At 46.6% G+C, this 63,556-nt stretch overlaps 1 protein-coding gene across 2 annotated transcripts; it reads right to left on the bottom strand.

Moving 5' to 3' along the window:
- Positions 1 to 23,894: 23,894 nt before the first annotated feature.
- On the bottom strand, positions 23,895 to 59,185 carry TTC39C (tetratricopeptide repeat domain 39C). 2 transcript variants are annotated; one of them, XM_084507409.1, is made up of 15 exons: positions 52,633 to 58,874; positions 52,451 to 52,556; positions 48,476 to 48,524; positions 46,819 to 46,947; positions 46,487 to 46,601; positions 42,925 to 43,279; positions 41,439 to 41,607; positions 36,156 to 36,249; positions 35,088 to 35,195; positions 34,493 to 34,602; positions 33,664 to 33,787; positions 31,132 to 31,229; positions 30,111 to 30,215; positions 27,577 to 27,615; positions 23,895 to 26,945 (listed from the first exon to the last, which is right to left on the bottom strand). In XM_084507409.1, the coding sequence occupies exons 3-15, from the start codon at positions 48,506 to 48,508 to the stop codon at positions 26,856 to 26,858; spliced, it is 1,569 nt and encodes a 522-aa protein (XP_084363535.1). In that variant the 5' UTR covers positions 48,509 to 48,524; positions 52,451 to 52,556; positions 52,633 to 58,874; the 3' UTR covers positions 23,895 to 26,855. The 2 variants fall into 2 exon arrangements, with proteins under 2 accessions (XP_084363535.1, XP_084363534.1); XM_084507408.1 differs by lacking the exons at positions 52,451 to 52,556; positions 52,633 to 58,874 and adding an exon at positions 58,899 to 59,185.
- Between the last annotated feature and the right edge of the window lie 4,371 nt (positions 59,186 to 63,556).

The following is a 63,556-nucleotide window of genomic DNA, read 5'->3' as shown; positions in this document are numbered from 1 at the left end:
CTGCGCCCCAGCGACTCTGCGCCCCAGCGACTCTGCGCCCCAGCGACTCTGCGCCCCAGCGACTCTGCGCCCCAGCGACTCTGCGCCCCAGCGACTCTGCGCCCCAGCGACTCTGCGCCCCAGCGACTCTGCGCCCCAGCGACTCTGCGCCCCAGCGACTCTGCGCCCCAGCGACTCTGCGCCCCAGCGACTCTGCGCCCCAGCGACTCTGCGCCCCAGCGACTCTGCGCCCCAGCGACTCTGCGCCCCAGCGACTCTGCGCCCCAGCGACTCTGCGCCCCAGCGACTCTGCGCCCCAGCGACTCTGCGCCCCAGCGACTCTGCGCCCCAGCGACTCTGCGCCCCAGCGACTCTGCGCCCCAGCGACTCTGCGCCCCAGCGACTCTGCGCCCCAGCGACTCTGCGCCCCAGCGACTCTGCGCCCCAGCGACTCTGCGCCCCAGCGACTCTGCGCCCCAGCGACTCTGCGCCCCAGCGACTCTGCGCCCCAGCGACTCTGCGCCCCAGCGACTCTGCGCCCCAGCGACTCTGCGCCCCAGCGACTCTGCGCCCCAGCGACTCTGCGCCCCAGCGACTCTGCGCCCCAGCGACTCTGCGCCCCAGCGACTCTGCGCCCCAGCGACTCTGCGCCCCAGCGACTCTGCGCCCCAGCGACTCTGCGCCCCAGCGACTCTGCGCCCCAGCGACTCTGCGCCCCAGCGACTCTGCGCCCCAGCGACTCTGCGCCCCAGCGACTCTGCGCCCCAGCGACTCTGCGCCCCAGCGACTCTGCGCCCCAGCGACTCTGCGCCCCAGCGACTCTGCGCCCCAGCGACTCTGCGCCCCAGCGACTCTGCGCCCCAGCGACTCTGCGCCCCAGCGACTCTGCGCCCCAGCGACTCTGCGCCCCAGCGACTCTGCGCCCCAGCGACTCTGCGCCCCAGCGACTCTGCGCCCCAGCGACTCTGCGCCCCAGCGACTCTGCGCCCCAGCGACTCTGCGCCCCAGCGACTCTGCGCCCCAGCGACTCTGCGCCCCAGCGACTCTGCGCCCCAGCGACTCTGCGCCCCAGCGACTCTGCGCCCCAGCGACTCTGCGCCCCAGCGACTCTGCGCCCCAGCGACTCTGCGCCCCAGCGACTCTGCGCCCCAGCGACTCTGCGCCCCAGCGACTCTGCGCCCCAGCGACTCTGCGCCCCAGCGACTCTGCGCCCCAGCGACTCTGCGCCCCAGCGACTCTGCGCCCCAGCGACTCTGCGCCCCAGCGACTCTGCGCCCCAGCGACTCTGCGCCCCAGCGACTCTGCGCCCCAGCGACTCTGCGCCCCAGCGACTCTGCGCCCCAGCGACTCTGCGCCCCAGCGACTCTGCGCCCCAGCGACTCTGCGCCCCAGCGACTCTGCGCCCCAGCGACTCTGCGCCCCAGCGACTCTGCGCCCCAGCGACTCTGCGCCCCAGCGACTCTGCGCCCCAGCGACTCTGCGCCCCAGCGACTCTGCGCCCCAGCGACTCTGCGCCCCAGCGACTCTGCGCCCCAGCGACTCTGCGCCCCAGCGACTCTGCGCCCCAGCGACTCTGCGCCCCAGCGACTCTGCGCCCCAGCGACTCTGCGCCCCAGCGACTCTGCGCCCCAGCGACTCTGCGCCCCAGCGACTCTGCGCCCCAGCGACTCTGCGCCCCAGCGACTCTGCGCCCCAGCGACTCTGCGCCCCAGCGACTCTGCGCCCCAGCGACTCTGCGCCCCAGCGACTCTGCGCCCCAGCGACTCTGCGCCCCAGCGACTCTGCGCCCCAGCGACTCTGCGCCCCAGCGACTCTGCGCCCCAGCGACTCTGCGCCCCAGCGACTCTGCGCCCCAGCGACTCTGCGCCCCAGCGACTCTGCGCCCCAGCGACTCTGCGCCCCAGCGACTCTGCGCCCCAGCGACTCTGCGCCCCAGCGACTCTGCGCCCCAGCGACTCTGCGCCCCAGCGACTCTGCGCCCCAGCGACTCTGCGCCCCAGCGACTCTGCGCCCCAGCGACTCTGCGCCCCAGCGACTCTGCGCCCCAGCGACTCTGCGCCCCAGCGACTCTGCGCCCCAGCGACTCTGCGCCCCAGCGACTCTGCGCCCCAGCGACTCTGCGCCCCAGCGACTCTGCGCCCCAGCGACTCTGCGCCCCAGCGACTCTGCGCCCCAGCGACTCTGCGCCCCAGCGACTCTGCGCCCCAGCGACTCTGCGCCCCAGCGACTCTGCGCCCCAGCGACTCTGCGCCCCAGCGACTCTGCGCCCCAGCGACTCTGCGCCCCAGCGACTCTGCGCCCCAGCGACTCTGCGCCCCAGCGACTCTGCGCCCCAGCGACTCTGCGCCCCAGCGACTCTGCGCCCCAGCGACTCTGCGCCCCAGCGACTCTGCGCCCCAGCGACTCTGCGCCCCAGCGACTCTGCGCCCCAGCGACTCTGCGCCCCAGCGACTCTGCGCCCCAGCGACTCTGCGCCCCAGCGACTCTGCGCCCCAGCGACTCTGCGCCCCAGCGACTCTGCGCCCCAGCGACTCTGCGCCCCAGCGACTCTGCGCCCCAGCGACTCTGCGCCCCAGCGACTCTGCGCCCCAGCGACTCTGCGCCCCAGCGACTCTGCGCCCCAGCGACTCTGCGCCCCAGCGACTCTGCGCCCCAGCGACTCTGCGCCCCAGCGACTCTGCGCCCCAGCGACTCTGCGCCCCAGCGACTCTGCGCCCCAGCGACTCTGCGCCCCAGCGACTCTGCGCCCCAGCGACTCTGCGCCCCAGCGACTCTGCGCCCCAGCGACTCTGCGCCCCAGCGACTCTGCGCCCCAGCGACTCTGCGCCCCAGCGACTCTGCGCCCCAGCGACTCTGCGCCCCAGCGACTCTGCGCCCCAGCGACTCTGCGCCCCAGCGACTCTGCGCCCCAGCGACTCTGCGCCCCAGCGACTCTGCGCCCCAGCGACTCTGCGCCCCAGCGACTCTGCGCCCCAGCGACTCTGCGCCCCAGCGACTCTGCGCCCCAGCGACTCTGCGCCCCAGCGACTCTGCGCCCCAGCGACTCTGCGCCCCAGCGACTCTGCGCCCCAGCGACTCTGCGCCCCAGCGACTCTGCGCCCCAGCGACTCTGCGCCCCAGCGACTCTGCGCCCCAGCGACTCTGCGCCCCAGCGACTCTGCGCCCCAGCGACTCTGCGCCCCAGCGACTCTGCGCCCCAGCGACTCTGCGCCCCAGCGACTCTGCGCCCCAGCGACTCTGCGCCCCAGCGACTCTGCGCCCCAGCGACTCTGCGCCCCAGCGACTCTGCGCCCCAGCGACTCTGCGCCCCAGCGACTCTGCGCCCCAGCGACTCTGCGCCCCAGCGACTCTGCGCCCCAGCGACTCTGCGCCCCAGCGACTCTGCGCCCCAGCGACTCTGCGCCCCAGCGACTCTGCGCCCCAGCGACTCTGCGCCCCAGCGACTCTGCGCCCCAGCGACTCTGCGCCCCAGCGACTCTGCGCCCCAGCGACTCTGCGCCCCAGCGACTCTGCGCCCCAGCGACTCTGCGCCCCAGCGACTCTGCGCCCCAGCGACTCTGCGCCCCAGCGACTCTGCGCCCCAGCGACTCTGCGCCCCAGCGACTCTGCGCCCCAGCGACTCTGCGCCCCAGCGACTCTGCGCCCCAGCGACTCTGCGCCCCAGCGACTCTGCGCCCCAGCGACTCTGCGCCCCAGCGACTCTGCGCCCCAGCGACTCTGCGCCCCAGCGACTCTGCGCCCCAGCGACTCTGCGCCCCAGCGACTCTGCGCCCCAGCGACTCTGCGCCCCAGCGACTCTGCGCCCCAGCGACTCTGCGCCCCAGCGACTCTGCGCCCCAGCGACTCTGCGCCCCAGCGACTCTGCGCCCCAGCGACTCTGCGCCCCAGCGACTCTGCGCCCCAGCGACTCTGCGCCCCAGCGACTCTGCGCCCCAGCGACTCTGCGCCCCAGCGACTCTGCGCCCCAGCGACTCTGCGCCCCAGCGACTCTGCGCCCCAGCGACTCTGCGCCCCAGCGACTCTGCGCCCCAGCGACTCTGCGCCCCAGCGACTCTGCGCCCCAGCGACTCTGCGCCCCAGCGACTCTGCGCCCCAGCGACTCTGCGCCCCAGCGACTCTGCGCCCCAGCGACTCTGCGCCCCAGCGACTCTGCGCCCCAGCGACTCTGCGCCCCAGCGACTCTGCGCCCCAGCGACTCTGCGCCCCAGCGACTCTGCGCCCCAGCGACTCTGCGCCCCAGCGACTCTGCGCCCCAGCGACTCTGCGCCCCAGCGACTCTGCGCCCCAGCGACTCTGCGCCCCAGCGACTCTGCGCCCCAGCGACTCTGCGCCCCAGCGACTCTGCGCCCCAGCGACTCTGCGCCCCAGCGACTCTGCGCCCCAGCGACTCTGCGCCCCAGCGACTCTGCGCCCCAGCGACTCTGCGCCCCAGCGACTCTGCGCCCCAGCGACTCTGCGCCCCAGCGACTCTGCGCCCCAGCGACTCTGCGCCCCAGCGACTCTGCGCCCCAGCGACTCTGCGCCCCAGCGACTCTGCGCCCCAGCGACTCTGCGCCCCAGCGACTCTGCGCCCCAGCGACTCTGCGCCCCAGCGACTCTGCGCCCCAGCGACTCTGCGCCCCAGCGACTCTGCGCCCCAGCGACTCTGCGCCCCAGCGACTCTGCGCCCCAGCGACTCTGCGCCCCAGCGACTCTGCGCCCCAGCGACTCTGCGCCCCAGCGACTCTGCGCCCCAGCGACTCTGCGCCCCAGCGACTCTGCGCCCCAGCGACTCTGCGCCCCAGCGACTCTGCGCCCCAGCGACTCTGCGCCCCAGCGACTCTGCGCCCCAGCGACTCTGCGCCCCAGCGACTCTGCGCCCCAGCGACTCTGCGCCCCAGCGACTCTGCGCCCCAGCGACTCTGCGCCCCAGCGACTCTGCGCCCCAGCGACTCTGCGCCCCAGCGACTCTGCGCCCCAGCGACTCTGCGCCCCAGCGACTCTGCGCCCCAGCGACTCTGCGCCCCAGCGACTCTGCGCCCCAGCGACTCTGCGCCCCAGCGACTCTGCGCCCCAGCGACTCTGCGCCCCAGCGACTCTGCGCCCCAGCGACTCTGCGCCCCAGCGACTCTGCGCCCCAGCGACTCTGCGCCCCAGCGACTCTGCGCCCCAGCGACTCTGCGCCCCAGCGACTCTGCGCCCCAGCGACTCTGCGCCCCAGCGACTCTGCGCCCCAGCGACTCTGCGCCCCAGCGACTCTGCGCCCCAGCGACTCTGCGCCCCAGCGACTCTGCGCCCCAGCGACTCTGCGCCCCAGCGACTCTGCGCCCCAGCGACTCTGCGCCCCAGCGACTCTGCGCCCCAGCGACTCTGCGCCCCAGCGACTCTGCGCCCCAGCGACTCTGCGCCCCAGCGACTCTGCGCCCCAGCGACTCTGCGCCCCAGCGACTCTGCGCCCCAGCGACTCTGCGCCCCAGCGACTCTGCGCCCCAGCGACTCTGCGCCCCAGCGACTCTGCGCCCCAGCGACTCTGCGCCCCAGCGACTCTGCGCCCCAGCGACTCTGCGCCCCAGCGACTCTGCGCCCCAGCGACTCTGCGCCCCAGCGACTCTGCGCCCCAGCGACTCTGCGCCCCAGCGACTCTGCGCCCCAGCGACTCTGCGCCCCAGCGACTCTGCGCCCCAGCGACTCTGCGCCCCAGCGACTCTGCGCCCCAGCGACTCTGCGCCCCAGCGACTCTGCGCCCCAGCGACTCTGCGCCCCAGCGACTCTGCGCCCCAGCGACTCTGCGCCCCAGCGACTCTGCGCCCCAGCGACTCTGCGCCCCAGCGACTCTGCGCCCCAGCGACTCTGCGCCCCAGCGACTCTGCGCCCCAGCGACTCTGCGCCCCAGCGACTCTGCGCCCCAGCGACTCTGCGCCCCAGCGACTCTGCGCCCCAGCGACTCTGCGCCCCAGCGACTCTGCGCCCCAGCGACTCTGCGCCCCAGCGACTCTGCGCCCCAGCGACTCTGCGCCCCAGCGACTCTGCGCCCCAGCGACTCTGCGCCCCAGCGACTCTGCGCCCCAGCGACTCTGCGCCCCAGCGACTCTGCGCCCCAGCGACTCTGCGCCCCAGCGACTCTGCGCCCCAGCGACTCTGCGCCCCAGCGACTCTGCGCCCCAGCGACTCTGCGCCCCAGCGACTCTGCGCCCCAGCGACTCTGCGCCCCAGCGACTCTGCGCCCCAGCGACTCTGCGCCCCAGCGACTCTGCGCCCCAGCGACTCTGCGCCCCAGCGACTCTGCGCCCCAGCGACTCTGCGCCCCAGCGACTCTGCGCCCCAGCGACTCTGCGCCCCAGCGACTCTGCGCCCCAGCGACTCTGCGCCCCAGCGACTCTGCGCCCCAGCGACTCTGCGCCCCAGCGACTCTGCGCCCCAGCGACTCTGCGCCCCAGCGACTCTGCGCCCCAGCGACTCTGCGCCCCAGCGACTCTGCGCCCCAGCGACTCTGCGCCCCAGCGACTCTGCGCCCCAGCGACTCTGCGCCCCAGCGACTCTGCGCCCCAGCGACTCTGCGCCCCAGCGACTCTGCGCCCCAGCGACTCTGCGCCCCAGCGACTCTGCGCCCCAGCGACTCTGCGCCCCAGCGACTCTGCGCCCCAGCGACTCTGCGCCCCAGCGACTCTGCGCCCCAGCGACTCTGCGCCCCAGCGACTCTGCGCCCCAGCGACTCTGCGCCCCAGCGACTCTGCGCCCCAGCGACTCTGCGCCCCAGCGACTCTGCGCCCCAGCGACTCTGCGCCCCAGCGACTCTGCGCCCCAGCGACTCTGCGCCCCAGCGACTCTGCGCCCCAGCGACTCTGCGCCCCAGCGACTCTGCGCCCCAGCGACTCTGCGCCCCAGCGACTCTGCGCCCCAGCGACTCTGCGCCCCAGCGACTCTGCGCCCCAGCGACTCTGCGCCCCAGCGACTCTGCGCCCCAGCGACTCTGCGCCCCAGCGACTCTGCGCCCCAGCGACTCTGCGCCCCAGCGACTCTGCGCCCCAGCGACTCTGCGCCCCAGCGACTCTGCGCCCCAGCGACTCTGCGCCCCAGCGACTCTGCGCCCCAGCGACTCTGCGCCCCAGCGACTCTGCGCCCCAGCGACTCTGCGCCCCAGCGACTCTGCGCCCCAGCGACTCTGCGCCCCAGCGACTCTGCGCCCCAGCGACTCTGCGCCCCAGCGACTCTGCGCCCCAGCGACTCTGCGCCCCAGCGACTCTGCGCCCCAGCGACTCTGCGCCCCAGCGACTCTGCGCCCCAGCGACTCTGCGCCCCAGCGACTCTGCGCCCCAGCGACTCTGCGCCCCAGCGACTCTGCGCCCCAGCGACTCTGCGCCCCAGCGACTCTGCGCCCCAGCGACTCTGCGCCCCAGCGACTCTGCGCCCCAGCGACTCTGCGCCCCAGCGACTCTGCGCCCCAGCGACTCTGCGCCCCAGCGACTCTGCGCCCCAGCGACTCTGCGCCCCAGCGACTCTGCGCCCCAGCGACTCTGCGCCCCAGCGACTCTGCGCCCCAGCGACTCTGCGCCCCAGCGACTCTGCGCCCCAGCGACTCTGCGCCCCAGCGACTCTGCGCCCCAGCGACTCTGCGCCCCAGCGACTCTGCGCCCCAGCGACTCTGCGCCCCAGCGACTCTGCGCCCCAGCGACTCTGCGCCCCAGCGACTCTGCGCCCCAGCGACTCTGCGCCCCAGCGACTCTGCGCCCCAGCGACTCTGCGCCCCAGCGACTCTGCGCCCCAGCGACTCTGCGCCCCAGCGACTCTGCGCCCCAGCGACTCTGCGCCCCAGCGACTCTGCGCCCCAGCGACTCTGCGCCCCAGCGACTCTGCGCCCCAGCGACTCTGCGCCCCAGCGACTCTGCGCCCCAGCGACTCTGCGCCCCAGCGACTCTGCGCCCCAGCGACTCTGCGCCCCAGCGACTCTGCGCCCCAGCGACTCTGCGCCCCAGCGACTCTGCGCCCCAGCGACTCTGCGCCCCAGCGACTCTGCGCCCCAGCGACTCTGCGCCCCAGCGACTCTGCGCCCCAGCGACTCTGCGCCCCAGCGACTCTGCGCCCCAGCGACTCTGCGCCCCAGCGACTCTGCGCCCCAGCGACTCTGCGCCCCAGCGACTCTGCGCCCCAGCGACTCTGCGCCCCAGCGACTCTGCGCCCCAGCGACTCTGCGCCCCAGCGACTCTGCGCCCCAGCGACTCTGCGCCCCAGCGACTCTGCGCCCCAGCGACTCTGCGCCCCAGCGACTCTGCGCCCCAGCGACTCTGCGCCCCAGCGACTCTGCGCCCCAGCGACTCTGCGCCCCAGCGACTCTGCGCCCCAGCGACTCTGCGCCCCAGCGACTCTGCGCCCCAGCGACTCTGCGCCCCAGCGACTCTGCGCCCCAGCGACTCTGCGCCCCAGCGACTCTGCGCCCCAGCGACTCTGCGCCCCAGCGACTCTGCGCCCCAGCGACTCTGCGCCCCAGCGACTCTGCGCCCCAGCGACTCTGCGCCCCAGCGACTCTGCGCCCCAGCGACTCTGCGCCCCAGCGACTCTGCGCCCCAGCGACTCTGCGCCCCAGCGACTCTGCGCCCCAGCGACTCTGCGCCCCAGCGACTCTGCGCCCCAGCGACTCTGCGCCCCAGCGACTCTGCGCCCCAGCGACTCTGCGCCCCAGCGACTCTGCGCCCCAGCGACTCTGCGCCCCAGCGACTCTGCGCCCCAGCGACTCTGCGCCCCAGCGACTCTGCGCCCCAGCGACTCTGCGCCCCAGCGACTCTGCGCCCCAGCGACTCTGCGCCCCAGCGACTCTGCGCCCCAGCGACTCTGCGCCCCAGCGACTCTGCGCCCCAGCGACTCTGCGCCCCAGCGACTCTGCGCCCCAGCGACTCTGCGCCCCAGCGACTCTGCGCCCCAGCGACTCTGCGCCCCAGCGACTCTGCGCCCCAGCGACTCTGCGCCCCAGCGACTCTGCGCCCCAGCGACTCTGCGCCCCAGCGACTCTGCGCCCCAGCGACTCTGCGCCCCAGCGACTCTGCGCCCCAGCGACTCTGCGCCCCAGCGACTCTGCGCCCCAGCGACTCTGCGCCCCAGCGACTCTGCGCCCCAGCGACTCTGCGCCCCAGCGACTCTGCGCCCCAGCGACTCTGCGCCCCAGCGACTCTGCGCCCCAGCGACTCTGCGCCCCAGCGACTCTGCGCCCCAGCGACTCTGCGCCCCAGCGACTCTGCGCCCCAGCGACTCTGCGCCCCAGCGACTCTGCGCCCCAGCGACTCTGCGCCCCAGCGACTCTGCGCCCCAGCGACTCTGCGCCCCAGCGACTCTGCGCCCCAGCGACTCTGCGCCCCAGCGACTCTGCGCCCCAGCGACTCTGCGCCCCAGCGACTCTGCGCCCCAGCGACTCTGCGCCCCAGCGACTCTGCGCCCCAGCGACTCTGCGCCCCAGCGACTCTGCGCCCCAGCGACTCTGCGCCCCAGCGACTCTGCGCCCCAGCGACTCTGCGCCCCAGCGACTCTGCGCCCCAGCGACTCTGCGCCCCAGCGACTCTGCGCCCCAGCGACTCTGCGCCCCAGCGACTCTGCGCCCCAGCGACTCTGCGCCCCAGCGACTCTGCGCCCCAGCGACTCTGCGCCCCAGCGACTCTGCGCCCCAGCGACTCTGCGCCCCAGCGACTCTGCGCCCCAGCGACTCTGCGCCCCAGCGACTCTGCGCCCCAGCGACTCTGCGCCCCAGCGACTCTGCGCCCCAGCGACTCTGCGCCCCAGCGACTCTGCGCCCCAGCGACTCTGCGCCCCAGCGACTCTGCGCCCCAGCGACTCTGCGCCCCAGCGACTCTGCGCCCCAGCGACTCTGCGCCCCAGCGACTCTGCGCCCCAGCGACTCTGCGCCCCAGCGACTCTGCGCCCCAGCGACTCTGCGCCCCAGCGACTCTGCGCCCCAGCGACTCTGCGCCCCAGCGACTCTGCGCCCCAGCGACTCTGCGCCCCAGCGACTCTGCGCCCCAGCGACTCTGCGCCCCAGCGACTCTGCGCCCCAGCGACTCTGCGCCCCAGCGACTCTGCGCCCCAGCGACTCTGCGCCCCAGCGACTCTGCGCCCCAGCGACTCTGCGCCCCAGCGACTCTGCGCCCCAGCGACTCTGCGCCCCAGCGACTCTGCGCCCCAGCGACTCTGCGCCCCAGCGACTCTGCGCCCCAGCGACTCTGCGCCCCAGCGACTCTGCGCCCCAGCGACTCTGCGCCCCAGCGACTCTGCGCCCCAGCGACTCTGCGCCCCAGCGACTCTGCGCCCCAGCGACTCTGCGCCCCAGCGACTCTGCGCCCCAGCGACTCTGCGCCCCAGCGACTCTGCGCCCCAGCGACTCTGCGCCCCAGCGACTCTGCGCCCCAGCGACATCTTCCAATTTTTTAAGAACCTACTTCAACATCAGTCTGACCTGTTTGCACTTGGGCTTCTGAGGCCTTTTTTTTCCTCCAGTGCTTGGAAGGGAGCTTAGAATCCACCTTAATATTTTCACAGGAAACAAACAAGGTGAAGGAAGTACTCAAACTCCTCAACAGTAACAACCACAGAATCCAGGAACACTTACCTTTTGTCTTCTGAACTCGAGTCACTTCCAAAGTCCTTCGCAGTGAAATAGCGCCTCCAGGATTTTTCTGAAGAAGGCACCACCGATGTAACTAGCTCATAGAGTCTCTAAAACTATTTCACAGAGAGGGCAGAAAACACGAAGGAAAAGCAGCCTAGTAGGGAACACAGAGCTCGATTCCCCATGAGAGAAAAACACCCTAGGCTACCCAAGCCTCAGTCTCTCCTCGGGAGGCAATTCCCCCCCCCCCCCCTCAGGCTTCCTATATAACAAAGGTCAAATGACCCACACCTGGCAGGTTTCACTTAACAAGGGTCGAGCCAAGAGACCTTTTGGAATAAGCTTGTCTACCTTGCTTCAAAGTTTTAAGGGCTATTGCTCCTTATCATTTGTAGAAATAACCTGACAAGGGGCTTAGTGGTTACAGTTGACCTAATGAATTAACTAAAAAAGGTGCACAAGGGTCATATTTCTGTTAGTCATTCTGTGAGCAAAATTAGTACAGAGCCTGTTAAAAAAAATAAATACAAATAAATAAAAGAAATGAATAAAAAAGAAAATGACCTTAAAGGCAAACTTGCCATCATAGATTTTCATCTGTCTAGTCATGACAGATAAAGAATTTAGCAATCATTATTCCTTTTCTTGATATTAATGTTATTTACATTTTCTTCTCTGAGATCCCTTCTTTATGCAGGACTTTTCTAAATCTAGCCCCATGACGTCTGACTACACTATTTGTAGAATCATAGAATATCCTGAGCTGGAAGGGCCCCATAAGGATCATCAAGTCCAACTCCTGGCACCGCACAGGTCTACCCAAAAGCTTAGACCACGTGACTAAGTGCACAGTCCAATCGCTTCTTAAATTCAGACAGGCTTGGGGCAGTGACTAGTTCCCTGGGGAGCCTGTTCCAGTGTGCGACCACCCTCCTCTCGGTGAAGAACCTCTTGCTGACGTCCAGCCTAAACCTTCCCTGCCTCAGCTTAACACCATTCCCGTGGGTCCTATCACTGGTGATTACGGAGAATAGGTCAGCACCTTCCTCTGCACTCCCCCATGTGAGGAAGTTGTACGCTGCAATGAGGTCCCCCCTCAGCCTCCCCTTCCCCAGGCTGAAGAGGCCCAGTGCCCTCAGCCGCTCCTCATACGGCTTCCCCTCTAGGCTCTTCACCATCTTCATCGCCCTCCTCTCGACACTCTCCAGCAGTTTAATGTCCTTCTTGTACTGTGGTGCCCAGAACTGCACGCAGTACTCGAGGTGAGGCCGCACCAGCGCAGAGTAGAGCGGGACAATCACTTCCCTTGATTGACCAGCAATGCTGTGCTTGATGCACCCCAGGATATGGTTGGCCCTCCTGGCTGCCAGGGCACACTGCTGGCTCATGTTCAACTTGCTGTCAGCCACCGCCCCCGGATCCCTCTCTGCGGGGCTGCTCTCCAGCGTCTCATCGCCCAGTCTGTACATGCAGCCAGGGTTTCCCCGTCCCAGGTGCAGGACCCGGCACTTGCTCTTGATAATCTTCATGCGGTTGGTGATCGCCCAGCTCTCCAATCTGCCCAGATCTCTCTGCAAGGCCTTTACACCCTCATCTGAGTCTAGAACTCCTCCAAGTTTGGTGCCATCAGCAAATTTGCTCAAAACACCTTCTAGTTCTACATCTAAATCGTTTATAAAAACATTGAAGAGGACCGGCCCTAAAATGGAGCCTTGAGGGACCCCACTAGTGACCATGCGCCAGCCTGATGTGGCCCCGTTTACCACAAGCCCTTGAGCCCTGCCTGTCAGCCAATTGCTCACCCACCGTATGATGTGTTTGTTAAGTTGTATGCTGGACATTTTGTCCAGTAGGATCCCACGGGAAACCGTGTCAAAAGCTTTGCTCAAGTCCAAAAAGATCACGTCAGCTGGTTTCCCTTGATCAACTAGATGGGTGATCTTATCATAAAAGGAATTCAGATTTGTTAGGCAGGACCTACCCCTCATGAACCCATGTTGGCTGGGACCAATGACTGCATTGTCCCCCAGGTGCGCTTCAGTACCTTCAAGGATCATCTTCTCCATAATTTTACCAGGCACTGATGTGAGACTGACAGGCCTGTAGTTGCCATGGTCTATTTTCTTGCCCTTCTTGAAAATTGGTACGACATTTGCCAGCTTCCAGTCTACTGGGACCTCTCCAGATTCACAAGATCATTGAAAAATAATTGAGAGAGGTCCCGCGATGGCATCAGCCAGCTCTTTAAGCACCCTGGGATGAATCCCACCCGGTCCCACAGACTTGTATAGATCCAGGTGGAGCAGCAAATCCCGCACACGGTCAGGGTCGGTTGGGAGTTGATCATTCCCACAATCGTGGTCCTCCAGCTCAGGGCACGCGGGGTGTATTTACTTCGGCTGCATAGAAGCTATCATGCATAAATGCCAGGCTCCAGATCCTCACTCACTATTCAGGTCAAGGACTGGGCTGCAAGTTTTGGCTTTAATTTGGTTACGTGCCTACATTGCTGTTTCCTGGCAGGTCATGGGAAGGAGGTTGGCTGGCTTGCGGCAGCTTACGTGCACGTGGCTTTTAGGCTGCAGCCAAAGAGTTCCTCTAGATCTGGAAGTTTGAAGATGGTTGGAAAAGCCATCTGAGTGCTTAGAAAGCTGCCTGGCAGAGAAGGACCTGGGAGTACTGGTGGCTAGTCGACTGAATATGAGCCAGCAGTGTGCTCAGGCGGCCAAGAAGGCCAACAGCATCCTGGCTCATACAAGAAACAGCGTGGCCAGCAGGACTAAGGAAGCCATTGTGCCCCTGTACTTGGCTCTGGTGAGGCCGCACCCCAAGTACTATGTTCAGTTCTGGGCCCCTCGCTACAGGAAGGATATTGAGGTGCTCCAGTGAGTCCAGGGAAGGGCGACAAAGCTGGTGAGGGATCTGGAGAACACGTCTTATGAGGAGTGGCTGAGGGAGCTGGGATTGTGTGGTCTGGAGAAGAGAAGGCTCAGGGGCGACCTTATCACACTCTACAGATACCTCAAAGGAGGCTGTAGTGAGGTGGGGGTTGGTCTGTTCTCACATGTGCCTGGTGATAGGACGAGGGGGAATGGGCTAAAGTTGCACGAGGGGAGGTGTAGGCTGGATGTTAGGAAGGACTTCTTCACCAAAAGGGTTGTTAGGCATTGGAACAGGCTGCCCAGGGGAGTGGTCAAGTCACCATCCCTGGAGGTCTTTAAAAGATGTTTAGGTGTGGAGCTTAGGGATACGTCTTAGTGGAGGACTTGTTAGTGTTACATCAGAGGTTGGACTATGTGATCTTGGAGGTCTCTTCCAACCTAGGTGGTTCTGTGTTGCGGTCTCCAAGCTGGGATACAACCACCTGTTAGCTCGGCAGAACTGAATTTTGTGTTCCTCGCACTAGCTGTTCCTTCACCTCCTCTTCAGAGACAAGGACATGCATCTCTTTCACGCTCCTTCATTAGTAAACAAACCAGGATAGATTAAAGCCCCTTTCTTCACGTCAGTAAGATACCTGCCTTTGGTTTCAGTGAAAATTCAGGCCCTAGCGCCTGAAGTTTCTTCTGGATGGTGTTTCTTCTGTATAGGGTAATTTCATTTCCCTGTTGAAGACTTACAAGGACGTAGTAACAAAAGCAAAGGCATAAAACTAGGTAGGAAGGGGGATGGGGCTGAGGCTAGGATTGTTGGGGCTGTGCCAGGGGGAACAATGGCAAGGCCGGAGGATAAGGCAATGGCCCAGCTGAAGTGCATCTACACCAATGCACGCAGCATGGGTAACAAACAGGAGGAGCTGGAAGCCATCGTGCGGCAGGCAGGCTACGACTTGGTTGCCATCACGGAGACATGGTGGGACCAGTCTCATGACTGGAGTGCTGCAATGCCTGGCTATAAGCTCTATAGAAGGGACAGGCAGCATAGAAGGGGTGGTGGTGTGGCTCTCTATATTAGAGAGTCTTTCGAGGTTGTAGAACTCAAGGTTGGGAATGACAAGGTCGAGTCCCTTTGGGTTAGGATCGGCAGGGACAACAAGGCTAGTGTCCTGGTCGGGGTCTGCTATAGACCGCCGAACCAGGATGAGGAGACGGATGAGGAATTCTACAGGCAGCTGACAGAGGTTGCAAAATCATCAGCTCTTGTACTCATGGGGGACTTCAACTTCCCTGACATATCCTGGAAGCACAACACAGCCCTGAGAAAGCAGTCTAGGAGGTTTCTGGAGAGCGTGGAAGATAGCTTCCTGACGCAGCTGGTTAGTGAACCTACCAGGGGTGGTGCCCCGCTAGACCTTCTCTTCACAAACAGAGAAGGACTGGTGGAGGACGTGATCGTCGGGAGCTGTCTTGGGCAGAGTGACCACGCAATGGTGGAGTTCACTATTCTTGGCGAGGCCAGGAAGGGGACCAGTAAAACCGCTGTATTGGACTTTCGGAGGGCTGACTTTGAGCTGCTCAGGACACTGGTTGGTGGAGTCCCTTGGGAGGTGGTTCTGAAGGGCAGAGGGGTCCAGGAAGGCTGGGCGCTCTTCAGGAGGGAAGTCTTAATGGCGCAGGAACGGTCTGTCCCCACGTGCCCAAAGACGAGCTGGCGGGGAAGAAGACCAGCCTGGCTCAACAGAGAATTGTGGCTTGATCTTAGGAGGAAAAAGAGGGTTTATAAGCTTTGGAAAAGTGGGCAGGCCACTAAGGAGGACTTTAAAGAAGTAGTGAGGCTGTGCAGGGACAAAATTAGGAAGGCCAAAGCTCATCTGGAGCTCAATCTGGCTACTGCCATTAAAGATAACAAAAAACGTTTCTATAAATACATCAACACAAAAAGGAGGACTAAGGAGAATCTCCATCCTTTACTGGATGCGGGGGGAAACTTAGTTACAAGAGATGAGGAAAAGGCGGAGGTGCTCAATGCCTTCTTTGCCTCAGTCTTTAGCGGCAATACCGGATGTTCTCTGGATACTCAGTACCCTGAGCTGGTGGAAGGGGATGGGGAACAGGATGTGGCCCTCATTATCCATGAAGAACTGGTTGGTGACCTGCTACGGCACTTAGATGTGCACAAGTCGATGGGGCCAGATGGGATCCACCCAAGGGTACTGAGGAAACTGGCAGAGGAGCTGGCCAAGCCACTGTCCATCATTTATCAACAGTCCTGGCTATCGGGGGAGGTCCCAATCGACTGGCGGCTAGCAAACGTGACGCCCATCTACAAGAAGGGCCGGAGGGCAGACCCGGGAAACTACAGGCCTGTCAGTTTGACCTCAGTGCTAGGGAAGCTCATGGAGCAGATCCTCCTGAGAGTCATCACGCAGCACTTGCAGGGGAAGCAGGCGATCAGGCCCAGTCAGCATGGCTTTATGAAAGGCAGGTCATGCTTGACGAACCTGATCTCCTTCTATGACAGAGTGACGCGCTGGGTGGACGAGGGAAAGGCTGTGGATGTGGTCTACCTTGACTTCAGCAAGGCTTTTGACACCGTCTCCCACAGCCTTCTCCTCAAGAAACTGGCTGCTCTTGGCTTGGACTGGCGCACGCTTCGTTGGGTTAGAAACTGGCTGGATAGCCGGGCCCAAAGAGTCATGGTGAATGGAGCCAAGTCCAGTTGGAGGCCAGTCACTAGTGGCGTCCCCCAGGGCTCGGTGCTGGGGCCGGTCCTCTTTAATATCTTCATCGATGATCTAGACGAGGGCATCGAGTGCACCCTCAGTAAGTTCGCAGATGACACCAAGTTAGGTGCGTGTGTCGATCTGCTTGAGGGTAGGAAAGCTCTGCAGGAGGATCTGGATAGGCTGCACCGATGGGCTGAGGTCAACTGCATGAAGTTCAACAAGGCCAAGTGCCGGGTCCTGCACCTGGGGCGCAATAACCCCAAGCAGAGCTACAGGCTGGGAGAGGAATGGTTGGAGAGCTGCCAGGCAGAGAAGGACCTGGGAGTGGTGGTGGATAGTCGGCTGAATATGAGCCAGCAGTGTGCTCAGGTGGCCAAGAAGGCCAACGGCATCCTGGCTTGTATCAGAAACAGTGTGACCAGCAGGGCTAGGGAGGTGATCGTCCCCCTGTACTCAGCTCTGGTGAGGCCGCACCTCAAGTACTGTGTTCAGTTTTGGGCCCCTCGCTACAAGAAGGACATCGAGGTGCTTGAGCGGGTGCAGAGAAGGGCGACGAAGCTGGTGAGGGGCCTGGAGAACAAGTCCTACGAGGAGCGGCTGAGGGAGCTGGGCTTGTTCAGCCTGGAGAAGAGGAGGCTCAGGGGCAACCTTATCGCTCTCTACAGGTACCTTAAAGGAGGCTGTAGCGAGGTGGGGGTTGGCCTGTTCTCCCACGTGCCTGGTGACAGGACGAGGGGGAGTGGGCTAAAGTTGCACCAGGGGAGGTTTAGGTTGGATGTTAGGAAGAACTTCTTCACCAAAAGGGTTGTTAGACATTGGAACGGGCTGCCCAGGGAAGTGGTGGAGTCACCATCCCTGGAAGTCTTTAAAAGACGTTTAGATGTAGAGCTTAGGGATATGGTTTAGTGGGGACTGTTAGCGTTAGGTCAGAGGTTGGACTCGATGATCTTGAGGTCTCTTCCAACCTAGAAATTCTGTGATTCTGTGATTCATTTAATGCCTTCTTTGCCTCCGTCTTCAATGCCGATGATGGGCTTTGGGACCCAGGGTGCCCTGAGCCGGAGGACCAAGACGGTGGGAATAACAAACTCCCAACTGACCCTGAACGTGTGTGGGATTTGCTGCTCCACCCGGATCCATACAAGTCCACAGGTCCGGATGGGATTCATCCCAGGGTGCTTAAAGAGCTGGCTGACGCCATCGCGGGACCTCTCTCAATTATTTTTCAATAGTCTTGGGAATCTGGAGAGGTCCCAGTAGACTGGAAGCTGGCAAATGCTGTACCAATGCTCAAGAAGGGCCAGAAAGAAGGCCCTGGCAATTACACGTCTGTCAATCTCACATCAGTGCCTGGTAAAATTATGGAGAAGATAATCCTTGAAGGTATTGAAGTGCACCTGGGGAACAATGAAGTCATTGGTCCCAGGCAATGTGGCTTCATGAGGGATAGGTCCTGCTGAACATATTTGATTTCCTTTTATGATAAGATCACCCATCTAGTCGATCAAGGGAAAACAGCTGATGTGATCTTGGATCTCAGTAAAGCTTTTGACAAACTTTCCCATAGGATCCTATGGGACAAAATGTCCAGCTTAGAGCTAAACAAAATCATCATACGATGGGTGAGCAATTGGCTGACGGGCAGGGCTCAAAGGCTTGTGGTAAATGGGGCCACATCAGGCTGGTGAATGGTCAGCAGGGGGGGACCCCAAGGCTCCATTTTAGGGCCAATCCTCCTCAATGTGTTTATAAATGATTTGGATGTAGGAATAGAAGGTATTTTGAGCACATTTGCCGACGACACTAAACTTGGAGGAGTTGTGGACTCTGTTGAGGGTGGAAAGGCCTTGCAGAGAGATCTGGACAGACTGGAGAGCTGGGCGATCACCAACCGCATGAAGTTTAACAAGAGCAAGTGCTGGGTTCTGCACCTGGGACGGGGCAACCCTGGCTTTATGTACAGACTGGGCAACGAGATGTCGTAGAGCAGCCCCACAGAGAGGGATCTGGGGGTTGTGGTTGACAGCAAGTTGAATATGAGCCAGCAGTGGAGGCAGCCAGGAGGGCCAACCGTGTCCTGGGGTGCATCAGGCACGGCATCGCTAGTTGGTCGAGGGAGGTGATTGTCCTGCTCTACTCTGCGCTGGTGCGGCCTCACCTCAAGTACTGTGTGCAGTTCTGGGCACCACAGTACAAGAAAGACATGAAACTGCTGGAGAGCGTCCAGAAGAGGGCGACAAAGATGGTGAAGAGCCTAGAGGGGAAGACATGAGGAGCGGCTGAGGGCACTGGGCCTGTTCAGCCTCAAAAAGAGGAGGCTGAGGGGAGACTACAGCTTCTACAGGTCTAAGTTTCTTCTGGATGGTGTTTCTTCTGAATAGGATAATTTCATTTCCCTTTGGAAGACTTACAAGGATGTAGTAACAAAAGCAAAGGCATGAAACAGTACTTGAGGCATAGGCTACTGGTGAGCCTGCAGCAGACTATAGGTACAATATTATCATTTCAGACAAATACGATCTATGTAATGTGAAGTGTTCCAGCATGCTTACAAACCGCCAAAGGCCAGAAAACATGACCTTCGTTTTAAGACTGTGCAGAAAAGAAAACAAAACAACAACAACATTTAAGAGAAGGAACTTTTCCTTCACCTAAATTTTATTATTTTGCAACTCCTTCAGGTGTCCACAAGGAATTATGTCATCCGTGTCGTGTGTCCCGTCCCCCCCCCAAAAAAAAAAAAAAAAAGACATTGTGGCATAGAGGTATAATTTCAGTTCACACCAGAAGACGTTTTTCTCACTGGAGTACAGTTAAGCCCCACAAAGGGCCAAAAAAAAAAAAAAAAAAAAAAAAAAAAAAAAAAAAAAAAAGCCAAAAAGTTTGGCAAATAACTTTGGCAAGTTATTTACAAGTTAGTTTTACATGTTGGCATTATTTACTTGTCTGCTCTTGCATTCAGGGCCAGGGCTTGGTCTATCTCAGGGGGAGGAGGAGGACAGGGAACATGTAATGCCATGCAAGGTTGCTTGGTTGTATGACTGGCAACGTAACTTTACATTTTTGAACTGTTTGTATGGAAGCAGAATACAGAAGCGTATGCTATCCCCAAGGGAAACGCAGAAACTGCCTGTTGCCTCTCAGGTTTAAAGTTTTCCCTTAAAAGGCGTAAGCATATGTTAAGGTGTAAGACAAGGTGTCATCAGCTGTTTGAGTACAATTCTTACATATACGTGAACATTTTCCTCTCCAGTTTCCAACTTGGAGGGCAACATTTTTCATCATACGCTCAGACTAGGATTACTGATTCTAACACCGGTTCCTAGTGCAAATTTCCACAGAAGAGAGAAGCAAAACAGTCCCGACTGCTTTGAATGAGATGGAGACAGCAAACGAATGTAAAAGAAGAAAATAAACCTGTAGGAGTGTTTTCAGGTAAATGTCATTGTCCAAAAGCTTTAAATTGGTTGAATCCTTGAAAGTTAATTAATGGAAACTCCGGGTGCATCACTGAATGTGAAGTAGTAAGATAAACTTGCACCATTGCAGAGCCTCAGTCATAGTTTAAATCGGCCCTGCCTCTAACTTCACAAGAATGAAAGAGAAAGGCACATCTTTCTACCTTGTTTCTAGCTTAGGTCAATGAACGTCACAGAAAGGAACTTTTCCTTTCGGCTGTTACTCCTGGATGGCACAATGGCAGCACAACACAAAAGCCTTGGAAATAGTTGTGTGTGCCTTTGTGGGCTTGGGTGAGTTACGTTAACACAACTTTTATGCAGGGCAGCTGTAGGTAGATGTTTCCCTGCTGTGTGCATAGCAGGAATCAGAAGAGAGCTTCTGTGAAAATTAAATTTATTTTAGGAGGTTCCGCAAAATTAATTTTCCCCCCCCTTTTTTTTTTCTTTCAAATAATCCAATCTTTCTTGGCTGCAAGACATTCACAGATACACAGAAGAAACATCCACCCCGAATCCAGCCAGTTACAGATCAGTTCTATCCATCTCTAAAAGTTTTCAGAAAACTTGACAGGCGTAGGAATAAAAGGGATTTTGTACTAATGAGAACATTACCTGTAGCTTTACTTGGTTATTTTTTGTTGCTTGTTGAAAGCAGTAATATCTTTTTTAAAAAAAGACTAGTTTCAATAGCACCTTCTGCATACACTTCTATCTGGTTCTTCCTGCACCAAAATACGGGGTTGTTAGTACGCGCTAGTCCATACACCTATCTTGTTCTTTAAGAATATCTGTATCCCTGGTCATTTTTCCTTCTGTCTAGGCATGCAAAAGTTCCCTTGCCACTAACAAAAAGAGCCCCGAAGTCACAGAGCAGCAAAGCCATAGCTTTCACTCCTCCTGTAAATTCCCACTTCAGCTCCTCTTCTTCCTTGCCTGTTTTCTTCTTCATCAGTGAAGAATGTGCTCCCTAAAGATGAAATTGGCCTAGATGATCTGAAGCTGATGTGACAAAACTGTATAGAAAAAGGGCAAAGCCTGTCACCATCTTCAAGTTCAAGCTCTGGAAGTTCACCTTGAATTGGAGATCTGGGACAGATCTGGGACTGTCTGAGACTCCTGGTTTGTATTTTATTACTGCTCTGGTCACACCCTCGAGTAAGGTGTGGAGACTGCCTGGAACAGATAGCTTGGTCTCGGGAAGGTTCATCTTCATCTGCCGGAAGGTGCCTTACAGGTTCTCATCTGCAACAAGGAGATGGGGAAGTTGAGCATCTTCTACCCCATCCCATTGTGAGCTGTCCAACGTGATTGCAGCGCCTCATGTTGGTGCCACAGCACCAACAGCCCCTCTCCAACGCTTGCCAAACTCTCCTTACACGTAACGGGGGCAGTTACCATTTGCAGCGTCCAAAGCGTTCAACCTCCCACTGCGTGGCATTTTAGGCAGCAGGGTCTGATCCCAGAGTAAGGAAACCATCGCGGTCATTTAGAACTGTGCCACGCACATCCCCTTCGGGCAGAGCAAACCCAAACACCCCCGTGACGAGACACAGGAGCCATCTATGTCCCAGCCTGGGACATTTCACAGGACGTGCCCCCCTCCCTGCGCCCCCAGCCCCAGTACTTGCTTGTTCGAGGGCCCCCTCCTGCCGCAGCCTCCTTGCCAAGGCCAGGGCACCCTGGGCAGAGCCTCCCCGGGGCCGTGACACCACAGCTCTCCTGCATCACCGGCAGATCCACTGGATCCCCACACCGGTCAGTTCTGACCCTTTTCCATCAATGACGACGAATCATCGCCCACCTACCTGCTGCCGGGCATCTGCGGCTCTGCAACAACCTGCGGGGGCTTCTAGGGGCACAGGCGAACTAAGGTTCAAGCATCCTTGCTGCTGAAGTGTGTAGGTGATCTACAATGGCTTCCCTTAGCAGTAAGTAACATTGTATTTGTAAGAGTTTACTAAAAATTAACAGAACATGGTACCACTTTCGAGTTCTTTCACTGGAAGCTATGTTAATGGTAAGCACCACAAAATGCTTCTTCCATCAAGGAATCCTTAGGTAACAGTTTCTCACTAAGGAAAATCCCACATGCAATACCCCATCATTTCTGGAGAGTGACAATACAGGCCATGATGTTAAAAAAAAAAATGAAAAAAATTCAAAACTCTAGGCCTGTGAAACTGCACAGCAAAAGCTTTGAAGATGTTTAGATACAGATGTCATAAACCAGCAAATAATTAGAGGTCACTGTACAGAAGCATCAGTATCCTTAAATATTTTGAAAGCTTCAGCCACTAACAAAGCCTGTCTGAAACTTAAGAAGAGCACAACACAGGAGCTTATAGGTGTAAACAAACAAATCCCTGGGAACTAATTCACTGCACCAGAACTTGAATGCCAGTTTTGGAAGCCACCTAGACTAAACCCATGATGAGAACCGTACCAGCTGCTCTACTGAAGCACATTGCCCTTCGGCCCAAAACTGAAGAGCCTGTCAGCCTAAGAGCAGTCTGCTTACCTGAAGGTAATGACCTTGTCCTACCATCTTCTGCCCCATCTGCAGAAGTAATACCTTCCAGACAGGGATAAAACCTTACACGAGACAGAGACTAGTTACCAGACAGAAATTCAGTGAATCAAGGTCCCAGATAAACCTTATGTTTTGGTGCAAAAAAACAACACAAAAAACAGTTCGATCATTGTCTCTTCATCAAAGATAGTTTACAAAAGATAAATGTATCACAGTGGTTAGGGTTTTTTTGTTTGTTTGTTGTTTTTTGTTTGTTTTTTTTGTTGTTATTGTTGTTTGTTTGTTTTAAACTTGGACTCTTTCAGCCAAAGAGGTAGAACAGGACTTGCATTTTTCACACACACCACCCTTGTATTTCTACTCCCCGGAAACCTTAGTAGAATTCTAAGTGAGGTTTACATTCATATATGAAAATCCCCAAGAGAACTTCCTAGCTTTACCTACCAAAGCTACAAAACACTGGTTTTATTTAAGGTACGCACATCTGACTCCATCTTCCCCTTGCTGAGGACCTTTGCTGTAAGCGAAACTTGTGGGGATAGGTGTAGGTCCCAGCAGTAAAATTACCTTTTCTAAATACATTAAACACACTGCTGTGAATGAAACATGGGTAGGTGTCTATTACAGAAACGTCTTTTTTGTTCAACCAAGTCTAACAGTCTCTCTTCCCCTCTGCAGGTCTGGAATATTCAACTCAGATGAGCTTTTCTAATATGAACTCATTTGTCTCTGTGCACCTCTCTGGGAACCTCTCTGGGCACCCCCTATACATAAGCACAGCCTGAAAAAAAAAAAAAAAAAAAAAGAAAAGAAAAACACACTGGAAAATTGTCTTAGAAGAAGTTACATCAATAGATAAACAGCATTCTGGAGAAAGTAGCAATGAAAAAAAATATAGGTAAAACAACTGAACATGAACTCCTTGTGGTTAAAACACAGGGACTATGAAAATCTTGGGCAATTTAGCAAAGAGATCCAAAGGGGTCTGAACTTGTTAAAAAAAAGATAGTGAAATTGAAAAAGTTCAGTAACTCCAGAAAGAGTGAACTGGAACTCACCTGCTTGCAGAGTATTTCCATCTTATCCAGAAAGACTCACAGAAAAGGAGTTTTTGAAGCATTTTCTACTCACCTCAAAACATCAGAATGAAAGTCAATGTTGCATAAGCATCTACTCAAATTGTAACTAGCAGAGAAGCAATCCCCCCCCTCCCCCCAAACTTTAAATTTATATAGATCATTTTCTTGTACAGCTCTGTCAGGATGAAGAACTAGAGGCAGTGTATCTGTATTACTGACTCCTAAAGTTCAGTGGAGTCTACCATTTATGCTGTAGAGCAGCTCAAGAGACTCTGCTGATCCAGTGACAGATGTTTTGGTCGAATGCCACTGGCTGCCCAGTTGCATTAAAAACCAGCTAGTAGTGTACATTTACTTCTAAATATTACCTTTAATAATACAGTTCAGTGATCACATGATTTCATCATGACTTCATGCAAATTATTGCTATCACTGTTAGTAAGAGAATTTAGCAATGACTGGAAAGGGAATTCACATCTTATATATGACACCCTGCTTTCGCCCCACTGCCAAGGCTCTGGCAACACCTTTGTAAAACCATGTATAGCTCTACACCAGTATAATGCTAGTTCCCATTCAACTTCCAAACAGCTACAGAGCAGATTTTAAACAACAGCAGGATCAGTCATTAGGAAGATGATCAGATTGTTGTAAATTGATAAGCGGTTCAAGGTAACGTTTGGGGAATTTTATTTCAGAATAAAGCAGAACAAGAATATGAAACAAGCATTAAAAATCAGAGAGAAATTAAATTGCTTGCTTTAGAGTAAATTAGAAACATTTTCCAAAGGTGTACGAATACAACAAATTACACTTGTGTGTTGTGTTTTTTTTTTTCTTTTTTGAATGAAGAATGAGTAAATTTGATTTCTTAAAAACGCATGTTAAACCTTGTTCGTTCTACGGTTGATCTCAACATGACACATGTAACTCACTTTCCAAAACAGGAGACTATAATTATAATGGAAGAACAATAGCTGAGGTAATTGCTGACTAGAAAACTTTGTTACAGAGTCACTGGACATCCCAGAAGTTTCTCCAATACTTGATATCATCTTGTTCAGGAGGCCACCAATTTAAAAGACAAATTTGAGGAGGAGCAAAGGAACAAAACTCATGTCCACATTTCTTTTAATTTTACTCAGAAATATAAAAGTGCAAGTTCTGTAAATTAACAACATTTACAGTACATCACAATAAATATGCCACTTAGTGACATCTATAAATTCTAGTTATTTGAAATGAGTCATATTGAGATAAAAACTGCATCAACATCAACAAAAATACCTGACCCAGTAAAGATAGTCTTAACATATGAACTAGCAAGATGCATATTCCATTATTGCTATTAGACCATGCCTCCGAGTTCCGAAGTATAAAAACGTATCAGTTTACACAAAATACAGTTGAAATGTTTTCTCATCACAGGCACAATCTAACATAAAAATAATTTTGACATTTACAAGGTAGGAGATTCTCCTGTGAGGGGAGAAAAAAATTACAGAAACAGATAGTACCATTTCAGTGATGAGTTGATAAATCCACAGAAAAGCTGTAACTTGCACAGAGCTAAACTGTTACATTAATATATAGTGTCTTTCCATACCCTCTCCCAGCCTGGTGAGAAGAACAAGCCTTTTAATAAGTTTACTACAGTTTGCTAGCTACCTCCAAGTATGTAGACCCCTAGACATCCCAACACAAATCGCATGCAGGTGCTTTGTGTCCCGAACAGCCTCGTCTCACGTTATATGTAAGCAGTGCATTTGAAAGGAATTTTGTCATTAAATGTCCCGTCTCTAGCTATTCGCCCAGCTCGGACTGTGTCTCTGACTACAAATGTTAAAAGTCAGGTAAGACGAAATAAGATTTCAAGTACATCGAAGACTTTTTCTTTTTAATAATCATTCAAATTCTAAGCAGTCACTATATATATATACACACACAATGTATTGTTTTCTATTCAATACTTGTTTGGATTGACCAATTCAAATAAGGTTGAACACTCCTGTGTGACTCAATATTACTGATTAAATTGAATAAAAAACCCAACAGTGTGCTATCTGTAACATACCTAGGTTATAGAAAAATAAAGTCTTTCCTCTCCCTCGGGAACTGCAACAGAAGTGTTTAACTGCTCTAGGAATGCCTTTCATAGCAGGAACCGTGTATTTCTAGAGAGAAATAAAAGTGTCTCAACCATTTCATTTGGCCTACCAAATATGATATTACTACTTCTCCTCCATATCAGTCTTGCTTTAGATGCAACCTCAAAAGCAAATCAATGAAGGTTAGGTGTGGGCAAGGTCTAAAACCTTGGCAACATATTCTGCGAAAAGGTAAGAAAAGAAAAATGTTTAAGCTAAGGAACTGTTTAAGGCAACCTGACCAAAGTAAAGATAAGGCTTTTAGATAACTATTTCCAAAGATATCCAGTTTTCTTAGCTCTAGAAAGTAACATAACTGAACTAACTTCCTGGTCAGATTTCCATTTATAAGCTTCTTTAAAAAAATATTGACCATCCTAGAACATGATACGAATTGAATATACAACACAAGGAGATATTACATATTATAGACAAAAGTTTAAAAAAAAAAAAAAGCTACACATGAGTACACAGACGGCCAAGTATTAAAAATTATATGGTCACGAAAAAAGTATCAAGCTCTCAGAGGTATTTTGGTATCCTGGTATCTTAACACCACAGGTTTGGAATACCATACAGAGACTTAAGATAGTGTAGTATTGGTAAAGCTACCAAAATAAGGTTGGAGGTGGGGAGCAGGTATGTTTGTTTAATACCTTTAAAGTTCACTGCCATAACGGTTCAGCAGCTTGAATGGAAAATACATAAAATTACTCTACCTGGCCTACTTATTTTATTGTACTATTCAGAACATTAAGAGCAGAAATAAAAACTGCTCTCGCTGTAATTACATGTAAAACAAAGTACATGGCTGGAATGTACCAGAAGCACAGATCCTAAACATTGACATAATTTATATCACAACTATGAGCTGGGTTGGGAGGGGAAGGAATTAAGAATGGAAAGGGAATGGGAAGTTTAAAATCCACACATTACTCATGAGGTCACTGAAATAAATAACTCCAAGTTAGTAGGATCTGCTTTTTGTGGCCGAATAGCTTTCTTTCTCTTGCTTATTGGCTAATACCTGAAAAAAAAAAAAAAAAAAAAGTGTTCTTCCCACTCCCATCTTCAACACTTACACCACTTTTACCATGTTCTAATCAAAACAAAAATGCTCCCCTTAGCATATTTTAGATCTAGATCTACTTTAAAAAGTAAAAATCACATCTGCCAATATTGTTGAAGTAACTTGTGTGCTTATTTAGGCTCACTTGCAGAGTTACAAGTAATTGTGTTCAGCCTGGTTTAAACAAAATAAAAACTAGAGTTAAAATATACAAGGTCACTTAACCTTCTTCCCGGTTGATTTACTTCCAATAAAAATTGTAGTATTTTACTAAGCCATACCAACTCTGACCATACTATGAAAGTGTCTCTGGCACAAGTGGTTTTCAGAAGAAAAGCTGGTCTTCCCAACAGCGTTTTCTTCTGCTTCATCTTAAAGTGCAGAAACTGTGGGAAAGGAGAACACAACTTGCTGTCCATCACTGTGGAACCACTTCCCTTAGAGAGGCTAATGCTGCATGTATGCGGACGTGCAATCTGTTCTCAAAGTCATAGCCCGTAAACTCCTCCTGAAATACAAAAAAGCATACAACTATTAGCCTCCTTCACTTTAGCACATGAAGATCATTTTAATAGTAACGCTTAAGGGGTCACACTGCAAAACAGACTGAAGAGGTGGAGATTCTTTATTGCTGTTTCTATCCCTGTGTTACCCAAAGCAACTGAATAATCACAGAAATTGGTGAAGAGAGCAGAAAGCTTCCCATTTCCAACGTGCTGCTTGGAACCAATTTAGATGAACAGTACCTGGGAAGTTACACAAGTCCTACAGCTCTAGGAAAATCCCAACGCTCACACCCAAGACAGGGACCAGACAGGACATACATGAAGTTGGAAGCTGTAGTTTTCACCATTTCTGTATCCCAGTCTTAGCTGAAAAACCCGGCAAAGTCCTAACACTTCAGCAGAGGTCACTAACGCAGGCTTTGTACCACGACTGACCTATCAATACATACCTACATAACATAAACGTACATCTTATATATATATATAAAATATGTGTGTGTACCTACATGTTAGTGCTGTAGATTACAGGTAAGGGACACTGACACACCCACAAAACAAACAAAAAAAACACAATACAACCTCTCAAATACCCTTCTCTCTGAAAGATAAGTTTGAAAGCGTCTTAGTTTTTACCTTGGCTTGGAGAAGTAAGGTTTTGCCTCTTGGCACAGTCTACAAAAAGACAGATACTGCGTTAGAAATACATCGAAAATGTCACAGAAAGTATATCAAGTATACAGCCTGGTCAGTCCAGAATAGCATCTCTACCTTGAAAACACGGTATCAAGCAGAAGAAAACCTGGCAAGTTAGGAAGGAAAGCAGAAATACTAACGAGGCAGCCAAGTCAAGTACTACATATTTCAAGTCTTTAACAAAGGAAGGAGCAATTGCAGCTTCACACGGACGTTGCTGCTGACGCTGGTGAGCTACGTCAGTGTACAGGGAGACCAGTGACTCATGACTAATTGAACTATAGAGCAATTTCTTATTCTTAATTGAAGTTTAAGCCATTTATTTACAAAATTATTTTTTTTTAAAGAACTAAAAGTTTTCAGAAATCTCATTTTCAAACTCCGAAGAAAAGATGGATGTATTTGCAGATTAATATTTGTATAAAAGTTCACATTTTATTTCTAAAAAGGTATTGTATAGTAGAAGTACTACAAATAAATAAATTGCTTGATAAGAGACCAAAAAGATACATTTTCTTACTCAATTATACCCAAATATGGTCTTATGTATTTATATTGGTTACATTTCATGCATGGCATATAAAACATATACAAAAATAAATCTTACTTTTGATGTAACCATACTAAAATCTCAAAGAATTTGATTCTAACCAAGTTAAAAATTAACCAAGATGATTCAGATTGCATGACGGGTCAAGCATGTAATTACAAGTCATTTTAAATAAATGTATATTTAACAAAAGCATGCTTTTCATACTAACATGCATATTCTTCAATACGCTTAGCCTCTCTGGTAAAGGTGAGTAATAAAATCCTACTCCCTTCTCTTTCTTAAACATTACAGAGCTCTCAAATATGACTTGCATCTCAAGCTAGTAAATGCAGTCTTCTAAAAATAGCATCCACTCACCTCTAATTCCAGCTTTTTCTTTTTCCCACCCCATGCCCCTCTGTTCAAGTCAAGCAACATTTGCCTCCTTATTATCCAAGTGCCAAGAGTTTCCTTCAGATGCTAAGTGCTACCAGAGCTTTTCAGTAGCAGCTATAAGCCAGGGCTTGTTCAGCCCCCAAACACACAAAATGAAGTATGTTTGGTTTCTGTGTGCATGTTTCACGTAAGGCAAGGACAGAAAGAGTGCCCCTAAGCTCTCAGGGCTTTGAGATAACCTCACTACCCACCACACTTCTACCTAGCAGCAATTGCAACATTATTTTTTTTTTGAGACATTTGACATAATCAAATTTAAACATGAATATAAATAAAATAAAGTAATAAAGCAGCAGGAACATCACTAAACTCAGACCTCCCTACCAGGCTTCAAAGACCAGTTCTATGTCATACAGCATCACAGTTTTCAAAAAGAGTATTATTTCTATATTTTTTAAAGCATTTTCTCTAGTTTTGTCCTTTATTGTGATAGTCATTCTTTATTGAAAGACTTTCTTTTCCTTTCCTCATCAAGGGAAAGGTTCAACTCAGATAATTAAATAAGGTAAGACTAAAAACAACCTAAACCAGAATCTTAAAAACACGAGACACTATCAACCCCGTTACTTTATAGAAACTACATACAATGAGGTGGGGGTTAAAGCTGTTGTCCTGTAACCGCTTCCCCTAGCTTGCAATCTGATTCAGGAGGTACTACATAAAGCAGCATAAACTGCAAGTAGTAAGGATACGTTTGAGGAAGGAAATGGTACAAGGAGTGGTGAAGTTGCACGACTTTAGGAAACTCAGAGCTCCCTGGGAGGCAGAGTATGTGCAAAGACCTGAGCAACGAAATGTATTCATCAACCACGTCTGAAAATCAGGTGATTGTTTTCACTAAATATCATTTGCAAACAAATCCCTACCTATCCAATACATTCTTACCAGGCCTCTGCTGTCACCAACAGCAGGAACAGAGGGCAAGTGCAGGGAGAGAGGGCTCTCTGCATCCTCAGGGGCAATGCAAGTATTTCTATACCCCAGTATTTACATATGCTGTTGCTCTAAGTGATGTATGAAAAAAAGAAAAAAAAAAAGGGCATCATGGCATGATCAGAGGGGTGGAAAGAAAATAAAAGTGTCCTTTACAAGTCTTTGTAGTGCTCTTCAGTGAAAAGTACTAAATAACAAAGTATAGTGCTTTGTTCATCAAAATGCTTGCTTCAGTGCTTGCTGTCCATAAACATCTCTGCTACAGAAATACAGATGGTTTGCAAACATACATTTTAATCCTCAAGTAAGACATCACTTAAGGTCCCCTGAACAATGCCAGTCTCAGACTCTGTTATGTAAGAATAAAACCCAGTAACAAAATATGTCATTGCAGTGTTACCAACCAGCATTAAGCTCCTCAGAACATCCTTATAGACACTCTTAACACTGAAATTAAAAAGCTCTTACCTAAAACATGCTACATTTCTTAGTAAAATAAGTAAATCTCTACAGTAGATATTTAAGAGTTTAAAAAAATAGATTATACTATTACCTCTGGATTGTCTAATAGAAGACAGCCAAGTTCATAGCAAGCATATGGCTGGATGTATAAGTTGTTCTGACGGCACAGCTCATCTTTAGCAGCCCGCTGAAAAAACTATACAAAGAAAAAAAAGACTGTAATAACATTAAAATAGACTGTTTGATCAGTTAAAAATCCAGAAGTACCTGCCAACTTTAAGTACTATAAATTAGCCCAGAACTAAAGTAAGTTAATATTTCCAATGGTAGAGATCCTTTAAGCAAGAGGTTTTCCCTAACACCATTACATCAAGGTAAAAATCACTTGTTTGTATTTTTACCAAACAATGTATTAACTGAGCCATGATTTTTCCAACTTTATATTGAAAACTATTAGGCCTAACACGGAAATTTAATTTTGAAGATTAAGTGCACTGATTATTTAAGCTATACTTGAGAAAAACAGAAAAAATACATTTAAAACCAGCATCAGCTCCCAGGTTCCTTATGTGAATTGTATTCCAATTTGGGGAGTGAAAAAAAAAAAAGTTGTGCCTACAGAGCAGTGGAGTGTGCCTACAGTCTGGAGCAGTGGCAATTTTTTTTTTTTTTTTGGAACATGCTAATAATTAGAGCTCTCAGTGTCTAATAGCTCTAGAGCAGTATTATCTATGCCTTCAAAAGGTCAGCCTTCATTTTTATTTATTTTTTTTTATGTTGAATTTTCTTTGTCGGACAGAACAAACCCAGAAGTGGAAGAACTTTTCCATTCTTTCTTCTACCCAGCTTCCCCTTAACTCTTGCTCTACAAGCCACGTTAGCTTCCGTGTTTGCTCAACATTAGCCAATTATTTTTACAACAGATACTATAATGAAGCCACACTAAATTACAAGATTTGAAAAGAATCAGACCTATTCTCTTGGAATTCATATAACAGACAGATTGATAGCACTGAAAATTATTGGCTTAACACTCTCTCAACAATATTTACTGTTTAAGGTAATAGTTCATAAAACAGGATTAATAGTGTAATTATCATTTAACTGCCTACCTGAACAGCATCTTCAGAATTTCCCAAGCATTTGTGTATGGCACCAAGAAGCAAATTCCTCAAACCAACAGCTGATGAATCATCAACATCCTGACAAGCTTAATGACAAGATTTCAATAAACAAGTAAGATGGATTGAAATCCTTCCTTAGACACGAACTGCGATCTACGGTGACTTTTAGTCTAACGATTAAATTTAACTAGAAAAAGGAGATGTTAGTAACAATCTACATCACAGTAACTTGGTTTCTTTAAAATACAACCCATTTTGTGTCAGTCTCTTCAAGCAATCTGTCAGTAATGGTAATAATTCCTAACAGGAACAAATTGGCCCTCTGCAGTAGTGGGTGTGCTCTTCTCGATGGAAGACAGTACCTTTCTCTACTTGTCCTTGAAGTATTCACTAGAAAACTAAAGTTCATAAACAATCAACTCCTCCTGGTGTTATAGGTAACTGGGTTGTTCCAGATATTAAAAAAATATATATATATATATAGTCCAAGTTACAAGGATAATAGCAAAAAACCTCAACCAAGCAGTCCAGACAAAGCTGAGTTGTTCTTAACTGAAGCCAAGTGACGGACACAGAAATCTGTATTGGACTTAAAATCCCAGGCCAGGGTACTTTGGCATCACACTTCCCAGCGCTGATGAGCAGATAAGGTTAATCTGCCAGACCCTGGATGGTTTACAGTCTAAGGACAGACTGTGCCTTCAGCTGCATAGTGCTGTTTTCAGTGAATCATGATGCACGTAACCCTCTCTAGATGAGTCAGGCTCCATTTTGATCAAGCCTATTAGTAACAGCTCCAAGCAACTCTGTTAAGCCAAGACTAGCTCCATGAGGAACCATTTGCTACACCGTGGCTTCCAGAGGCTACAGTAACAGGGGTGTCTGGAGGATTTTTCAACCCTTCGGAAGGAGCTAGGGTCTGGGAGCAGTTGGGCCCTTTTAACTTCACATTAATCTGCCTCATCTAACAAATTCTGATGGCTTTAAACCAGGTCTGCAATCACAAAATGGTTTATCCACATCACAAATAAACCACCTATGAATACCTAAGGATTGGCTGCATGAAGTATCTGGACACTACACAACACATAATTCTGCCAGCTCTCATCTTTATTAAGAGTCTAAAGTTACTTGGCATTTTACTTAGGAAGATACACATGGGTTCAACTTAATTCCTACAAACCAGAGCTTTATTATGTCAAATTCCAGCCCCAAAGAAAGCCTGGAAACTCCCTCCAGCACAGTAAACCCCCCTTTGTCCATGAGAAGCAGCAGCAAACAAATAAACAAAAAAATCCTTTATCAGCTCAGCACTTTTGAGATACCCTTAAGGCATGGCAACATTTTCACTGTGTAGAAAATCTTGAACCAAGGATCACTGATGCAGACACATCTGTCAGTGTCAAGCCTTACAAGAAGTTCATCACTGAATTTTAATCCATACTGCTATTTCACATTAAAATCTGCACCACCAGCTGGAAGCTTACAGGAAAAAAATCTATGCTGCTTTTGAATATGCAGGACAGGAGTAAATACCATTTGCATTCTGTAAGGTTGATTGTTTTACAGGCAAATTACAGAAAAAAAATACTTGAATATATTTTTATAGAAGTAAATCTCATTTTAAAGCCTTCCCCATTGCCTTTGGGGACTACAAAACGAAGGATCTGAATGCAATCCACTGCCACCATACAATTTAAATGGACAAATTACCTTAAAACAAAAAAAAAAAACACAACTAGTCCTGGAAAAAAAGACTAGTCCCAACCCTAGTTTTCTAGCTTTATGTAAAAATCATGTACAATCCCCAAAATCTTACAATTACAGAATCAAATCTGAGTGGCAGACTTTATTTTTAGTTTTCTGAAGGAGTAGAGAGTAACTGGAAACTGCAGGATGCAAAGAAGACTGGCGTGTGGATGGAGGGTAGGGTAGTAAATAGTTCATGGTAAACACTGCTACCATAATTTTTTTTTAGACAGATCTCATCCAAAGACACCTGGAGACTGAGAAAGAGGCAAGAGCGGAACACCTTTCGCCTCTAAGATGCTGCTGCTGCCAGCAGCCAACATAAAAGGAAACCTCACTACAACATGGATAGCCTCACAAGCTACATATTCCCTCTTAGAAGAAAATTAACATGCAGAAATAAAGCAATGGTTTGATTTTTTATTTTTATAGTTAGATTTAAATGAGTTCAATTTTGTCTGCTGACTTTGACCAGTAACTACCACACTACTGTTTCATTTTGAGCAATGATTTGAAACCCAATGACTAGAAACCCAACTATATGCAACAGTTAAAAAAAAAAAATCTCCAAAAGAAACTATACAAATGGCAAAAATGAAGCATTAAGCTGAATTGTTTGATGGGTCCTTATTCCATTGCTACTCAAACTGTTTTGCTATCCCATACGCATGCTGGTTTAAATTTTCATGCTACAACAGTCAGCCAGTCTGCACAAAAGAAGAAAATTGCATACCTCATTTAAAACAAATATATCAAGGACACATATTATACCTTGGCTCATGTGCTGTAAGTTGGAGAGGGAACAGTTTGGAAGTGCTTTCCATAAGTACAATACTTCAATGGATGCCAGGACACAGAGCTCTTTGGTTGGCATTTGTTTTCTAAATCTTTCTGCCTGCAAATTGGGAAGAAAGAAAAAGGAGGGAAGATCTGTCATCTGTACTTTTACAGCAAACAATATTCGCAAACAATATATCACAAACACTAATTGTTTCGTGAAACACCCAACAATTTTAATAAAACCCCATTGTAGCTAAAAGACTAAGAATGAAAAATCAAAATCTTTCAATTGAAGGGCTTACATATTGACCAAAATTAAATTCTTTACCCTAGATGTGTTTTTTTTTCTATTTCACAATCTCAAGAACATAGTGACCAGATGTTGACCCAGCAACATCTGCAAATCTTAAATTGGGTGATACTTCTTAGACAAGTCTGGGCTAGGCTAGACTTGTCTACTTCCAAGACTTCCCAGCTTTCAAAAAGAACTAAGGCTTTGACAAACAAGACAAGATTAAAAAAAGGAGAAAGAAAAGCAAAGCCAGAGAGAAAAATCACCAAAACAACTACGGTATTGTGTATTTGTCTCTTTAATAATTACTTCAGTTGAAAAGTGAATAGCTAATTAACATCTCCTTTGCTGAGTCCTTAAAATATGTGACACTATTGTTTTTCCACCTGAATCCTTCCCAGTAAGTTGACAAAAGCAACACAGGAGAAAGCAGATATTCATTCAATAATAAATACTGGTAAACAATGCAACACAATTATCAGGTGTAACTACTATACTGCAACAAGTTAGCCTTTGCTAAGCACAAACCTTTTTCACTGAAAATTGCTCAATCTGATTGTTTTTTCTTTTGAAAAGCTTCTGAACTTCTTTGAAGACATTCTGAGCACCATTGACATCGCCAGTGGCTCCTTGACACACTATAACAACACAGAAACAAAAATGTGTTAACACTGCTGTGACATGAAACAGAAAGGAGGATCAAATATCATTAAGTTATAGGGTGAGGAAAAAAACACTGCAAAGGACCTACAGTGGGACTTCATGAACACAACCCCAGCTCTCCCAGGTATCCTTCTGTAATCATTAACAAGTCCACATTTCTTTTTTTTTCATATCCATTAGAGGACTAATACCACCCAAACTAACGATTTATTTCCTAAATCTCTGCAATACATTTTCATTGTGGTGATAGGTCATATCATAATTATAGCTGGAGGACAAGGGCATATGCACGTGCATTAATAAATGGCATAAACAGAATTACGTAAGTGAGGTCTGACAGCTGCACAAACAGCTGGCAGTGTGGAACACACAATGTGCACTCGTCAACTCTCCCGAAACAAAACAGTGCCATATCACATCGCTGATTTAATCACTTACCCGCATCACTGGAAATACTCACCTGCCGTTAAATAAGCATAATAGCACTGCGACCACCTGGATTCATTTTTAAGCCTTTCAAAGGACTCAAATGCATCTTTGAAATTCATCTCTATCATGCTGCACCAACCTAAAAATGAGACCAATTTAGCGTGAGAGCACAGTAATTCAAACATGATATAAACAAAAATTACTGAAACAAAATCTGCTTATGAGTGCTGGAGCTAGCTTAACAATTGTACCAATAACTGGAAAAGTTAAAAGCAGAACTAATCAATCATTTAAAAATCTGGTTCACGTTAACTGGAAAATATTGAATTATAGGTGTGATACAAGACAATGAATCCGTTTCATATCAATAGCAAATCTATACAGACAACAGCTTTTTTTTTTTTTTTTTTTTTAATAAAAAGGCTGTGTTTTGTAGAATGCTAATGCTTGCAGTTACCACCTGCTCCCCTTATTCCTCCTGACTATGACAAGACATTTAAAGCTTGACTCAACATATTTTCTCTACTCTAAAGACTTCTATGCAAACTAAAAACATACAATGAAACTTTTTGTTGTTGTTGTTGTTCATTTTCTTACATCAGTAGCATGAAATGAAACATGAAATATAGGTCTTGCAATCTATGAAGTTCCATTAGACCTATTAGTTTTTGGCATGGAAACAGTGCTTCCACTGACAAAGTAGATGAATTCATTGCTTATTTTAATGAATCTTCTGTAGGTGAACAGTTTGCCTCTGATTCTATACTCTATTTTTGCCTCTGATTCCATACTCTATGATTTATGCAATTCATATAAAATTTATATATAAAATATAAGTATATATATATATAAAATTTTATAATTTATTATAAAATTTTAAGTGTATAATTTTAAAGTTTTCTGCAAATATAAACTGATTGTTGAATGCTACTCCCCTACACAAGACATCAAGATTATCATCAACATAATCCAACCAAGACCAAGGCCAGCATTCTAAAACCTTTTAGTAATCCTAATAAAAATAATCCAGTTTCTTCACTGAAGTTACTAATCAAAACTTGAAAGTGATACATTTATAGCACAAAAATATCCAATTTACCTATTTCATATAAGCAGACATGTTGAATCTCCCTTTGGTCTGTTGCAAGTTCCAAAGCAGTATGAAACGAAGTCAAGGCACTATTGATTTGACACTAACAAAGGCAAAAGAAAATAAAGTCAGATGTCTACAGTTATAAAAATCAAATTACCTAACAGATTTTAAAACAACACATTTGATTTTCTACATAAACACACATTGGGGAAAAAAAAAGAAAAGTTGTCATATTGATTGCAGGTTTGATTTAATGAGAGGCAAAACATCCTAGTGAGAGGAAAAACTCAAAACTGATTTGATTCTAGATTTTAAAAGAATTTAACGTCACCACAGAGCTACCAGTTTGAAGAAGAAGGGATCATACTCATTCATATACCAGATCCACATTGCAAGTCCTTTGACAAGCTTCCCTCCTCTCTTTAGATCTGATCACTTTTGAATGTGAGTATGGGTCAATTATGGCAAAGCCTTTATTTACAATGGTAAGCACACATCTGGAAAAGGATCAGTAGTTAATAGATTTTTTCCAACTTATTTCGAACTAACAACATGAAATATAATACAACAGGCAAACTGAAAGACAAAAAGGAAGTATCACTAATATAAAGCAACTTGGATTTATATTTAAATGAAACCTTAGACAAGAAAACAAAGCATTTACTCAGAAGGTAATAACCATCAATTCTACCATGTAGAAAAAAAAATAAAACATACAGTAAGGAACCTGCCTTCAAAAAGTCAAATATATAGAGAAAAAAAATGGGGCAGGGCCAGGATATTGGAGGAGTTTAATAATGATCAGCAACAGGTTACATTCCTCAGCCTTCCAGATCAGCCACTGCATTCCTATCTGCAACTGAATCCAAAAAGGTGCTGATAGTTTTGTAACAACTAGAATGATAGCTCTTTTGACTGCATTTATCTCTAGTTTTCCCAGAGACTTCTCCATACCAATCATCATAATGGCTTGAGGCCTTTAGGAAGATGCAAATTAACATTTAGCTCATTTTATACTCATTTACTCTACACACATGTATATATATGCTGTGTATCTCTCCCAACATGGCCTACAGTTGCTTTAGGGGGTTCCTATATTCATTCTTACATACAGCTATAGCAATTCTGTGTTCCTTAGACCACTCACTGCTGCCTGCAAATATCTACAAAACTGAACAAATAAATGTCTACAAAAGATATTTGCCCCTGAACAAGATAATGTCTACAACACTGTAAATGAAATCTAAAACTCCTGCAAAAGTTTGTAGTGTCGTGTCTTAAGACGTGCCACTGCTCCCTGCCCCGCCCCCTGCTCCCCATCCCAACCCTAGATCTAGATTGATTTTATCAGATTTCTTTCTTTGTCTGATCAGGGAAAGCTATTTTAGTTGCTAAGGAACGACAACTTCACCACAGAATACATACACTGCACCAAGACAGCACAAAGCAAAGGCAGCCATAGCTGTAACAACATAAACACTGCATACTTCAAAAAACAAAGCCATGATGAAACAAAGATGCTTGTTGGCATGAAAGAAGAATGCAACCCACCTGTCTTTTTGTTTTCTACTATAAGTGCCCTTAAAATTTCCAGGGAGCCTGAGCAATATACAGCTTGTTCAGTTTTGTAGAAGCACAGTCTCCTCGTTATACGTTAATAAAAAATACCAATGTTGCATCAGCCCAACATGCCTGGCTGGAAAGTATTATCAGCTCAGTCTTACAGGAGGGGGAGGGGGAAAAAATAGATAAATAAGAAAGGGGGCTTAAAACTTGATCTCTGGCACTAAGATGTTTCAAAATTTAGTAAAATTTCATTTTGAAAACTTCTGAGAAAAAATGAAAAAGTCTACGTATTTAGTTCTCCGGGAAGATATTTCACCTTCTAAAAACTTAAAAAACTCACTAAAAGTATTTAAAATATAAATAATTTATTTGCAGGGCTTGTTATGCCACACAATAACTAAGGATAATTACATCACTTTCTACAATTTGACGCACCAAAACAGGGCAACACGTGAAACACTGAACAACTAACAACATGAGCATTCAACTAAGTGGATTTGCAACCTCCGACAATCCATTTCTCTGTCCAGATCTCAAAGTGTTTTCTACACAAGTTTTCCATAAGTGTTGAACTCAGTAAATATGCTCCTGAGACACTCCTCTATAAAGTTTCAATTGTCTCCAGGGATTGTGACAACATGCTAGAATATGAATTTCTACTTTCTCCTAACAGTATTCTTTCTAGTAAAAGAATACTACTACTCTTAGTATTCTTACAATAAATTCATTACCATCTACTTACTGTTTCAGAGAGTAAACAGTAAGAATTATACAGGCAGAAGAGTCAGCAAGTAGAACATCAAGGCTGACTGTTTTTGTTTGGTTTGGTTTTTAAGCTCTCATTATCATACACGCTTGTAATTCCTTAAAGGGTCATCACTCTCGCTTCTCTTGGACAAAGACAAAAGAAAAGATTAATCCATAAAACCTGTAATATATAGAACTACATAACCACGAAGAGGATTATTAAAGCTCACGTGAGTACAATAATCTTTCATTTCTTGACTTCAAATTACAGAGAACAACCATCTACAGAGCTTGAAGAGCCAAGAAAGCTTCCTGAACCAACAGAGGTTTATATATTTTATAGCCTTGAGCAAGTAATGGCAGAGGCTAGCACAATTTCTGAAAATAAACCTTGATAATACATAAGCTCCTGCAGATTAAACACACCTTGAGTGTTTTTGGCAAAACTGGTGTTTTGCCAGTCAGCTGGAGTACTTGGCACTTTTTCTCCAGCCTCATAACATGCGCCTACACCAACTGAACTCTACAGATCAAGCCTCGGAACGTGATTTTTTTTTTTTGGCCCAGCCCCAAAGACTAGGTGATTACGTACACAGCCCCAGAGCGTGCTGCCAGACAGAGGAGCCATCTTGCCCCTCTCCACGTGAAGCTACTGTTTTTGGTGGTGGTGGTTCTTAAAAGCTATTTCAGACAGGGGTTATTTGTCCCCCATTTAGAAAAGCAGATTTTGCATGCTAGGCCTACACCCATCCCTACTAACTTTCTGGTGCGCTTTCATTGCAGCTTTCCCAAACCACCCTCCTCCCTTCCCTCCACTCATACATTTCAGAGTCTCCAAATGTCTTCTGACTTCAATTCTCAAAAATATGAGTCTACATTTTAAAAAACTCTGTTAAACATTTACTAATATTTATACGTGCTCCTTGGAGCACAAACCATTACAGACTCACATGCTATAGAATACAGAATCACCTCCCTCGATCTGCTGGCCTGCCAGCCACATTTCTTTCGATTGCAGCCTAGGATACAGTCGGCTTTCTGGGCTGCAAGCACCCACTGACAGCTCATCAGAGAGCGAGTTTTACATCCACCAACACCCCAAAGCCCTTCTCTTTGAGTTGACTTACTAATGGAAGTCAAATTTACCATCATCTGAAAGTTACAAAAAGTGCACATCTTTTTAAGATCAAAGGCTATCTAGAAAGAAATTACCCGATGGCCTGAGTGCTAGTAGGGCCTAATCCAAACCCTACAGTGACCGTTCCCAATTCTTATTTTCAGAACATACAACTTCCTCTGTGTACGATCATATCAGCCTTTCATCCGTGTACACTTAAATTTTAACCCAGAACTGTTAAAAACAACCAGATGTTTACTGCTGCAAAATATTCCTTGAACTGAAGCTGGTATAATTCACATGTTAAACAGGATAAAGCAGAGACTTCCAAATTACAGTAAACCATTTCAAAATAGTATTCCTATGTGAGATGGAAAGAATTTAAACCTACCTGCTTATCAATACATTCAAGGACAGCTATGTAAGTACCTCCCAGACTTTGCAGGAGCATCCAGTAACGTACCTGCCTTCACTATTATGGCAACAGTATCAGAGCAAATAAAACTTGCACCTTCTTAACAGAGCCTCCAGAAGAGCTTGGGGTATTTACGTGAAGCATTTATACAGAGCAAAGTCTCAGCAGGGAAAAAGAAAACTTGTTGAATGGAAATCTTTCATGCAAACAAAAAAGGGCCATTTTATTTCCTGATAGCAACCAGTAAGCTTTCTGCTGACTATGGTACAGCTACAGAGCCTAGAGCATTTCATTCTGCCTGCCTAAGCTAACTAACTTTGTTAACGCTGGCAGGTGGCCTCCAGCACAAACTATTTCACTTGGAACTGAACGTTGCTGTCTATTAACAGCACCATTTTAAACACAAATACTCTAAAATAGCAGGTAAAGAATTCTGCTCTGAAGCAAAATTGACACTCATCCAGAATCTATCAATTCCCCAAACGCACCGTTGCTTCCAGAAAGACAAAGCAATCAAACCACACCGCACAATTAAACCACGTGCAAGAACATGCCTACAAAAACTGCCCCTCTGCTCTGTTACTGCCGCTACCCCCTTCAAACTACCAAGCTGCATTTCTGAGAATTAACTGCAAACCCCAGCAAAAACAGGACCACCAACATAAAGATCTGGATTAGCTCTCAACTATGGTATTGAGACAAATATTCTGGTTTTGCACTTTTTTGCTGGGTTTTCTTGATGATATAAATGCCTTAGAAATATCCTGGTCAGATAAATGCAGAAGCTGAGTTGTTCAAAGTACTCATCACCATCTTGGATGATCAGAGATCCTTGAAGAATAATTCAGCTAAAAACCACAGGGCTGCTGCAGCGTTTCAAGAATATCACTCTCTAACAGCATTCAGAAACACATTTCCAAGGAATACATTCTGCTTGGGTCACAGCTCACCATAGCAACACAAAACATCCTGTTTTGTCCTCTTAAAAGCAACAGCAATTATTCAAGGGAAATTATTGAGGATGATTAGCTATATGTGAACAATGTATAAAATGAAAAGCGGAAGATAAATGCCGTGTGCTCAGCAGATAATACTCAGATTTCAGCTTGACAAGCAAAACTGAAACAGCTATTTATACCGCAAGAAGCTCATGAGTGACCAGAAGCAGTTTCTTGTAGCATGGAGTTATAAATGCATCAAGCAGAAACAAAACACATTTTGAAGTGCTATTAATTCAGATAGAAGTAGTGGAAGAGCTGATTTGGTATGTGAACTTGCAGCTAGGAAGAAGCTGATCCTTTCTTCTTTCTCATCTTTCAATACGTCTACATCTTTAGTCAAGATTTATTGATGCTTGCACAATTCATTCACAACAGAAAAAAATCGGATACCACGGGGAGCTGGGTGGGGAAAAATCAGTGAGAAGAACAGAAACATGCAATACCTCTAATCGCTGTATCCTTCCCTTGAAGAACATGAACAGAGAAGAATTTGGATAAGCGGATTCTTTTTTTGCCAGAATCTCCTTGGCCTCTTTCAATCCTGCCTTGTTATCGCTGCCATCAAGAGCAAAAAAGGGACGAACAACTGTGTGGTACCACAACAAAGCTAATCTAAAAGAAACACAAGAGGAAAAATGATTACAGCGCAAACAGACACGTCAGAGCAATGTTCTACGTAGGCAAATTTTTTAATGATCCTGGAAGACAACGGATTTGAATCTTTTCTTATATAACCTGACATTAGAACAAACGTACTATTACCATACACCGCTGTGTTCCTAAACTGCAGCTGAACATACGATACCCAAATATCATCCAAAGGCAGAGTAACCATCAAGGTCGTGGTATCAAAGCACCATACCAACTGAGTCTTTACAGATTTTAAAACAGAACCCCTCCCAGGAAAACATTATGAATTAATTGCTCATGAGGAAAAGAAACAAAACAAAAAAAAAGAAAAAGAACACCACGCACCCCCACATACAGAAATCAATGCAAACAGAAACTTGTCTGGTGTTGGGAAGCACAGATTCCTGCATGACCTACATCATGCCTGGAAACAAGGGCAGAGCACAAAGCTCTGCAAGATCATAGCACCCACCCCACCTCTACTGTCACTCTGGGGAAGGGAATGCCAGTCTCTTTCCCAGGTAAGCAACAAAATAAATCAGCATGAACATTTAATCTTAACTGTTCTCCTCCAGCACAAAAGACTAACTCTGCTGTCAATATTTCAAAAGCGACATTTGACAGTACTTAAAATAGGTTCAGCAATACAAGTATTAATTTGGAGAGAATGTCATAACAAACTACCCTCATAAATGGCCTTATAAAATCTGGCTAACCTTTCACCCAATAAAAAGACCTGAATGGAGTATGAAGGCTTGCGAAAAAAAAAAAACAAAACAAAACACAAACATTCCTCCAAGCAGATCAGAAAGACAGTAAGGGAACACCTCCCAATTTACTAAAAATAAAAAACTTAACAGAAGAGATCGTTGGCTGATAATAACCACAAATAACTGAAATCAATTAGGATGAGTAACTGACATTAATCACTCTCATATAAAACAGCACACTCTCCATCGAAGAGAGCATAGCTCACAGGTAAAATCTACCGAGCCTTCAGGGCACGCTTGCATTTACTCACTCTACTGGCATATAGTTTACTAGGCATTAGAATAGCAGGTACTGAAGAATACAATCCTGACAAACCCCAAACACACGCAGATAACTAGTGGCAGACAGACCACTAGCAAGTGACGGATTTACTAAACCATGACATGTTAAACAATAAACTACGAGTTTATTTTACCTGCTGTTGGTTTCTTTAAAGCAACATGACGGTTTTGGTTTTGATTCTTTTCCCCCAATTACTTACTTTCAGTACTAAGTTATCTACCAAAGCATTTCAATATAGCTACTCACGTAGCTAAAGGGGCCTTCATGTCCTTACTTTCACTTGCATACATCAGTGAAGAAAGCCCCTGTAGGCGGTCTCCAGGAAAACCCAGCAGGTTGATGATTTTGAGCAGGTTTGGGGGCACCATGGATATGCAAAGATGAAAAAGTCCATATCCAAAGCTAACAGCACCTTTCAGTCTGTTTAGCGAATCCTCCGTTACACCTTCTGCAGCAATATGATTATCATTTGCAGCATCAGAAGTCAAGGATTCCTGAGTTGTTTTCTTCTGATATATTTCCTGAAGTGTATTAATGTCCGTATAGCACTTATTGTAAATTTTCCAGGCTTTTCGGAGGATCCACCCACCTTTTATGTATGCTAAAGAGCAACGAAAAAATATTGCAAGAAACATATTTCAGAATTGGAACACAGCAAGTAGTAAATACTGTTTCACATATCCTAGTATGCTTTCTCTATTTGCATTAAATTAGTTTATTGCAGAGAAATAATTTTGCAAAAAGAGCTATCTCTGTTATACAGATGAGATCTTTCATACTGAGTACTACAAACTTAAGTGCTTTTCAAACAGAGGCTTTAAAACAGCATGCAACACAAAGGTACTTTCCTGTAGCCATCTATCAACACAATTGCCAAGAAATACAGAAAACGAAACAACTTAATGCTGAATTCTGCCCCGCTATAGAACAGAGATGAAACCACTGCCTGGCAAACAAAGAAAAGCTTGAAAGAGATTTTTCCTCTTAAGCCCAAATCATACTAAAATAAAATTGATGGAGAAATAGTTTAAAATAAAATTAAATTAAAAAGTAAAATAAAAACACATGCCATCTTCCTTTGGGTCAGACAATGAGATTTTCAAAATAATCATTCCCTCCGCCCTGCCCTAAACTGGGAAATACAGCATCTTATAATTTAAAGAATCATAGAAAAAAAAATAAAAGAATGCTTAAATTTTGCTTTAATTTTTTTCCGGTTGCCTAATTTCTTCAACTATTCTTAGTTTAGAATATGACAAGTCTCAGTCTCATTACGCTCTTTACAGGAGGGCATGACTCCAGAATATAACCATGTCTGATTTGCCTACTGGCACAGCACCCGTCCTGGTTATAGCACATCCCTGGGCATTGACAAAAGTGGTAAAAAGCAAATAAACACAAAGTATACGTGCACACATGAACTGCACAAGTAGACAACAGCATTTTGTCCGTCCTAAAGCCCTGAGAGTTAGGAACTGAACTGATAAAGGATTTTGAAGACTGAAAGTGGGAGAAATTGAAAGCATGGATATAGCAGTAGTGTTCTAACCAGATATCATCAAATTTGCAGAGATCAGCGTTACAACCAATGCCAGAATTGGATCATAAATGGAATACGTCAAATAATAGGAAAGTGCTGTCAATAGTAGACCAACGATCCCAAAGCTTAGAGACGCTCCTTCCAATTGCAGCAAAAATAATCCAGAGAAAGCATGGTCATTGCCTACATTACTGCCTCTTGGATTATTGTTACACAAAGAAGGGATGAAGTTAGTTTGATAGTCTTAAGAATCACAGCGAGGAAGATTGCAAAATTTATTATCTCAGTTGTAACAGAAGGGTTCTATCAATATGAACAGAAAGCATTAAAAAAATTAATCCTGTAACGTGAGTTCCATATTAAAAGCGCTATAAGAAAAAATGCAACCCCCTGCCATGATTCAGCTGCATCGTGAGGCTAACGTTACTCCAACTTTCAGCAATTAGGTCATCTTTTAAGATGTTTTGTGCAGCCAAAAAGTATGTGCTTCACAACAAGATGAATACTCCTACAACTCCGCCTAGCAATGTAGCAGACAAATAATAAGGGCAAAAAAAACATTTTACTTATCCTATGGATCACGTTTCTGCTAATAGCTTTGAAAAACTACCGCATTCTGGCCCATGAGTCAAGTAAAAGTGACTTGATGTGGAGAAAGGTATAGTTTGAGGCTTTTATTTTCACCAGCGTGCTGCCATTAAGAGTTCACTAGGACCACAACCTTAACAGATTTGCTATGCTACGATAAAATATTCTAACGTTGAAATAATGAAATTATGATTTTTGAACAAAAACAAACGAAGCCCAGTCACTGAACTGAGATTCAGCAGCAAGAACTTCTGAAAGTAGTTGTCAGGTCCGTGATGACCTGACAAATCAAAGATAAAGGTAAATATCAAGGAAAGATAGTTCAATATTGCTATTGGAAGCTAATTTCAGTTGCTGTATTACTAACTTTTTGTTGAACTATTTCTGTTACATCCATGAGGGTGGAGGGGAAAATCTAAAATGTGTTAGGCATATGAGAAAGCAGCTTGCATGTCATCATATGCTTCCCGTCAAACCATTCCACGATGAAAAACACAAGAAATTTTTCACTCAACCGCTGATCTGCCTCTCCATTTGAAACGAGACTAGTTTCAATACTGTGGCTGCTATTTCTGTACAGAAACATCATCGTCATAAAAAAAGATGTTTATGCATAATCAGAAAGATAATACACCCAGAATCCTAAAATAGCAGAACAGTTTAGCTAAACGGTGTCACAATGGCAGTAACTAACAGTCACTGAGATGGCGTTTAGCCACTTGGATTTTAACCACAGATTTCAGGTTTATTTTTTACTCAGTAGAATAACCCAAATATATTGCATGGTCTGCAGTACTCTGCTACCCACTTCAGTTCTCTGAGCAGCAGCAAAGAAAGGGAACAGACACCACTCCGTTATAGTACCCAACCCAGTTACAAAGCTGCAGAATATATAATGAATAACTGTGAGGAGGAGGAGGGGGAGAAGAAAAAAAGAAAAAAAGCAAGAACCCAGAACAGCATCAAAACTAGTACGAAAATCTTTCTGCAGCACTATACATTGATACAACAGTCAAAAATATGCCCTGAACTACTTCTAGCTAGCACCAAACACATTCCTGATGCCCTGGCTTGGAAGAAACCAAATCTGCACATCACAGAAAGCACTGTGTCCTTGACTGAAGATCTTAGCGTTATTTTAAATAATTATTTTAAATAATGTTATTTCCCTGATTTGTTTCAGCCGGTCAGCAGGGTTTTCACTGATAGTTGTGGCTGCCACCTCTTCCAAGGTCCAAAAATGTAAGAGAACCTTAGAAATAGCTTTGCAGATGAGGCAAAGAAGTTTTTAATCAACAAGAAAGAAACCAAGCTCTTTGGCACGCAAGGACACACTTCAGTGGCCAGAGAATAAGAGCTGATTCAGCAGTTCAATCTTCTACACGCTTCACTTAAAATTACTTTCTCTACCATTTTGTCATCGAAGTTGTCACAAATGTAATGCATATGGCCACCAAGATGTTCCCAGGTGGCCTGGGCCTCAGGTCTTTATAGCCTCTTTTATCTTGCAGGCCAAGGGAAGCACTCAGATGCTAACCATCTTTGCACCAACTCTTCTTATGCTTCTACAGGAACATACACCATCCAACCACTTGCCATTCTTACCACTTCAAGATCAACCTTTACTTCAAAGATATCATGCAAAAAAACACATCTAAACACATCGAAGCCACAGCACACCTGATAATTCTTGTTTTACAAATGAGAGCACAGCCAGGTAGACTTGACAGTCTGCTACAATTATTTGTCTTTGCAGTCGATCTATCATGGAGAGAGTAGATTTTCGTCCATCAACCTGTTTGGAATACACAAACACAGAGCACAAAATTTTTAACAAAGGTTTTTAAGATGATAAACAACAGCAGTCTCAGAGTGACAAATTTAATTGTTTAAACTCTACTGTCCTTCGCATATCAAAAACCATCTAACCAAGATACAAGTAGCACAGAAAGGAAGCTTCCAGAAATACTTATCCAATATATGATTCCATGTTTTACAAATAATGTTCTTACATTCTTTTTAATTTTATTCTTGATTGTTTCAATGACTCCAGCTTCTTCACTCTCACAAAGTTTTTCTGTAGCCTTTAAGTCATCACATGCCAGCTGCATTTTCTCTTCTTCAAATGTCATCATGGCATTCTTCCAAAAAGAGAACAGAGATTTGAGTAATAAAAACCAATTATTTTTATTTCTACACAAGCAACGGGATGAAAAGTTTTCATGAACACCTTGACAATAAAATTTTCTTTCTTTAAAATATATTAATGTACACACATATATCAATATATATACTTCTACACAGAAACAAACTATAGATTTGAGCATGCTTTCCCGAAATTTCGTGGCTCAGAACATAGTAACTAAGTCCCCTTCCCTTGTCTTAATAGAACTTCATATGCTGTCAAACTGAATATGCTATCACACTACGTTATATGGAAGAAGAATTTATAAAAAGCTTTCAATTATTGTATGGCATGATTTACATCTGTGCAGATACTGCTTTTATAAAGCTCATCCACATAAATAATAGGCCTTCAAAGTCAGTAATAAATAACAGTTATTGCATTGTAAGAAATATCCACAATTCCTACACAAGGTTGGTGGGTTTTTTTTCCTTCCTACGAAAGAAAACGTGCACCAGACCAACTATCACTGAACCAATCTAGAAAGAATTTTAAGGACAAGTACCTTCTTTTCTTAACGCTTTATTAAACAAAAGCTCTGAATGACACAGACACAGAGTGCTGCAGCTATGTTTAGAACAGTAGCTAAGCAAGATATTGTCAAGATCCACGAACGCTGCACTGCGATGTTACCCTGGTTCAATGCATCAGTTCAGATAACTGAGCCGGAGAGGTTCTCCCTCTTCCCTTCCTCCTCTCCCCTCCTTTCCATCCACTCAAAACCAAATCCTATGGCACAATGTATTTTATTCCATGCTGCAAAATCTACAGACACTACAGAGAATTCAAATTAGTTCCGTTTCCAACATATGTATTTCTGGAATACTATAATGAATTCTGTCTTTAAAACAAGTGCTACCGTAGACAATTTCTGGTGCAACTGAACGTTAAGCAGTAATGTCAGAATAAGGACAGCCTATAACCAAAATCCAAATGTTTTCTAATGTACCTGCTCAGTTTTTAAAAGATATTCTCATTTTAATACAATTAAAAAAAAAAAAGAAAAGCTTTCAACAGATTTTAATTTTATGACTCTTATTCTATGAGTCTATGACTCTTTAGCCAATATTCTCAGTTCTCATAAAGGAAGCTACATGACTTGATCAACTTTCACCCTGCAATATGGATGAAGAAATTTTCAGTAGCAAAAGCTATCAGGGAAATGGTACTTGTGATTGTTATTTTAATACTACCTCTACTGCTCATTAAGGAGAGGGTTTTATTATGGTTCTTTTAATGGAGCACATAAATATTTCATGTTTGAGAAGCTGCATCACGGAACCTTTTCTTTCTATTTAAACCACATGAGTAAACAAGTTTTATATAACATAATGACTTGCTTTCTACCTACACTTAAGCTGTAACTTGGAAAAAAATTAAGTCTCATAAAAAGAAATGGATTAGAGCATCCACCATTATGAACTCACGCATTCACATACAAACATGAACCGCAAGAGATGTCTGCTCTGTTCCCATCTACTCACCAAGAAACTGACAAAACTGGCTCCAAAACTCATTAACGGGCTATGGTTTCTGTAAAGAAAACAAAGCATCGTTAACTACATTTGCATCTTTCCTATAGTAAAGATCAATATTGCACTTCCTAATTTTAAATTATACTTCTATAAATAAATTCGGGGGCCAGAGGGAGGTTTGTATCAAGTTACAAACAACAACCGTGTTATTCTGCAAAATATAATGGAAATGTAAAGGCAAGCTACATTTATACATGGGCAGATGTATTCATTATTGTTACCAGGATTTGAATATATCCTTAAAAATAACTTCTTCAAGCATTAAGCTGTAGAATTTTTTAAAGCACCTACTGCCATCAAAATACATTCAGTGCAGGTCAAAAAAATAAAATAAAAGCTCCAGAAATTTGCTTGGATTTGATGATTTTGAAAGTCTTTTCCAACCTAAGTGATTCTATTAATCTAAATTAAATTTAAAAACCCACTAGTATTTCTCTGCTTCGTGTTCCATCACTACAATTTGGACCTAGCAGATGAATGTTAACTGATTTTATTAAGAGATTCCCACGTCTCCCCTCTTCCCATGAATTGTATCCTGATTAAAAATAATAATAATAATCACAGGCCACACAGCAAAAGGTTTTAGAAATAGGAAGTTCCTACAAGGCACATGGGTTTTGAGTTGATCTCTTTCAAGATCGTATCTTCCTATAGTATGTACAATAGTTTTAAGATGATTGACTGTTTTGGAATAACCCTCCCATCAGAAGAGGTGAAGGAACTGCTAGATAAAAAAATGTAGACAGCCCCAATGTTGGAAAGTCACAGGACAGGTTTCAAGCTCCATGACTCCTGCCGTCACATAGACCACAAGGCTCTGTCAGGCAGAAGGCTCTCAAAAAAAATAAAATAATTTAATGATCTCAGCAGTACCACTGAAGCATAACGTTCAGCAGCGGACTGTCAGTTTATGTGCCCATATATCACTGCAATAGGACAGAGAACAGATAGGACAGAGACCGATAGGATAGCTAAGGATAAAATACGCACAATGCTCTAGAATAAGAGAATATTTACAAACACCAACTTCTATTCCAGTATTTAAGGAGAGGTAAGTTTGATTCGACAGGCACATCCAAAAATGCAGTCAAGAGCAAGAATAAAAGAGAAAAATTGAGAAGACGGGCAATGATAGATCTGAACAACCCTTTCCTTTTTAACTAACTGCTCAGCTCTGGATATGCCTATCCATTGAAGACCAGCATAACTTTCGCCACATCTTTTAATTACTTTTTCGAAAGAAAACCAGCTCAGGTGTTCTGCTTCTGGCTGCCAGGCCAACCAGAAGGGCTGCCTGCAAATGCCTCGGCTATTATTCACCCTCTGGACTGCTCTCTAGCACCAGCTGCGTCACGAAGAGCGGCAGAAATGAGCTGCACAAGCGACATCTGCTGCCTCGGGCACTTTGGGCACGAAGGCTTGCTGTGGAGGCTACGTGCCCGTCTCCTAACCCACTTTGCAGCTCACACAGACCGTGGTGCCCAGCCCCATCCCTCTGCTGCAGGGCACCGATCCTCCAGGACACGTTTCCAGGGCACGGCTCCTGCATCTTCAACACCACGCACCTGGAGCTGATGAAAGGATCATCACGAGACATTTGTATGCTTATGTCCTGATGTACAAAGCCACACTTACGTCACACGTTCAAGAAAGCTCAAAAGTAAACCAATTGTTTCATTTTCGAGCTTCCTTAGACCTGCACGTATGGAGAGAAAGCAGTTCTGGGGAGGCAAGCAGGAAGGCAAGCTTGGTTTGTGTATATATGTCTTCATATACACCCATATCCATTTTTATTATTATTATCACAATGAGACGTCAGAGTCCTTATTCAGCATCTGTAGACAATGAATATTTCATACTGAAAACCATTCAGAACAGGATTTTTCTCCAGATTGTTTATCAGCGTGAATTAAAAGCAGTCAACCACAACAGCCTTCCAAAAAGAGGGGAAAATAAAAGAAAAACGTGTGACATAGAGAGCTAATTAGGTTTGCACTTTTCATTACAATCCCTGGAATGCACTGCTCGAATATTAAGCTCGCATCCACGCCGAAAATCTGCCTTTGCTATTAGGCACGGCTCTGGAGAGGGCATTCAAATGGAGTAATTCACATCCAAGCAGCTGAACACCTGGAGAAAAAGTACCTGTAGATTTGGTTTTACACTCTTAATAAATCTTTGTACAGCAAGACCAAGGTTTTGAGGGTTTGTTGACTTTTTTTTTTTTTTTTTAAGCACGTAGAAGCCGATCAGATATGCTCAGCAGCACACATTTGGCTCTCAGAAGAAAGTAGCCTCCGCACATTCCTTAGGGCTTGGCAAGGAGTACACGAATCTTTCCAGCAGAGCATAAATGAAAATTAAACATTGTGGAATTACAGACCAAATAGTAAAATTGTTGCCTGTGAAAATATTTTAAATTCGAGCCCGTTATTCATTTTCTATGAATATTTATAAACACAGATCCTTCTGTTGCAGAAGTAGTTACTGACGCTTTAAAAGCTTGAAATAAAACAGTTTTAGAGGTAAAGTGATCCCCTATCCATGGGAGCAATAGTGTCAAACAGCGCAGTGTGGACAAGGGCCACATTTAGGGGCAAAGCCATTAAAACAGAACAAACAGTGAGATACTGGAGAATCAAACAGCGTGATCTCTTATGCAGCAGCTCAATACATACACTACTTCAGGCACGCTGATCAAACATCTTCAAAAAAAATCATTTTCCTTCAGGACTTCAGATCCTGTTCCTTTAGAGTGTATACGTATACCTGGAGGGATCAGTATTTAAATACGCATTTTGAAAGCCTTTGTAGTTTTTGTTTGGTGTATTTTAACACTACAGTGGTCCGATGGCTAGTTACAGTCGAGTCAGCTGCTTTTCCAAGATGACAAAAGATACTGATGTGTTTATAACAATTAATAAAAAAATACTTAGAATAGATAAATCTTCAAGTATAGCTGTTTAAGTAAAACTGAGAAGTTTTTCTCACAGCTCACTTCATGTACAATTCTTCCCCAGTGTTTCTGCCATATTCCTGCCCAGCCACTGGGCAGAAACCGTAGTCGCAGCTTCATGCAAAATCACCAGGGAATGCTAATTCAGCATCTTAAGGGCGTTTTCAACAACCCTGCTTAGTGCTCAATCTTCACAAATATTTTGTTGAAGGACAAATTCTTCACCAGCTTAGGATTACCTTCTCCTCGAGGGTTAGGAATGAGTCTGTAATGGCACCGTACAGCCGCAGCAGCCACTAACACATGACTAACGATGACAGTAGGTTTCTGAGAAACACGCTCTTCCAAGAAAATAACCCTCAGCTCCAAACCTTTATCAATGCGTGCTGCAGTGACCTTCAGCAGCAGATGCGATTTTACGTCTTTCGCCCAAACCCCAAAGCTGTTAAGATTTCGAAGAGGAAGCACTTGAGATAACACTGACAGCAAAACATCAGCCACGCTGACACCGACTGAGTTATACAACTGGATACAAGCAAATGCCAGGACATCATCACACTACACAAGTTGCCTTCCCCACCGGAGGCAGCAATTACCTCCATCGAGTGAAGAGAAGTCCCTGGGCAACCAGCGGCCCTGCCTGAGCAGGAGGGTTGGACGAGACGACCTCCAGAGTTACCCTGTGATTCTCCACCTACCTCAAAGTACCTCCCGATGACCACCTCAAACTATTTCAAAGTACCTTCCATGCCATAGTGCAACTTTTGGGAGTCCCAAGTGAGGTTAACCTATTTAAATTCACCCCAATTTGGAAGAGCATTTAAGCTCAAGGCTCGTATCACCAACCTGCCAAAGCACTGCTCTCAAAAACTTCAGCATAAACACGATAAGCAGCAGTACGAGCAACTCCAAACCACTAAGACCATAAAATATTAGATCTCCCTCTGCCACGATACTTTTATTCTTACCTGTGCCAGCATACAAGTGTTTACTCAGGAGCCACCTGTGCAGGGCAAACACTTTGCTTCTAGAACCAGCTGAGCTTATATCCACCACCTGGCTCCTCGTGGGCACCTGGTTAAATACTGTGTGACCATTTATTTCAACAAGGCCTTCTGCAAAGGCAATATTGGTCTTTGTAGCTACGCACCCACTCCACTGACATTCGAGCATCATAAAATCTTAATGATGTCTGTCACTGAGCTGGACGTTATCATTATTTTCTCGGCACATTTAAATGACATCACGTTATTTAAACATGTCATGGCCATTCAGATGACAGAACGTGTGGCTGCCCTGTGAATGAACCAAATAAATAGCAATGAGCAAAGCTGGCTTTAACTTACTAACTACTAATTCAAGAAAAAAATCACTTTCATCACACTTTAGGGTTAAGAGAGATGCTACACAAAAAAAGTCCAAACTGAAACGCACGTTATTAAATGCCCTAAATATTTTACGTAATTGATTGCTTTTCTCCAGCTTCAAAAAGAGCTGAAGTACCCAAGCATTTTTAAAGGGCTGAAGCAGGCCAGATATACCCGTCTCTTTTCAAGGCGTAAGCGTCTGGAAGATCAAGTCTGTGCAATTTATGAGATGAATATAAAGCAAATAACACCAGATAAAGAGCAAACGCTACTCCAGCACTGAGAAGATATTGTTCCCTTAAATCCCACAAGTGCATTCAGCAGTAGGGATTAAGAAGTACAGTCATACAAAGAAATAATTGAGACAATGTACCGATGCTGGGTGTTTGGTACGTTGTGATACTTCAGCAGATGCTGATCCAATGACAGGTAGGCTCTTTCATTGCTGTTATCACCATTTGGGTTGTAAGCATTGGCCAAATTCCCACCTTGGCTTTCTGGGAATACTAGCAACTCAAATCCTAAGCTCTTCCTTTAGCATAGAGGTACCAACATCAATACTACAACACCAAGCCTTTTTCTTTCCTCCACGTGTTACCATACCGGGAAAATTGCTGAGTTTTCTACACAGAAAGGAGTGGCAAGTGAAGAGAGAAAGGGCCATAGCTCGGATGTACTTTTTGAGCAGATAATTCAACAGATACTATAACTTTTTTTTTTTTTACATTGAAATAAAAATTAGAAGCAAAATGTGACTTATTACAGAAATTCAGAAATATCTTTGAATATTGTATCACCCTTATTCTCCCCAGATGCATTTTGTAAAATAATGTTTGAACTTCACCTGTCAAACTATGGCTCGGAAGATACTTTTATAACTGAAAAGGGTGTGCTATGAACACTATTTTTACAAGATACCACAATAAAAGCTGCTAGACACAAAATCAAGTTGGTATGTACAGCAAAACTTAAGTCTGCCGAAGCAGATCTTTTTTCCAGCTATATAAAGTATTATTATACGAGGCAATGCTTCTCCCAACAAATCTCAGGTCAGTCACCTCATTTCGTGGCGTATCCTTAAGATGCCAATTCCCCTTCAGAAGAAAGGTGCTCCCCATGCCCCTTTTTCACGCGTGATGATAACATTCAGAAGTGTTAAGCCTCTGTTTAATAAGACTGAGATAAATGATAAAAGAGGGCTGTGCTAAAAATAATCAGAATTGAAGCACATCAAAAGAAAAATCAATTATTTCCCAGTATTTCCTTTTTTGTCAACATCTATTTCCATGATAGTATTTCACTTCAGAATATATCAGCTTCCAAAGCTACTCTAGTCTAGCTCAGGTTTATATTTAAGCACTACATTATAATTAACCCACCAGAATAACCCCTGGCTTTTCTAGGCGCTGCTGCTTCAGCCACGACCTGTTAAGAAATCCAGCCATCACGCACATGGGGATGCTCAAGATGGAACAAAACAAATCGTTTTCCTCCAAAGTGGGAGAGCAAAGCATAATGAAAAATTAAGCATCATGCAAGTTCATAGATAAATATAGAAGCAGCTAATGAATATTTTAAAACAAGCAGCAGCACAGCATACGCAAAAAGGTAAGGGATTCACTGCAAAAACATACAGATCTTCTGGTCATTATACCAAAAATTGTTTTAGAAGAGATTCCAGAAATGATTTGTGAGACTACAAAGGGTAGATCTTTATACAAGAAAACATTGAAGCCAACACTGGTATGTGAAGTAGTTAATGTAACATAAGGGGCATGAAAGAATTACAGCATTAAGATTGGTTGAGAACTGCAAACGTCAGATTTAGGTTTAGCTTGCATTTCGTAATTAGGATAACATTATTTTTTTTCCCAAATTTTAAATGACCTTAAGATGTATTTCCACTTCCAGTAGAAATATCCAACCAGAAGAGAAATTCAGGAATACAAAAAGAATGATTCTGTGGCCCTGTCCTATCCATTTTTTTTTTTCCACCTAATTTGTTTTGTCATTCTGTGAATTAATGGGTTGCTGTTTTGCTCTAACTCAGACTGCTAAGCCTGGACGTACACGAACATTAAATCACTGGGAATTACGAGAAGCATTTTAAAATTCCACATTTGCTTTGAAAAGTAGTTACAGGGCTGAGAGACAAGCTGGTTTTATTAACTCACTTGTACCAACTGTCCAGCTACATGTGCTTAATCTGTAAGAACCACAGACTTCAAAATCTTTTTCCACTAGGTAGGTTCAACCAACCTGACCCGAATTCCTTTCGAGGACGAACTATAGCAGCTTAAGTGACATCAGTCACATCACTTCTTAGCGTCTCTGATCCAAGCCATCACAACAGCCTGAAATAATTCATCAGGACAGCAGACCAAAGAGTGGTTATACTAGCAAGAGCGCAGATTCCTTGTGCTACCCGTCTTTTGCAAAGTTAGTGTCTTGGGTTTTAAAATAAGATCCACCTACTACACCTCTTCTGCAGTCTCCACCAGCTCTGCCTTCTAACGCCTGAACTATGCACTCAGGTTTTCATGTAGCTTTCTGTCATCTTCCCATGAACTTCCAGCCACCGGTTTTTTCTCTGTAAGGCACACGGGTCTGTTTCCCTCCCTCCACCCTTTTCACCACTTGTTTTGGCAACACCACCCGTTGCCACTCTGAAGCCACAGAGCTGTCACCTTCAACATGGTCATCTCCACGCCTGCAGGTTTAAAACACACAACACGAAGGTTTTTGTAACCCAGCCACAACGTGAGAAAACCAATCCTAGTTTTATGCCCCTTGTTTACTGCAATGCACTCTGGCTGACCTCAAGAAATGACACGGTACCTCGTTAAGGCACACGTTTACTACACACATATGTTGCTGCAAATGGCTTCCCCCACACAGAGCCCTTTTTCTGTCGCCCTCACGAACGACGGCTCCCAGGGTTGCTATCAGGGCACTCGTGACTGGTTTTCGTGTTGTCAGTCAAGATGCCATCATCCTTCCCCAAGCGACCGACCTCGGCGCCCGCCCTTATCTTTAGAGAAGCTGCTGAAATCTCCGCAGGCTCGTTCCGCTTCTGCCCTTCAGGTTTCCTTTGTAACACACGCTTCAACAACAGCTACCCCATATCCTACCTGCTGAGCGGCGCTGGCTTAACTGCACCCACTGTATTCCCATTATCTGTTTTCATCTCTTGTCTTTGGATCAAAACTATTTCGAGCCACGTGTTTTACCTCAGTGACATTAGTTTCAAGCACCTCTCACAACGGAATTTCTGGTCACTGCTGGAGGTTGTGTGGCTGTCAGTAAGCCGACCACAAAACATCATTTTAAAAAATCCACCTTTTCAAAATACACGTGCTAAGTATTTCTCTCATTTTCCGCTTCATTCCTTCCATTTTTCTTCATGTTCTCCTTTACCACAACAGGTCACAAAGTGTGTTTTCCTACCCCAGTCCCATTCTTTAAACCTGTACACATTTCGTCGCAGAATCATGTTTCCTTTCCTGTTTTTTGTCCTCATTTTCTTCTTCTGAGAAGACCTTAGCATATACTTATCCACCTCGCACCATTTCTCCTTCTGTTTACACACAGGTTGAAAGCTTTCCTAAGCCTTCTCAGAAGCAAGAGTCGCTCATGCAAGAAGACAAAAGGTTCTGCAGTCGGAGACAGAAGGCTGCTGGATTTGTAATATCGCTAATCTTACGCTTTACGCTGTGAGTCAACATCCAGCTAAAAGGCTTCTGATTATATTTGACACAATCCTCTCTCCTCTTAGCTGAGGGAAGTTTTTAAACCATTTTTGAATTGCAAATGCACCTAAAAAAGCCAAGAATCAGCAAAAATAAATGCTTTTTGACAAGCTTCTTCCTTTCTGAAGCGTTGAGGAATCCACAAAGCCAGAAAGCAGAAAGAAAAACTCCCTGCCAGCTTTCTCGCCAGCGTGGCCCACCAAAACGCCATCCCACAGCCGACTGCAGGCTCCATCCCCAGTGGCTTTGTCCTTGGCCAACCTTCACGTCTCTTGCAACTTTCACAGGCTCAAGCTTAACCCGATCACGACTCGGATGCCATCGGTACTGTCCAAAATGAACAGAAATTGAACAGAAAGGTTAATACCTGGCAACTTCAGCTATCAGCTGGCACTGCGGTGACCTGGCAAAGCTGCGAGCACTGAAGGCAGTGCTGCTGTCTGTTGCGGGTTTATGAAAATACTTGTTTACTTTTGACTGATGTTCAGATGGGTCTCACTACTAGCAGGTGGGGAATTGAGATTTTCTGAAAACAGCTCACAAAAAACCTTACGCAGATGCTTTTTCAAACCCTGTTACCTTTTCTCAAGTATAATCCAACAAAAATACAAGTCACAAGCTACTCCTGACAAAAGAGTAATGGCTTTGCAGTGGCCATCAGCGCAGCTCTAACTACATGTTGCCTCTGACACACGAGACACGTTCATCTTCTTTAGTTTCTAAATCAATACATATCAGCTGTAAACACCAAAAACCTACATATTTTCTTAACTATGCCTCAGCACGACAGGGAAACATTGATTCTGTAAACAAACAATCCCAAGTACCACCACTCTTCAAAGGCACGACTTCACTGTTGCAGTAAAACAAAAACCAGCTGCAATTTCTACCTTTGCTGTATCAAGGCCTGCATTACGACCAGTTTTCAGATTTGGGGTTTGGACAGCTTTCTGCACGATCTGAAAACGTAGAGGAGCAAAGAAACCAGATTTAGCCCACTCTGGAACAACAGCTGTCCTTAGGCTCCTCAAGGTTGTCTGCCCACTGTCCCATGGCAGCATCGACTGGAATTGATTTTTCACAAGATCGTTCAGGTGGCAAGTGAAGGAGTAACGAAAGCAATAGTGAAATAAGTAATAAAAAGCAGAAGCAAAAATAGTAGTTTCTAGGGAACGATTTTAACTGTTCAAATGATGTGGCTAACGGAACTGAAGTTTTGCTGTGTAATTGAGTTTCCAAATAAATAACCTCATAGGGTCTTGAGGAGTTTCCAAAAGGCATTTTTTTTCCACTCCTCCCTTCACTTCTAAGAGTCATTTGCTAACTGTTAACCTTCTGAAACGGAGCTACACTATCTGCAAAGACAGCAGTCTCTAATAAACGCTTTCAATGACAAAGGTCACTAGAAAAACAGACAACACGCACGTGGAGTTAATCTCAAAAAGCTGCGCTTCTTCACACAGCTTTGAGCCCTAATGCTGCAAATGACAGCCATTCATACTGCACTACGGAGAGCTCCCAAAAGCGGCTCACTCAGCCTGCTAGTCCCATTTAGGATGGGTTCTACTTCGTAAGTTCGAGCACACACCAGCAAAACCATACTCACTTGAGGGCACATGCAAATAAACATATAACAGCATTACTTAAGTCCCACAAGGACTTAAAGATGCATCCAAAACCAAGTATTGGACTGAGAGCTGTTGACAAAAGTGAACTTCCCCACGTCACCAAAATCCGAATTTACAGGGCACGAAGCACATTTTGCTGCGTTTTCTTTCCTACCTGTACACGAAATTGCAGCACACACCTCACCTGCAATTTAATAAAGGCCTGCTGGTTCTCAGTAAGCGGATCCCTGCTACAAATTCCGGGATAAGGCAGGCAGGGCTAGAGATCTTCACAGTCACTTAAAAACCAAGGCAGTGATTATTCATTTATGAATCGCAAAACCACTTAACCTTACGAAGGAATTCCTATTTACTCTCTGTGGCTAGCGTTTGAAGGCCAAGATCAAATAGTATGCTCAACCTAAAGGCACCTCTGGATAAAAATCAAACACAAAGTCTGGACCTGAAAAAAAAGATAAGTTTCTGCAGTTATGAGGTAAGATTTATATAGGTAGGAAAAGGAACAATTTGCAGAGCGTATTCGCTCCTCCTCCGTAGGGAGGACTAAATAGCACTTTGAGAGCAGGAATCTGAACAATTTTACTCCCTGGCACTGCTCTGCAGTGTAAAAGCACCGCATATTTAGCTAGGAAGATGGCAGCCGGCGGCTGGTGCCCGCCGCCCCTACCCTACCGGTGCTGCTTGAAGAGGCGGTCGGACTCGCGGAAGCCGTTGTTGAGCAGCAGGTTGATGCCGGCCAGCGCCAGCTCCGCGTCCTCCGCGGGCAGCGGCGAGTCCCCGTCCTCCCGCCCAGGCGGCGGGGGCTGCTCCGAGCCGGCCATGGCGATGAGGAGGAGGAGGAGGAAGGAGGAGGAAGAAGAGGAGGAGGAGGAGGAGGAGGAGGGAGCGGCTCCCCCTGCCCCTCAGGGGTACAACGGAGGCGCCGGGTGCCCGCGGCCGGGCCCCGTCCCCGCAGCCGCCCTCCCGCGCGCCCTCAGCAGCGGCGCAGGCGCTGAGGCGGCCACGCATGCGCGGGGCGGGCCGGGAGTTCGTACCTCAAGCTCTAATTGTTATTATTTTTTGTTATTATTTTATTTTTTTTTCCTTCTTTTCTCCTCAGTCTGCGCGGGGTGTTGCGTCATTTCGCATCACCGCGCCGGGGTGTGTGTGCCCGCTGCCCTCCCTCCCTCCCAGCAGCCAAGCGACTGGGGCTGTGCACAAAGCCCGCTGTTTCTTTTCTTTCTAGCAGAAAAAAAAATAAATAAATAACAAATAAAATTATGTTTTCCAGGTCGGTCTTAGCTGGTGGCAGAGCTCACTCCTGCAGAGACCGGAGCCGCTTATTTCTAGAGCAGGGACTTGGTGACTTCCCCAGTGCAAGCCCAGCAGGGTCTAAAAACTCGTGTTTACGCCCTGCCCCTCAACACCCCTATTAACTATAACGTGAATTTGTCTGTGAAACAGACAGCCTTTTCCAAGTCCTGTTGGGATACAGCCCGGTCTTGCTTCTTGTTCCAAACACTGGATATATGAGACAGTACACTTGCATAAATGTACCCATTCTGAGCAAACAGCCGAGTATTGCAGTCTGAAAATATACCCACAATGTTTTCACCCCCACCCCACCCAACCCCCTTTTGAAGGAAGAGGTTTTATTTGTTGTGCTTAAATTTGGGTAGAGACAGAGGCTATTACAACCTGGTCTGGTTTCCTGTCAGCTAGGGCAGTGCCACAGATGCTATTGTGAAAATTTAAGGATCACTTTTTTTTTTTTTTTTTTTTTTTCCCCTCACTAATATGCAAAAGAATGGGACCACAGTCTGCTTTTAGAATCAGCCCCTCTTCCCCATCTAGAAAAAAAAAAAATCCATCTTCCTGTGAATCGAGCAATATTTCGATAGTATACATCCTACAGGAATACCTACCACCACCTAAGGAAATACTCTGTACCAAGAACATCTTGAAACAATTCTCTTTGAAAAGCAAGCATGGTCTGATGCTGGCAGCCTTCTCAAATCTGCCAGGTATGGATCAGATGCTTTTGCTGATTCCCAGTCCCTCTGTCTAACCCAGCAAAGCTTGATACTCAGGTGGATGTTTAAAGAGAATGTACCTTCTGTTACAGTGCACATCTCCAAAACAGCGTGATCTGCAGAGTCTCTGAATCTTCAGGGACTTTTAGGAAGTCAGTGCAGACGGAACTACATGTTCTCCAACGTACTCACTGCTTTACATGTGAAATTTGGACTCCACAAATTCAAACAGCCTCGAAAAAAAGGAAGTTGCAGCTTGCAGTAGCACCGCCTTTATTCTGTTTCAGTTGTGTTCAGCACACTGCCTTCCAGATAACCTTATAGCAATAATTTTTTATTATTATTTTTTTTATCACCCATGCAGGTTTCTGTGGGCAGGAGTTCATGGTGAAGTGGTTTATATTACAATTTCTCTTAGCCATATGTAACCAATTTGATCAAGAGGCAATGAATCATGGATTCCTTGAGAACTAGGGACAGCGAAGGCTAACTCCTACCTCTGAGTACCAGCGAAGAGCCAAGTCCTTTGTGAAACACCTACTCCTTTTCCAAAGCTAGACTCTGTTTCCTAGCCCCTGTGGTTGGATAATAGTGTAGCAGGGCTGTGTGCTCTCTACAGCTTTTTGGCCCCATGTATAAGGAGCTAGAATTCCTTGAGGTCTTCTTTCTAGCTCCCTTTTTCTCCAGGCTCTGCTCAGGGCTGGTACTGACGATCTGTTTTCTGTAACAAATGCTTTTACAGCTCTCCGGTAGCTAGTTATTAATTTTGAAACACAAGGCATGAATAGCTAAATCAAGTCTCCAGATACATGGCTATAAATCTGTGGAAAAAACTTGGCAGAGCAAATCTACACTTCAGCTGCTCAAGTAGGAAAATAACACATTTGAACACCAATAATGAAGCAGCATGACACCTGCAGTTTGCCTCCAACAGCTTAGCAGCAGCAGTTTTACAGTGCCCATAGTTATGCACTGCATCCGAGCTGCGTTCTTTCTGAAGAACTCGATCAGAAATCAGCAGGGCTGTAAGTTTCCCTGCCTGCACGTAAGGGCAGATGAGGTCTTGTGATGGGTCACTCTTCGTTTGATTTAAATGGAGGATGTGGTATTGCTGATTCAGCCTACTAAATATGGTTGGGGAGTGAGGAAACAAAGTGAACAGAGCTATGTGAATGACTTGTAATGGCTAATCTGAGCTAGTATGTACTTCTCATTTCACCAACACTCTGGACATCTTTCTTGTTATATATACATATATATATTTAATTCCTGAGAGCACACTATCATGCTACTATTATCTTTCTTGTGAAAAGAAATTGAGGAAACTGGTTTGTAATTAAGTAACTCGAGGCCAATAAAGTAAGTTACCAATGGGGAGCAAGAATTGTAATTTACATAAATCAAAGGGCCTAAAATTTCCAAGACTTTACTCTGGTTTCCCAGCAGTTGTTAAAATGATAAAAGACAAAGTGGCTACAATATTTGCATCCTGTAAGAGACCGAATGGTGGTGTTTTTACAGCTGCTTTGCAGGACACTGCTGTCATACTTCAATATAGTCTGTACCTTTGAATGCTGAATTGCTCTTCCCTTTGACAAGCTTTCCAAGCTTCTGCCCTGCCTTTGTGCTTCTGAGAGGGAAAAGTCCTGCAGTTGTCATCCTCACAAAGTCCCTGAGTCAGTATTTCTTTTTCATTGGTAATTTTCCTCTGTAAGTCTAATAGGAATTTAGCTCTACTATAACCTCCATGAGCTACAGAGAATGGTAAAAATGATAGCAGGAGAGATTTAAAAAACAAACAAACAACAACAATAAAAACATATTGATTTAGCTAAAGGCTTGGAGAGATGGAAATAAAAACAATAAAAGACCTATATTCTTATTTTTTGAGTATAATTTCTTTACTCTGTAAATTAGGTTCCAGTTGTCCCAAGGTCCCTTTCTGCTGTGTCTGGATGAGGCAATCTAACCCCTTGCTTCTGCCTCAGAGTGCCCTAAATATGATTTTGATGGGTTTCTTTCTACCTATTTTGTTCCAAAATTCTACCTCTGTCTTGGAATACCTCAATAAGCCTGGTGCAATTTGTACTTCTTAAGATGGAGATGAAATTTCAGCAGCGGATTTAGAGTATTTGATCACCAGCAATTAAGTTAGAGTCACTGCTCATTTAAGTAAAAAGAAGTAAAATCCTTCAGAATTGAATTAACTTTCTTTCCTGTGTTGCAGAAAGCCTGACTGTATTTGGAAACACCAGTAAAGATCATGACAATGTCTCCCACATTTTTCTGAGTTCAGATGTAAGCCTGCAGAGTCAGGTGTTGTAATTTTGAATTCCTTTCAGGGACTTGCCATTCTGGTTAAATACCAGGTGCAGCCCCATTGTGTGTTACGTAGGGGTGTAAGAATCCAGGACGGAGCTCTCTGTTCCTCACCAGCTGTCAGAGGGACTTGCCCTGTGTCAGTGACTGCCAGTAACAGCGAGTGAATGCATAAATCTAAGTATCCTCCCTTCCTGAATATATTGTATTTTCAAGGGAAAAAAAAAAAAAAAAAAAAAAAAAAAGCCTAAATTCACAAGTACATTTCTAAGGACATGATTTCTACATCATAAATAGCTAAAGCCACTTATTCTTGCACTTTGTGCCTCGTAATGTACCAGTGGCTCTTGCAACAATGAAGGTGCCTGCCTATTGTGTCTTATCACTTAAATATTAATGAATGGTGAGCTCTACATCTGTTATCATCATGTGTTTTCCATACGGCACAGCAACTAAGCGATATTACAAAACTAAGCTAATCTTCAGAGCTGGCTCTTCACATTTTCCTGTTAATATGCATGGTCATTTTAAGGGCTACACCCTGCCTAAGGACAGGCACGTGCGTTGAAATAACTATCCTCTCCTGTCAATAGACAGGGACTATGCATACACATTGTGGTAAAACAAAACACATTTCGTGAGCCTCTTCATCCAAAGTCTTCCAAGGGTACTGAAACTGAGTCTTTTGACTCTTTCCTCTGATTAAAGAGCTTTACAGTAATAACAGCTGGAAGAATAACCTACACTTGTGGCAGTGGGCTTTAGTTCAGAGTCTACCTCTCCTTCCTCTCACAAGCTTTCTGTTTTCTTTGCTTATTTTTCACAGGTAGCCTTTCCTGTATGGAGAGCTATTGGTTGGAAAGTGATTGATTCCTCTGTCCTGGTCTCTTGAGCATTCATTTGCAGCTGCTCTTTTCTGTTTCCAGTCTGTAACTGTGACTTTTCTACACAGACAAACCATGGGGATGGCTGGGGCCAAGCAGGTGAAGTTCCTGTAAA

The sequence above is a fragment of the Aythya ferina genome, assembly GCF_964211825.1.
Source record: "Aythya ferina genome assembly, chromosome: 2".
Lineage (NCBI taxonomy): Eukaryota > Metazoa > Chordata > Aves > Anseriformes > Anatidae > Aythya > Aythya ferina.
The sequence above is the reverse complement of the archived record's forward strand: the minus strand, read 5'-3'. Positions and strand labels throughout refer to the sequence as shown.

Bases quoted from the DNA above. Each gene is read 5' to 3' on its own strand.
- TTC39C (XM_084507408.1), bottom strand. From the start codon at position 59,047: ATGGCCGGCTCGGAGCAGCCCCCGCCGCCTGGGCGGGAGGACGGGGAC. The intron at 46,948-48,475 runs GTGAGTAGATGG...TCTTTTTGGAAG, and splicing joins CCAGTTTTGTCAGTTTCTTG to AATGCCATGATGACATTTGA. The intron at 43,280-46,486 runs GTGTGCTGTGGC...GTTGCTCTTTAG, and splicing joins TGTAAAACAAGAATTATCAG to CATACATAAAAGGTGGGTGG.